Source organism: Odocoileus virginianus, chromosome 2 (genome assembly GCF_023699985.2).
Source record: "Odocoileus virginianus isolate 20LAN1187 ecotype Illinois chromosome 2, Ovbor_1.2, whole genome shotgun sequence".
Taxonomy (NCBI): Eukaryota; Metazoa; Chordata; class Mammalia; order Artiodactyla; family Cervidae; genus Odocoileus; species Odocoileus virginianus.
The window spans coordinates 79,686,611-79,747,558 of record NC_069675.1 but is presented as its reverse complement, the minus strand read 5'-3'; the positions used below and the strand labels follow the sequence as shown (position 1 = coordinate 79,747,558).

General features: G+C 40.1%; 1 long non-coding RNA gene across 1 annotated transcript; it reads right to left on the bottom strand.

The window, feature by feature from the left end:
- Window positions 1-4,254: 4,254 nt before the first annotated feature.
- On the bottom strand, window positions 4,255-33,463 carry LOC139037194 (uncharacterized). Its single transcript, XR_011490053.1, has 2 exons — window positions 33,327-33,463; window positions 4,255-4,596 (listed from the first exon to the last, which is right to left on the bottom strand). It is a non-coding gene; the product is annotated as an uncharacterized lncRNA (long non-coding RNA).
- Between the last annotated feature and the right edge of the window lie 27,485 nt (window positions 33,464-60,948).

Here is a 60,948-nt window from a genome sequence, read left to right as displayed (position 1 = left end):
ACTTGCCAATAATCGAAGTTCCTATATGTTGTGTCATGTACAAAGCATCAGACTGTTCTGAGTTAGTTGTGCTTTTTAATTAGTTACTCTTGCTTTTAAATTAAAAACTTCTGTTAATTGACCTCTGTTGCTGTCAGTGCTGCGGGTGCTTTGATTAACTCTATGAGGTGTGGAGGTACACCTTTAAAAACAATAATGTGTTTTCCATTTGTCTAATGACTAGATTGTAAAACACTACTTTCACAGTGATTCATTCAATCACAAAAAAGATTTTCCTGAGCAAATGTTTTGGGTCAGTCCTGTTCTGAGTGGGAACAGAGCCTTGAGGAAAGTGGGCCAGGGTCACAGTCCTCACAGCTCATACACGACTCATCCATACGCTACTGTTAAGACATGTGAATAACAATCTCTCTTCTAAGGTTTGCTTTTTTTTTTACTTCATTTTGATACCTGAGTTTCCTGTCAGATGCAAGTTTGTGTGCCTGATGCAGAGTGAGACCAAAAGATGGAAACATTGGAATTGGAAGCAGAGAAAGTTTTATTGCAGGGCTGAGCAAGAACAGGTGACTCCTGCTCCCCAAAACCCAAAACTACCGAAGGGTTTCAGCAAAGCTTTTTCAAAGGCCAGGTGAGGGAGTAACATTCTGGGGATGTCATTAACTCGTGAACAGTTCCCTCATTGGTTGATGATGAACAGTCTTTAGGTGCCAGAAGGTCTGGGGGCTCCTTTCTTTTTACCATCAAGTAGTTCATTTCTGCCATTTGATGATCTTCCCAACCCAGGGATTGAACCCAGGTGTCCCGCATTGCAGATGGATTCTTTACCGTCTGAGCCATCAGAGAAGCCCATGAATACTGGAGTGGGTAGGCTATTCCTTTTCCAGGGAATCGTCCCATATCCAGGAATTGAACCGGGGTCTCCTGCATTGCAGGCAGATTCTTTACCAGCTGAGCTACCTGGGAAGCTACGATTTTAGCATCTGAAAACTAGGTAATATAAGCATCAGATCCTATTGTCTAGGTATTGGGTTGGCCAAAAAGTTCACTCAGATTTTTCCAAACATCTTAGGAAAAGCCCAAAGGAACTTTTTGGCCAACTCAATATTTCAGAAAGGATCTAAAGCGCAGGATTTGGGGGAAGGCTCTGTCCTGGAAAGGCCCCAGGATCCTGGTCAGTTTCAGGTTCCTGTATCTTTATAATTTTTGGCTGTACTGAGTCTTCGTTGCTGTGTGCAGGCTTGTGGCAAGTGGGGGCTACTCTCTAGTTGTGGTGCAGGGCTTCCCCTTGTGTTGGCTTCCCTTGATGCGGAGCACAGGCTCTAAGATATTCAAGGCTCAGCAGCTGTGGCACACAGGCTTAGTTGCCATATGGCAGGTGGGATCTTCCTGGATCAGGGATCAAGTCTGTGTCTCCTGCACTGGCAGGCAGACACTTTGCCACTGAGCCAACAGGGAAGCCCTCGGGTTCTTTTTCAACTGAATAAAAGATGGTGTGTTGTTCAGGGAATTTTTCTCATCCAAGTGAAATACAATCAAAACAAGTTGACTCTTCAGCACTAAATGATGTCCAAGTTCCTACATTTTCCATCCTCAGGGATGTAGCTCATAACACTCCATTTGGGATGAGATATTAGTACTAAAAACATCATTCTTCAAATGATCTCGAACTAAAATCCACAAAATCCCACTTTACTGCCTGCCTGCATCTGCTGCTTTGCATTTTGCATTCAAAGATTCCTTTGTAAATGTAATTCAACAGAGTCATCATGAAGCTCTGTGTCAGTAACTGAACTCCTCAGAACCCCCTCTTAAGCCTGCACCATCTCCCTCTCTCCAGGACCAAGCTGGGCTTTTGTTTCCTGCTGGGTAGTTTAGCTAAAGCCCCCCTGCCTGTTTTCTGGGCAGTGAATACAATTCCAATATAGGCAAGCCAGCTCGGTAAAAATTGCTCCTGGTTCAGCACATGTGAGTTGCATAGCACAGGAAGAGGCTTTATAATCATTCCATTCATTGGTCTGAACTGAACCTCTGATGGGAAATTGTAATGAGGCTGTCAGAGTCACTGCTACTCTCCAAATAACAGATACATCTTACAAACGAGGAGTAGAGAGGTGTTTCCAAAACAGCCCCATTATTTTGTATATGTGTGTTTTAATTCACAGAATCTATCTATATTGATTTAAGTGTCCTCCAAGAGAAAGAGTACATGCTTTTAGGCTGGTCATACCTGCTTTCTTGGTATGGATGTATTTCCTCTTGGCTGTTTGATAGGATGCATTTTTTCTCTATCTTCTTTGTCACATATAAAGTGTGAAAATTTATGTCCATGATGTAGATTTTAAAATTAGATATAACCCAAGTAAAATTTCTAGCACTGAACTGGAGCTTAGTAGGTACTCAAAGGGCTTCCCAGGTGGCACAGTAGTAAAAACTCCACCTGCCAATGCAAGAGATGCGGGTTGGATTGTTGGGTTGGGAAGATACCCTTGGGGGAGGGCGTGGCAACCCATTCCAGTATACTTGCTCGGAAAATTCCATGGACAGAGGAGCCTGGAGGGGCACAGTCCATGGGGTCGCAAACAGCCAGACAGGACTGAGCACAGTGCACGGCACAGGTACTCAAAACACGTATTAACTATTCAGTAAGCTTTATGGATCTGCCCCTTCATTTCTGAATTTTTTTTTCTTTTTTCTTTTTCTTTTTTTCTTTTTCTTTTTTTTCAGCTGTCACTTTTTTTTTTTTATTTTATTATTATTTTTTGAAACAGTCCCAATTATTATGGAGCAGCATTTTTAAAATGTCTCTCAATGTGTGTGTATTTATGACAGATTGGGCAGTGCAAAATGGAAGGATCCTTACAGATTAGCCAATCTCATAGTTTAATTTGTTTCATGTATAAAATATTTTCTTCAAATAAAAGCTCATCTGGGTATCCCTGACATGAATAGTTGAAAAATGAATTTGGCTAGTCGAACCAGGAGAAGCAGCCTGGAATTTCCTCTCACCCCAGATTTGAGTTTAAAGGACTTCACTGAACTTCTTTGGCTTGGTGAAGCCTTATTTTGAAAGCTGCTGACCACATTTTCTATTGTAGACAAAAGACTTTCCCGCAATCACATAAACAACAGCTAGGATTAGAATCGAGGTGAGCAACTCTGGGGCTAATGTTTTTATGTTCCACTTATCTATTTCATTCAGTCAAACATTTGCTGAGGACAGACCATTGTGCCAGGCACTGTGCCCAGTTTAACAGTAGTTAAAGTTAATGAAATCTCAGGTCTGCTCTTGAGCCCATAAACTAAAAGGAAGTAGCTGACTACACCCTCAAGTAAGTTCAAGATGGGATACAAGACATTCTGATAGAGGGAGCACAAAATACCACAGAGAAGTGAAAAGGGGAATAATTTGTGTTTGTTGGAACATGAAGTTGTGGAGGCCAAGGGTAATTGCTTATAAAGAGAGGCTTTCGAGAATGGAATAATCACTAGGCAGAGAAATACAGAGAGAATGTGCCAAGAGTAAGCACAGGAGGCACAAAGGCATAGAATCAGGAAAGTATCTTATAGGAAGAAATAATGAATATTTCTAGTTTGCTGGACCCTAATTACACAAGGGAAAGTGATTAGGCCTAGGACTTTTAACATCATTCAATGTTATGTAGGGTCTTGAATGTCCAGCCAAGAAGCTTGGACTTGATACTGTAGGCTGTGAAGAGCCCTGGAGAGATGATGAGAACTTGAAAGAAATATTTGGAGCTGTGTTTCAGGAAGATTGTTCTGATGCTAATTTGGAACAAAATCTGCATTTAACAACCTAAAAATAATTTTGATGAGGCTGTTAACTTATTTTAATTCATCTACCCTAAGGAGTTAAGTTCTCAGCAATCAGTACTTCCTGTTCTTTCTTCCACTAATCACTAAGTATGTATTTTTTAAAAGTCTGGGGAGAAGAGAATACACTACTATTTATTGAGTACTAACTACCCAATAAATATTATTCATTCTTCATATCTGTGGTGTCTCAATGTGGGACTTATAACCACTTAGTGTTCAGATAAGGAAACCAGTAATGAAATTTCTTGTCGAAGTCACACAGTTAGTAAGGGGTAAAGGTCAGAGCCTGACTCCCATGTGTATAGACTCCAAAATCTGTGTTTCTGCTCTCTTGGAATTTCTTGAACAGATTTAAGCAGTTAAAATTACAGCTGTCTCAAGTAGTGCTGGAGCTAAGAATGATTAGAGGCAGGGAACAGATTTTCTCTTCATAAGGAAAGTGTTTCTTTAATAGACTTCCCAACAGTGTTAGCCACTGACAATTCACTCCCTTCAGATCCTGTTGAGAGGTTACATTAAGACCTGGGAACTTATGCAAGGTCCTGAGGATAACAGGAAAAACATATGGAACCAAAATCAGGGGAGTCTTGGAGGATAAAATAAAAGAACCTTCTGGGAAATGGCATGCCTGGAGACTAGCACCATGAATGCTTTGAAAAAACATTTGATGTTACTTGAATCTGGACCACAGGGTCTTCTTAGTGTATCTGTTTAGGGAAGAGTTCATGCCTCTGCTGGTTAGAATTTCACTTGGACTTATGCCTAGGAAAAGAAAAACATAAGCTCATGATCTAGTATCACTTCTTCTTCATCTTAATCTTCTCTGTTGTAAACAAAATTTCATCTATGTAGATGACTTCCAACATTGAAATGGGAAATTCTTCACCTTATAAAGAATAAGTTAAGGACTAAGTGAAGTCATTCAGTCATGCTCGACTCTTTGCGACCCCATGGACTGTAGTCTACCAGGCTCCTCTGTCCATGAGATTTTCCAGGCAAGAATACTGGAGTGGGTTGCCATTTCATGCTCCAGGAGATCTTCCCAACCCAGGGATTGAACCCGGGTATCCCGCATTGTAGGCAGACGCTTTACCATCTGAGCCACGAGGGAAGTCCTCCTAAGGAACACTCACACTGTATTAGCATGAGACAGCCGTGAGATCAGGAACTATTGATTTTGATTGCCTGAGTTTAAATATTGTCTCTCAGGTTTACTTTCTAGATTATTTGAGGCTTATTCATAAATGTCTCTAGTCCTCAGTTTTCTCATCTGTAAAATAGAAAGCTAAAATCGTTTACCTCATAGAGCAGAATAAGTTATTATATAGAAAAGCACTTAAAACAATGGGCGGTGCATAGTATGTGCTATATAATAAAAAAATTCCCTATTGTTTTAATATTATAATTGCCACTAACGATGTTATGATGTAGTCTCCTTCCGAGAACACGACTGTACAACATAGATACTAAATGATACTCTAAGTGAATAGATGGATTAATTAAAATTCTACCAAAATGATTTCTACCAGAAATTTAATTAATTTCTATCAAAACAGTATCAAACCATAAAGATCTCAAGATTCACTGTTCACTGAGACAAAGCTAAACATTCAGTGTGTTAGGATTCTTGTTACTCATGAGACAAGGTGATTAGGATTCATATTCTTCAGACCGTGTATAGAGCACTTAAATCAAAAGTGATGTTTGGGGTAAGCACCATAAATAATGTTGCACTCTCTACAACACCTGAAGGTTTCCTATGATGACCAAAATAAATTATATGTACATACAAATTAATATATATATAATTATGTATAAAATATATATAACTGATTTAGTGCCATGAATTAACAACAAAATTATTTTTATGGTCCAAAATTTTAATTTTTGTTGGAATATAGTTGATTTACAGTGTTATATGACTTTCACGTGTACAACAAAGTGAGTCAGTTACACACACACACACACACACACACTCTGTTTTAGGTGCTTTTCCCATTTAGGCCACTATGGAGTATTGAGGAGAGCTTCCTGTGCCCTACAGTAGGTCCTTATTAGTTGCCTACTTTATATATAGTAGTGTCTATATGTCAATCCCAATCCCCCAAATTATCCTTCCCCAACTCCTGTCATTTTCCCCCAGTGACCACAAGATGTGATCTATCCCGGAGAATGTTCCATGTGTACTTGAAAAGTAGGTGTATTCTGTTGCTTCTGGATGGAATGTCCTATAACTGTGAATAAAGTCTATCTGGTCTAATGTGTTATTTAAGACTCTGTTTCCTTATAGATTTTCTGTCTGATCTGCCCATTGGTATAAGTAGGGGTGTTAAAGCCCCCCCCCATTGTTATTGTGTTACTGTTGATCTCCCCTTTTATGGCTGTTAGCATTTGTCTTATATGTTGAGGTGCTCCCATGTTGGATGCATATATATTTACAATTGTTGTATCTTCTTCTGGATTGATCCCTCAACTGTTATGTAGTGTCCTTCTCTGTCTCTTGTAACAGTCTTTAAAGTCTATTTGTTCTGATATGCATATTGCTATTCCAGCATTATTTTGGTTTCCATTTCCATGGAAAACCTTTTTTGCCCCCTCACTTTCAGTCTGCATGTGTCCCTAGATCTAAAGTGGGACTCTCATAGACAGCATATATATGGACCTTGTTTTGTATCCATTTGGCAAGTCTGTCTTTTTGGATGGAGCATTTAATCCATTTACATTTAAGGTAATTATCAACACGTATGTTCCTATTGTTTTGGATTTGTTTCTGTAGTTCTAATTTCTTCCCTTCCTCTTTTGTTCTCTTGTGATTTGATAACTATCTTTGGTGTTGTGTTTAACAAAATTTTAAAAATCTTCCTTCTTTTGATTCTTGGATCCAGTTATTCCACTGATGAGAAAAATACTTAGTCACAAAGCAGAAGGCTTTATACACAAAGATGTTCACCATATTATTCATAATAGCAAACAAACTCAATTAGCTAAACATCTAAATAGAGCAAAATAAATTGGCAAACACTCCATGAAAGGCATATTAGCCAGACTTTTAAAATTTCATATGCTAAGAATGTTGTTCACTTTACCCAAGTTCTCTTAGAAGAAGATATCTGTATCACTATTTGTGTGTTTGGCGGTGGGGGGAGGGGATTAAAAAAAGAAACATATCTAGAACATGTTTTTCTTAACCTAGAACCTTTTAATACATCTAGACATTTAATGAACCTTCTGAATTTTATGCAAAATTCTCTTTTTACAGGTAGTTTATGTGCTATATAGTAAATTTTATGTCCATGTCTATGACCCCTTCAACAAATTAAGCACCAGTGTTTGGGATCACCTCTAAGTTCAGATTGATGTATTGTGAGTAAATTAGTTATAGACTCATGTATGAAGAGAAGACAAAATATATCTGATATGAAACCTACAGGCATGTCACTCAAAGACTCATAGGGATGAGCAACCTATTGCCTGTGGGACAAACCTGGTCAGCCATGTTTGTTTTTGTATGACCCATAGGCAGAACTTTTTAAAGTATTTTTAAAGAGTTTGGACAGGGGTTGGGTGATAGGGATAAGGAAGAAAAAGACGAGACAAAGATCATATGTAGCCTGCAAAACTTAAAAATATATTCTAATCCTTTACAGAAAAAGTTTGCCAACCTCTGTAATTAGAACACTGCCAAATTGCAGGTAAATTTCAATAGACAATCTCAAGCCTGTCCAGTTTTCCACAGAAAGTGAAACAACACAATTTTTTTCAAAATCCATTGAACTGATTGAGTGACTGGCAAATGGTATTAAAGATTACTGAATTGAATTGTCTGAAGTTGAATCTTCCCAACATTAAGTTCCTTGAATCTTAGATTGAAAAACAAAAGGGAGATAATAATGAATATTCATTCTTCAGGCTTCTCAGGTGGCACTAGTGGTACAAAGCATCCACCTGCCAATGCAGGAGACACAAGAGTCACAGGTTCAATCTCTGGGTCAGGAAGATACCCTGGAGTAACAAATGGCAACCCACTCCAGTATTCTTGCCCGAAAAATCCCATGGAGAGGGAAGCCTGGTGGGCTATATTTCATGGGTGTGCAAACAGTTGACATGATTAACTGAGCACACACACATTCATTCTTTACACAAATAGGAATCTGTGTACAACCAAACTAAGTCTTTGATATAGACCTACTAGAACCTTTATTAGGTAAGAATGTTCAAGACTAATTCAGTTCAATACAGTTCAGTTGCTCAGTCATGTCCAACTCTTTGCAAACCCTTGGACTACAGCACTCCAGGCTTGCCTGCCCAACACCAACTCCCAGAGATTGCTCAAACTCTTGTCCATTGAGTTGGTAATGCTATCCCATCATCTCATCTTCTGTCATCCCCTTCTCCTCCTGGTTTTTATATACAACTAAAAAAAATAAAATTTTATCTATATTTAAATATTGCATAATGCAGACTAATTTAGGACTTAGCAAGGAATTTGAACCTAATAAAATATCTGGAAATACTTCAGTGTTCTAGTTCCATAGATTGCTATTGGTGTTTCTTTGCACTCCTGGTTTTGGGGTCAAGGTTTAACTTGGCTCAAATACCTTATTTGATAGGCCTTCACTGATGCACTCAAATTAATGAGGCTTGCCCGTATTTGGCTAATGAAAGACATTTGCAAAGCCTATGAGTTCTGCTCCACTTGTCAGATGAGACCAAAAGATTCCTAACAATTACAAGAGGGAAAAGAACATCATTTGGTGGTACAGTTTGGAGGGTATTTTAGGAGAAGGAAGTCTAGCAGAACATCATGGAAACTTTTGGGGATGCCAAAACTGGGGTCTTTGTCAATTTATGGGTGAGTCAGTGTGAACTGCTGGAAAGAAGATTAGAAAACTCAGACTCATTTCTATATTTATGTGAACTCAAGCAAACCACTATACTTCCTTGGGCCTCAGTTTCCTTAAACATAAATTGAGAGGGGTGTTGGGTGGGACTCGGTGACTTAACATGATCTCTACTCCTGGGTTCCTTCTTGCATGGATAAGGCCCTATTCTGAGACCATCGTTTGCTCTCCTAGTAATTGGGGCACCAAATCCTGTTTTTCTCTGGCTCCAGACCAGGTCTTAGCTGGACCTATGCGTCATTAGGAATCGAGGATTCCATCTACACATCGGTGCTGTGGTATTTCTTTAGCGGGCTGGCCTCCTTCACACCAGCCCTAGAGAATGTTACATACTGTGACCCTACTCTATCGTATCTGTCTGCTTACTCCACTCCATTCTCTAGGATGATGTGGATGCCACAGCCATTCTCTATTCAGACTACATGAATTCTTCTACAGATGTTAGATCATCAGTTGACGAATTAGCGATCATTCACATATCTAATTTAAGTCTTGAAATTCCAAATAATCAGAACAATTTAACCAACATTCATTTTTGTTTCAATAGTTACATACCAGGCTTCTGAAGACTTGGGGTCTGTTCTCATGCTTACCTCAAGAATAACAGAACCCATATCAACTTTATTTTTCTTTTTTTTTTACTTATATATAGTTGACTTACAGTGTTGTGTTAATTTCTGTTATACAACAAAGTGATTCAGTTATATATATATATATATATATATATATGTTTATATATATACACACATATATACTTTAATATACTCTTTTCCATTATGGTTTAAGGATATTGAATATAGTCCTCTGTGCCATACACTTGGACCTTTTTGTTTATCCATTCTGTAAGTTATATAATAATTTACATCTGCTAACCCCAACCTCCCTCCCCCAACGCCCTCCCCCATAACAACCACAAGTCTACTCTTTCTGTCTGTGAGTCTATTTTCATTTCATCGAAAGGTTCATCTGTCATGTATTAGATTCCACATACAAATTATACCATATGATATTGTCTTTCTGACTTAGTATGATAATCTGTAGTTGCATCCTTGTTGCTGCAAATGGCATTATTTCATTCATTTTCATGGCTGTGTAGTATTTCATTACACACACACACACACACACACATATGTATATACACACCACATCTTCCTTATCCATTCATCTGTTGATGGACATTTAGGTTACTTCTTTGTCTTAGCTATTGTGAACAGTGCTGCTATGAACATAGGCGTGTACATATCTTTTTGAACTATAGTTTTACCCAGGAGTGGGATCACTGGATCATATTAGCAATTCTGTTGCTAGTTTTCTGAGAAGCCTTTATAGTAATTTCCATAGTGGCTGCACAAACTTACATTTCTACCAACAGTGTAGGAGTTTCCTTTTTCTCTACACTCTCTCCAGCATTTGTTATTTGTCAACTTTTTAGTGATGGCCATTCTGACCAGTATGATGTGGTACCTCATTACAGTTATGATTTGCATTTCTCTAATAATTATGTTGAACATTTTTCCATGTACCTATTGGCCATCTATAATTTTGATTAGGTCTCATTTATTTTTACTTCTTTTGCCTTGGGAGACTGACCTAAGAAAACATTGGTACAATATATGTTAGAATATTTTGCCTATGATCTCTTCTAGGAGTTTTACGGTCTCAAGTCTTGTGTTTAAGTCTTTAAACCATTTTGAGTTCATTTTTATGTACAGAGAAAGGGAGTGTTCTAACTTCATTAATTGACATGTAATTGTCCAACTTTCCCGACACCACTTGTTGAACACAATGTCTTTCTCCCATTGTGTATTTGTGCCTCCTATGTTGATGATTAACCATAGGTGTGTGAATTTATTTCTGGGCTCTCTATTCTGTTCAGCTGATCCATATATCTGTTTTTGTACAATACTATGCCATTTTGATAGTATCTATAATAGTTCTGTAGTATTGTCTAAAGTCTGAGAGGGTTATGCCTCCTACTTTGCTCTTTTTCTTCAGGATTGCTTTGACAATTCTGGGTCTTTTGTGGTTCCATATCCATTTTACGATTATTTCAAGTTCTGTGAAAAACATCATGGGTAATTTGATAGACATCACATTATATCTGTAGGGTGCTTCAGGCAGTATGACCATTTTAACAGTATTAATTCCTCCAATCCAAGAATGTGAAAACCCCTATCAATTTACTGCCCCAGCTGACCAGACACATTGCACCAGATGGAATTTTCTCACCTTACACTGAATTAACATTATATCAAAGTAACTTTATGCCAAAATATTGTTTCAAACCTTTGGATTAGTTACTCTACCCCATGACTGTCATTTTAGGTTATTCCACATATTGTTGGTTCTTAAATACTCACTTCATATTTTTCTGTACTTCCCCAATGCCCATTCTTGGGTTCTCTATGCTGTTTCATTCAAGTCTGCATTTTTCTGGTGAACAAGCTTGCCTGTATATGTGCTTACTTGGCTGTGCATCTCCTCTGATCTAACCACAGCTTGGCTAGGCCCTGAGAATTCTCCTTCCCCTGTATCTCTAACAAAGGACTATGGCGTCAGCACCCTTCCCTCACCCCATGTTCCTTCACATCCTTTTTCTTTATCCTTATGTAAAGTCATATCACAATTGGAAATCTTACATTTACCTCCACACAGATCACATGAAATAACTACTGAAGTTTTTTTGCTTTTGACTAGAGTGTTACACTGGTAATCACTGTTCTACCAGGAGTTCAGATTAACAGTTTAATATTCCTTTGTTGACACAAATATAGGAATAAGAATCATTACAAGAACAATGAAGTTTGCTTAGCAAAACTTTAAAAACTAAAGAAATTCTTAGAGGAGCAACTTAACACAAAGTTCTTAATTGTGAAAATCTGGAAACCAGAAACTTTCATTTCAGCATATTTACCTCTTCCAAGACCACCTAGGCAGAATGCTTGAGCATTAGAAGGGCTGCCAGGAAGTTTGGGTGGGAGCCAAGCAGGCAGCCAAGCTGAGATTCTAGGCCAGGAAAGATATCAATCAGGTCAAACCCGCCGGGCTGGTTTATGACTTCTGGAAACCTCCAAGGTTGATACACACTGGCCCTCAGATATAACCACACCACTTTTCCTTGCCTGGAAACTTGAGAGTTGGTCAAACTGTAACACTTATTTAGAGTAACTCACTTTACAGATAAAGAACTTGATTCATAAAGGGAGAAATGGCTTGTTCAGTATCATGGTCAGCATATGGTAGAGAAACTAAAACTCAAGTCACTTGCTGTCTCATTTGTTTTTGTGAAGCAAAATGATGAATTGAAACAAATTTTTAAAATACCAGGGGAGAAACAAAAATTACTTAATAATTAAAGAATGATAGCTGTCTATTTTTATATAGTTTGTCATAAAATACATATTGATACATAAAATATACAAATAGTAAATTTGCTAAAAATAACAGATTCATTGCAAAGATAATTCACTGTAATAAAATACCTAGGACTGAGATTATCTGGTAAGAAATGTTGGTTTCCTGTTTGTGTTTACTTACCATATAAGATGAGCATCTACAAATACTAAGCCTTCACAACAGGGAATGATCTACGTTAATCTAAATGTGTCAGATTGTTTAACCATTGTAAACAACTGAATCCACTGATTTTCTTTTCTTGCGAATGTTTTTGAAATGCCTAGCTGTTTATTGTGCTATGGATGTAGTCAGAGTTCTTAGCCTGTACTTCAGTTAAGCATATCGAGATGTTATATCAAAATCTAGAACTTAGGAAAGCATGTTTTTTAAAAAAGCAATCATCTTAGTCTCAAACATCTCTCAGTTGAGTGTTAGAGAGAGACACCAAACAAATCATTCCAGGATACAGCCATCATTCCTGGGAGGGTGTTGTTATATAGTATGTAGGATTTGAATAGCTGTGGTTGTGCATGTGAGAACAGGCGACATCAAGGTGGGGAAAAAAAGGAATTTAATTACAGCCTGCCTTTCAAAATTCCAAAATGAAAATATAAAGAAGCATATCTTGCCCAGAGCACCGAAAAAGGCTCACAGGCATGTTAGATCATGAGATCACCATGGTGGAATTCAGTAAAGAGATGACTTCAGTTAATAAACAAAAGAAGAATCCTCTTCTTCCTACTGAGGGTATTTATTACCCCCATGTTCTGATTCCCTTCCCCAGCCTTTTGGAAAGAGTGGAGGTGGGTGATTGGAACGTATTTGTGTGTCTGTGAGGAGGATGTGAGCTGTTATTGGCACTTGTGGTGTGGGGGTTGAATCGGGACATGCAGTCACTTTTTGCTCATGAGTTCCCAGCAGCCTGACAAAGTGGAAAGAACAAGAGATTTAGAGCCAAGAAAAGTTCTACTAAAATAGTAGTCTTTTGACGTGAAGCTCATTAACATACTTGCCCAAGCTTCAGTTTCTTCATCTTTAAAATAAGGAGAGCCACATCCATTGTGCAGGATCTCCAAAGGATAAAAATGGGATCATGGATGGAAGGCATTTAGCCTTTAGTGGGTCACTTATTTGTTCTCATGCTCCTTTCTCTCACTATTGGGTCAATTACATGACCTTCCCAGCTGGATCTCCCTATCCTCTGTCCCTCCATCACCCAGAATGTCATATTCACCATCACCAGGGCTCCTCAGCCCATGGTTAAAGGAAAAACACAACTTGCCAAGCACAGCCTTTACCTGTAGAATTAGGTGTAGACTTTTGCGAGAATGCTCAAGGCCTTGCCTAACCTGCCTTTCCCACCGCTTTCTCATTCCTCGTGTTAAAAAGCCTCAACTTCATCCAGACCTACCTGGGTACATGTGGATGGGCATGTAGCAACCTTGCCACCTAGAATACCCCTGTTTTTCTTCTCTAACTCTTCAACCTCTGCTGATTTCCTTAAAGTTCAGCTTATATACTCACTGCCTTCTGGAACATTCCCAAGTAATTCTGACTCATAGTGCTATGTCCTCCTTTGGAAATATGACATGTATTGGCCATGACATTAATATAGCAGATTCTCTTTTATACCCAAATAATTTTCAGTTCCTTAAAGTATTAAGCCACTGTGGTTGTTGTTGAGTTGCTAAGTTGTCTCCGATTCTTTTGAGACTCCACGGACTGTAGTCTACCAAACTCCTCTGTCCATGGGATTTCCCAGGCAAGAATACTGAAGTGGGTTTCCATTTCCTTCCCAGGGGATCTTCCCAACCCAGGGATCAAACTTACATCTATTGCACTGCAAGCAGATTCTTTATCACTGAGCCACCTGGAAAGCCCCAAGCCTTCCTTAGGTGTTAGGTACCATCTTCCTGTGGTAGGTGGCTTAAATACCTCTGGATTTTGCCACATGTGAGGCCTCTTCTCCCCAGTTAGATAAGTTTCTCAAGGGCAGGGTAACAGTTATTCATATATTATCCACAGGATGTGTGGAAGTGGCATGGTCTAGAAAGAAGAAAAAATACAATATTTCTTTGTAACAGGAGGCACTTGGCTTTTGAGTACACTGAGTGTATTTAATTAAAATTATTAACATAATAAAAGCTTGACTTTTCTCACCTCCAACTCTTTGGGGATATAATATGTAGATCAATAGTAAAAGATTCAAATCTCTTATCTGCTGGTTCCTTAGTCACCATCTTCCCTTCCAGGTGAGTGTGCACAGAATGAGATGAAAAGAAAAACAAAAAAAAAAAACCCTGGTGGCAATTTAGTCAAGTTTTGAGAAGCGGGTGTGCTCAGCACCCTTGTCAGTTTCCAGCACAGCATGAGGTCACGGGGACCCCAGGACTCAAAACACAATTGAAACGGAGTAGATGGTGAATTTCTAGCCTGACAGCTCCCAAACCTATTCTTTCTTGGCCTCCCTTTGAAGGCCTGCAAAAAAATAAGGTTGATGAAGGAATCCTTTCATGCTCCCCAGGCATCAGGAAACCTACCATAACACCTCCTACATCCTGCGCCTTTTCAGAATCCGCCTAAGGAAATCAGACACACACACATGCCCCCTAGAGTCCTCCATCATGGTGTGGGCCTTTCATTTCACAGTCCTCTTCAGAGTGCTACTTGTGAAGCTTAAAATATGTGAGCTTGCAGGGGGAGGAGACAAGTGCTCTGGAGAAAATAACACACCAGGATAAGCCACATCACATTGTTTCTTCTGGGACACATTTTGTTCTGGGAAAATGTCCTAATCGCCTCTGAGTTTAGTGTTACTGTGTATATCACAGCACTGTGCCTGGGAAAATACAATGACATTTTGTGTGATGACATTGTTGTGAAATAATAGCTTTTCAGTACCATAAGCAGCAGATTGATTGACGTGCAACATCTATTAGAAATAGTGAGCATTGAATATCTAATGTATCAAATAGCTCTGTGTACAGGATTGGTTTCATGGAAGGGGGGCAGATTTCATAACCTAAGGTGTGATACAAATTTTAGCACAATTCCAGCTGCTTTTTTATCCCAATACGAAAAATAGACATGTGGCTTGTTAGGAAAACAGTACAAAACAGTATACAAAGCACAATCTTGGGTCACAAAGACCTAAATATGGGCAAAAGCCCCGTGATTTATGAGTTCTGTACCTTTGGGTGAGCCATTTAGCTTCTCTGTATTTTAGTTTCCTATTTTACAAATAGGCAAAAGGAGAAGAGGGAGGCAGAAGATGAGATGGTTGGATGGCATCACCAACTTAACCGACATGAGTTTGAGCAAACTCCAGGAGATAGTAAAGGACGGAGAATCCTGGCGTGTTGCAGTCCATGGGGTTGCAAAGAGTCAGACACAAATTAGCAACTGAGCAACAACAAATAATGTCTCTTTCATGTGATTTTTCTCTTGTAATGGTGAAATCTAATAATATACAGCTCCTGAAATATGCTAAACAATTAATGGTCGTCATTGCTCTTGTCATTGTCACAGTGAAATGATAAACAAATGTGCAGCATCTTACAGAACTGCTTCCCTAACATCTCTTTCTCACCAGCATTAAATCTACCCTTACCCACAGGGAGAGCAAGACCATGGCAGGCCCTTAACATTCTCATGACTTCTGAAGGCACTCTGACTTTCCCTGCAGTCTTCTGACAAAAATATAAAGGATGAGAAACATATAAGCTGTTAGGATGTATGTGCTATGAACATTCATGGTCTCAAGAAATCCATTTCCTTACTTTATAGGCAATTCTGTTTTAACTACTGATGCAATGCCCTATAATCAAAACTTGAGACTCCTGTCCATCAGAAATTCCAATTTTTTTTCTTTCAAACATTGTATATTAATTTCATATTACTGCTGTAATAAATGACTGCTGTCTAAGTGGTAACACAAATTTATTATCATAAAGTTCTGTCAATCAGAAATCTGACACAGGTCTCAGTGAACTAGAAAATTTGCAGGGCTCCATTCCTTCTAGAAGTTCTAGGGTTAAATCCATTTTCTTCCTTTTAAATTTCTCTAAACGCCACCCACATCCCTTGGCTCATGGCTCCATTCTTCTACCTTCAAAACCAGCAACACTACTTCTCTGTGACCATACTTCTGTTGTCACATTTCTTTCTCTAATCCCCTTGTGTCTCCCTCTTCCATGCTGAAGAACCTTATGATTATGTTAAGCTCACATGGATGATCCAGGATAACCACTGTGTTTTAAGTCAGCTAATTAGCAACTTAATCGTATCTGCTTCCTTAATTTCCCTTTGCCATGTAACTGTACATATTCATAAGTTCTAAGTATTAAGATATGGACATTTTTGGGGTAGCCATTATTCTGCCTACTTAATTTGGCATTAGATCTTTTTCCAAGAAAAGAAACAACCATAAAGAACCAAGTTTTGCCATCTACCCTCACAAACAGAAAGAAGGCAGTCTATACATTTAAGCGTCAATTATGTGTCAGTCACTTTACATTTGTTAATTCAACCTCAGGATAGAACCTTTATGTGGACTAGAAGAACCTGCCTACTTCTCTCTCCCTATTTCTCTAACACTAGTGTGGACCTGTATAGACCACATATAAATTCTGAGACTCCAAGAAAAAAAGAAAATGTTATGAAAGAACAGAAGGCAGAAAGTTCGTGGCTGAGAAGTTTGAAAAACTTTTTATTTGATATATTATTTCTAATATTTATTGATCAACATTTATTTCCCTGTTCTAAATACTTTTCTACTTTTATGCATGATTTCATTTCTTAGCAGAACTCTAATTGACAGTATTATCTGTGTGTCAGAGAAAAAAAATTAATTTCCACAGTTAGGAACATTGTTCAAAGACACATATGGGTAGTTTCCAGAACTGAATTTGAATCCAGTTTGTGTGTGTGTTAGTCATTCAGTCATATCTGACTCTTTGCGATTCCATGGACTGTAGTCCCCCAGGCACATCTGTCCATGGAATTTTCCAGGCAGTAATGCTGGAGTGGGTTGCCAATTCCCCGCTCTAGGTGATTGTCCTGACTCAGGGATCAAACCTGGGTCTTCTGCTTTAGAGGCAGATTCTTTACCATCCGAGCCACCAAGGAAGCCCCTGAACCCAGTTAGCCTTGAAAATGCATTCGGAGAGAGAGCAAGGTGGCAGAGCAGGAAGACCCTGAGCTCACCTCCTCCCACAAACATGCCTGATAATATAGAGAATATCTTTCCCTGAGAATGATCTGAAGAGCAGCGGAACAGCTCTTCTACAACCAATGATATAAAACACGCACAGAGACTGGTAGGAGAAGAGTAGTGACAATTCAGATCCACGCCCCAGCAGGCAACCCACAAGCTCAAATTTCTCTAAAAAGCAAGGGATTCAGACCCCATATTGGGCACCCCAGTGCTGAGGTTGGCATGAGGGAGAAGAGTACCCTTGATTGACTGTGAAAATCAGTGAGGCTTACCGGAAGCCTTTAGGAAATTGAGACTGCTCTTAAAGGCACACACACACAGACCTACTCTCTCCCAGTGCCAACGCAGAGGGAGCAGACTGAAAAGTGCCTGGTGTTCTGTCTGGCATGCCTAGCTGCTCCAGCACTCCACTTGTCCCACACTGGGCTCCTGTTCCAGTCCCACAGTCCAAGGCAGTGACTGCCAGCATGCCCCAGGAGGAGCAGTAGTTCACACCAGGCTCCAGCTCTGGCCCCACCCACTGCCAAGGCAGTGGTCACCAGCAAGCCTTGGGAGAAACCCCAGCCCGACCTCAGTGCTGTCTCTAACCCCCTCTACCTCTTCGTGGATCCAAATGACACCCTCCAAGGCAAGGACCCTGGAACACTCCAAGAAAAGCCTCAGCCTATCCTCATTTTAGCACCAACTCTTCCAGAAGAGCCACTGGACATATGCAGACTGCATACATAAGCAGACTCCTTCAAGAGCAGAATAGGTAACTGCTTTGTCTGATTTGACAGAGAAAAAGAGAAAGTGAAACAAAAGAAGTAAGACAGAAATACATTCCAAACTAAAGAACAAGATAAAATCTAAGGGGGTTAAAAAAAAAATTAATGAAACTGAGATAACTAATTTACTTGACAAAGAATTCAAAACAACAGTCATAAGAATTCTTACTGAACTCAGAATCGAGGAAAGCAGTGAGAACTTTAAGAAAGAATTAGAAAATGTAAAAGAAGAATGGATCAACGTTTAAGAGTACAATAACCTAAGTGAAAATCACATTAGAAAGAAGCAACAGCAAATTAGACAATCCAGAAGAACACATAAATGGACTGGAAGACAGGATAGTGGAAATCAGGATAGCAAAAAGAAAAAATAATAATGAGGATAGTTTAAGGGCCCACTGGGACAACATTTAATATACTAACATTTTCATTAAAGGATTCCCAGAAAGAGAAGAGAGAGAGATAGTGTCCCCTTACCTGAAGAAGAAATGCAGGTCCAGGAATCACAGAGAGTCCCAAATAAGATGAATCCAAGGAGGCCCACACCAACACATATCATAAGACAAGAAATAACAACTATCAGAGAGATATGAAGACAAGAGTTCCTAGTACACTCTCGATAGGAATGTAAATATGTAAATTGGTGCAGCTGCTATAGAAAACAGTATGCAGTTTCCTCAAAAAAATTAAAAATAGAACTACCATGTGATCCAGCAATTCTACTCCTGGGCATACATCTAAAGAAAATGAAAACAATAATTTGAAAAGTTAGTTTTAATTTTTATTGCAGCATATTCACAATAGCCAAGATAACGGAAGCAACCTAAGCACTCATCAACAAACAGATGGATAAAAAAGATATAGATGTACACACACTGGAAAATTATGCAGCTATATAAAAGAGTGAAATCTTGTTTTTTTGCAGCATGTTATTATAGTTAGTTATTATAATAGTGGTTATTATAGTTAGTGAAAAAAATCGGACAGAGGAAGATAAACACTGTTTTCACTTATATATAGAATCTACAAACAAAATAAGTGAACAAATACAGCAAAATAGAAGCAAACTTACAGAGAACGAGCTAACACTGGAAGAGAAAGGGATAAAAAGAGAGGCAAAATACATGAAGGGGACTAAAAAGTACAAACTGCCAGCTATAAAATAAATAAGTCAGAAGGCTGTGTGGTATAGCACAGGAAATATGGTCAACATTTTATAATAACTTTGTATGGTTTGTAATCTGTGACAATATTGAATCATTATGTTGTATATCTGAGACTAATATAATATTTTAAGACCAATATACCTCAGTTTAAAAAAGTGAAAGTCGCTCAGTCATGTCCGACCCTTTATGACCCATGGACTAACAGTCCCTGGAATTCTCCAGGTCAAAAATTGGAGTGAGTAGCAGTTCTCTTCTCCAGGGGATCTTCCCAACCCAGGGATTAAACCCAAGTCTCCTACATTGTAGGCAAATTCTTTACCAGCTGAGCCACCAGGGAAGCCCAATTGAAAAAAAAAAAAATGTATTAAATCATTATAGAAACTGTCTCCCACATGTTCAGTCGTAGAGCATCTGTTGAAAACCAAAGTTTGAAAGGATCTGAATTCATATTTAAAACAACACATTGAAGCCAGATCAGAATCAGTGTTTAGTCCTCCAATGATGATTTCACTGAAGGAGAAAATCCTTTGAAAAGGTAAGCATAGGATATTCCCAGGGAAAAACAGGACCTTGAGCCCAGCAGAGTAGGGGGAGGCACGTATTTGGGAAGAGTTGATGGCTGAACTATGTGGAGGAGGAAGAACAAGGTTACCAAAAAGACAACAACATGGGTATAGGCTCAGAGATGTCAGTACCAGTGGAACATAAAATGCAAGAAAGAAAATGCAATGGGGCAGGTAGACAGAGACCAAAATATTTATGTCTTTGAAGGCCATGCAAAGAGTTGAAACATTCTGAGTGGAGAATAAATACGACCAGATTTATAGTTAAAAAGAATATTGGGGCTCAAAAGCGTGGGGTTATTTATATATAATTGTGAGTGATTTGCACTGTTGTGTGGCAGAGACTAACACAACTTTGTAAAGCAATTATCTCCCAATTAAACAAAAAAAAATGTTGGGCACTTGCGATTGAGTGGAATGGGGAGTAGACGCCGGATAGAAACCTATTAGCCTGATGCCAGAGCCTAGAGAAGTGGTAAGACTTGAGCTAAAATTGATCAGTGGTGATGAAGAGAAGGGACCAAGCTGAGAATCATCCAGAGGATTTTAGAATCTCAGCTGCTGAATCAAGCTGCCTCCTCCTGAGACAGTTGGGATGCTGTGTTCCCTGGATAAATGACAACTTCAGTGAGCAGCTTGGTACCCGTGGTGAGGCACATTGAGGTGACCTTGGAGGTCCCCTTTTCTCCGAGACTCGAATTGAATTGCTCTGAAGTGCCAAACTTTCTCCTCGAAGGAATAATTGAGAGCCTGCCTTAGCCTTTGCAGCAGTGCTCAGACTTTCTGCAAGAAGATTCTATTTTCCAAATGAAGTCAGTAAAAGTTCTTATGGCTTTTAATTCACATCCAGGATGGAAACTCTAATGTTCTCATTCTCTCACTGAATTGCACACAATTCATAGTGTTTTTGTCTGGCTGTTCAGGGAGAAAATCATCATTGGATTTCCCTGTTATAGAGAGGAGTAGAGAAGGCCCAGAGATCAACCTAAGTATATTTACACATTTTCTTGTTAATTATTTGACAGTGCTTCACAGATGGATAAAGATTTTACTGAAAAGGACAAGGTTTATCCTTTGACCTAATAACAAACCTACCATTTTAGAATCTCTCTGAACATCCATAGATTTAATCATGATCTCACTGCACAATAAGGATTTGTTGAGTGACTTACTCAAGGAGCAAACATGTTTCTGCACCTTTCTGTGAAAGAAACTCTGGGGGAGCTATTGACTAGTTACATACCTGCATCATACATGTGGCTCAACCTCTCTTATCTCCAGTTCATCCTCTATAAAACAGCATAATATGAACTAATGTAGCAAACATAATGACAGGAAGAAAATGATTCACCAGAGGTACACCTAAAGCTTCAATACTGGGCAAGGTAAAGTTTGGAAAAGAAAGTTTGATTAAAATAGTACTGTACATTAGAACTGATTCAAATGAATTCTTTTTAATGGCTGAGTAATATTCCATGGTGTATATGTACCACAGCTTCCTCATCCATTCGTTTGCTGATGGGCATCTGGGTTGCTTCCATGTCCTGGCTATTATAAATAGTGCTGCGATGAACACTGGGGTGCACGTGTCTCTTTCAGATCTGGTTTCCTTGGTGTGTATGCCCAGAAGTGGGATTGCTGGGTCATATGGAAGTTCTATTTCCAGCTTTTTAAGAAATCTCCACACTGTTTTCCATAGTGGTTGTACTAATTTGCATTCCCACCAACAGTGTAAGAGGGTTCCCTTTTCTCCACACCCTCTCCAGCATTTATTGCTTGTAGACTTTTGGATAGCAGCCAGACTTGTGGACTCTGGGAGAAGGCGAGGGTGGGATGTTTCAAAAGAACAGCATTGAAACATGTATATTATCTAGGGTGAAACAGATAACCAGCTCAGGTTGGGTACATGAGACAAGTGCTCGGGCCTGGTGCACTGGGAAGACCCAGAGGGATCGGGTGGAGAGGGAGGTGGGAGGGGGGACTGGGATGGGGAATACATGTAAATCCATGGCTAATTCATTTCAATGTATAACAAAAACTACTGTAATGATGTAAAGTAATTAGCCTCCAACTAATAAAAATAAAAATAATAATAATAAAAAAAATAATAGTACTGTACAGAAAGTGTCAAGGCAGCCATTTTCTGTGCAGAGTTTATTTCTGTGTAAGAGAGGATAGATCCCCCTTTAGGTGCAGAACTCAAACAGTAGGCTGGAGTATAGAACATTCAATGAAGAAACAGGGAACTATGGGTCTTTACTAAGGTGTGACTTTATTCCTAAAGAAATAAATCATCAATGTCATGATCACTCAGTGATTTCTGAGTTTTTGTAATCCTATGGACTGTAGCCTTTCAGGCTTCTCTGTCCATGGGATTTTCAGGCAAGAATACTGGTGTGGGTTGCCATTTCCTCCCAGGGGATCTTCCCAACCCCAAACTCTGGTCTCCTGTATTAGCAAGCAGATTTTTTACTACTGAGCCACCAGGGCAGCCCAAAGAAATAGAGACAGACATCCACAGTTCTTTTTGGAAAGAACAGAAATAATGAGACTAGCAACTTGCATTTGTTGAGCGTTTTCTATATGCCAAGTACTATGCTAATGCTCCCCCTAGAATGATTTTAATTTTACTCTTCACAATACTTGTTACTTATTTCCTTATTTTACCATAAGAAAAATGAAGCTTCGAGAGATCACATGCTTATCACATGCTTAATACAATAGTGTTGCACAGCTATTGTATTAACAGAAGTCAAGTTGGAATTCTGCTATCTAATCCTATATAAAGTTTAATGCTCAGCTGATCCTATAATGCAAAACTTCAGCCATCTCCTCCACTAAGCTCAAAAGACTAAACGGTTTCTTCAAATGATCCATAAAAGTGCAAGTAAGTATACACAGGCCAATGTGCAGTAGGGATGATGATGGAACTTAGGCAAGAGAATCAGTACACTTAGACAATAGAATCAGTACACTTAGACAATGCCCAAAATCAAGTGAAAAAGGATCATCTTAGAGTTTCCCTCTACTCCTTAGTGAGGAGCTGTGTGAAAAATGATAACAGAAAATTACTTAGATTGTGTGTATCTGTGCAGTATGTGAATATGCAGCAAGAAAAAAAATTTGTAAGTAGATACATGAAATTAGATCTTATGGTAGAAGCTTATCCCTTTGAATATTTGGGGGGCACTGTATGGATAGTTGGAGAAGGAAATGGCAACCCACTCCAGTACTCTTGCCTAGAGAATTCTGTGGACAGAGGAGCCTGGTTGGCTGCTGTCCATGGGGTCACACAGAGTTGGACATGACTGAAGCGACTTAGCATGCATGCAAGCATTGGAGAAGGAAATGGCAACCCACTCCAGTATTCTTGCCTGGAGAATCCCAGGGACAGAGGAGCCTGGTGGGCTGCCATCTCTGGGGTCGCACAGAGTCGGACATAACTGAAGCAACTTAGCAGCAGCAGCAGTATGGATAGTAAGAAAAGAAAATGGTCAATTTCATGTCTTTACCTGATGAGGACTCAGAAGGGAAGTAGAAATGATAAAACTTAAGTACTTACAAACCATCAATCCTAAAGGAAATCAACCCTGAATATTCATTGGAAGGACTGATGCCAAAGCTGAAGCTCCAATATTTTGGCCACCTGATGCGAAGAGCTGATTCATTGGAAAAGACACTGATGCTGGGAAAGATTGAGGGCAAGAGGAGAAGGGGGTGACAGAGGATGAGATGGCTGGATGGCATCACTGACTCAATGGACATGAATTTGAGCAAACTCTGAAAGAGAGTGAAGGACAGGGGAGCCAGGCATGCTGCAGTCCATGGAGTCGCAAAGAGTCAGACACGACTTAGCAACTGAACAACAGCAAAGTACTTACAGATCTGCCAGGCTACTAAAAGATGAGTAAAGCACATTTTCTTTGGAAAGCACATTCATAAGCCACTTAGAAAAGAGATAACTAAATTCTACATGTGAAACAAGAGGGACTGAGCTGCAAGGAGGCTTTTGGAGAGAAGTGGCAAGCCTGAGAAAGGAAGCAAGAGGGAATATTTTCAAGTGGTGAGATGTCGGAAAGACTGGCATCTCAGATTCGATATTTTAAAGGTAAAATATATAATACAAAGTGAAAGACAACTTCGATTTGTACCTTGCCTTTGTACTGTTAATAACAAACTAAACACTTGATTCTTCCTGTAATTTATATATTTAATTTTATGCATAGTACTTAATTTTATGTGATTGTCACTGCTACAAATTAAAACCCAATCACTGCCCCCCAAATTTTTAATGACGTTTATTATTTACCACAGCCATTTCTAAGAGAACTCACAGAGCACAAATTGAATTCCACTCCTGGATGGGTAAGGAGAAAAGCAAGCATAGGACATAAAAGTTTAGTGCAAGCAGACAACTGGGTCAATTTTATCCAAATCTCAAAGGACGGATGGCCATAGCTAAGATCTGTCTTCCACATTACATTCACTAAATTAACTGAACTAGATGAACAAACTTCAAAAGCACCAAGCAATCCTTTTTCTTAAAACCTTAAGCAGGAAGAAACTTCCAGAAACTATTTTACACAGGTGTCTGAGGTAACTTACTTAGAACAGTGAATAAAAGGAAGACCTTTCAAGTCAAACAGCCCAGGACTGTGAGCTGAGCGATTCTATGAGCCAAACCTGTAACCTGGAGCAAGTTACCAAACCTCTTGAAACTTTGATCTCCTCATTAGTAAAATTAGGTTATCAGTACTTCTCTACAGGTTTGTTGTAGGAAGTAAATGACATAAGAATGTAAATTATTTACTTCAGAACCAAATATATTAAAAGTACTCACCCTAGAGACAGGCATCAGGGCAAAGACTGATAGAGAAATTTAGGAAAACCAAATTACCAGCCTTCAGAACAAATTATACTCCCACCAGCTGGTATACCCAAGTAGCAGCAATATCCAGAAGTCTTCAAAGGACATGTGTGTGAAAGCTTTCTTCAGCTCTGCTGTTGTTTAGTCTCTCAGACCTGCCCAGCTCTTTTGCAACCCCATTGACTAGCCTGCCAGGCTCGTCTGTCCGTGGAACTTTCCAGGCAGGAATACTGGAGTGTGTTGCTATTTCCTTCTCCATTTTCCAGCTTTGCCATACTGTAATTTTTAATGTTGCTCTTTTCTCAACAATACAGAGCTATACAGTAAACTCCTTGAGACTAGACCCATACCGCACTGTTTACCATGCAAAAGCCAGAATTGTTAATTACTTAGGAAGGGTTTTTTCCCCAATAGAATAAAACCAGATATCTTTACTCAACAATGGTGGCTGAATGTAAACTGTCTTCCAGCACTCTAAAGGACCTGAACGGAAAAAAAAAAAAATTCTAAAGCATTTAGAGCACCATCAGTCTTACAGAAGAGAAGAAATATGGGAATGAGTTTTCTGGAAGAGTTGTCCTTCATTGCCGAGGATGATGAATGACAAGGCTTCAGGCAGATCAGAAAAGCCAAACCGAAGGAAGCAGTGCTAATATGTGAGGGCTCATTACGGGGCCCATGGTCCCTTTAGCACGGCATCACATGTCACAAGGGATGTCACGGGTCATGAAATATAGGCACTTGCAATTCCCCACTGGGATCGTATTTATCTTGAATTATTTACCACCAGATTTCCTAACAGTGGGAACAGGCTAATAATGTGGTTTTTGTGGGGATGAGGGGGGTCCTCAATTTGTAATTAATCCATCTCTAGGAGATAGAATGGGGCTGACAGAGCCACAGTCCATAAATAATTACAATTAGTGTCTTTATGGAATCATCAAAGTTTCATGGCATGAGAAACCACATTTCCAGCAAGAACAGTCAGTGGATAACACTTTGGAATAGATTGCCTCTGATTCCTGTAAGGTGGCATTTCTTTCAGGCTACATTCATCGTAAGGGTGAATGCCATCCATTGGGGAGATGGATGACAGAATTTTACAGTAGGCAAAAGTGAGATGGCTTTTCATCAAAGATTGTATTCTAGTCCCAGAAACCATACGTAGAGAAATTGGCTGTGGGAGAAATAATTACAATTTGAATGTGTGGACTCAATAACGCTTGACCTTTCAAAGATTCTCCCTGTCACCTTTGGGATGGAGTCCAAACTCCTCAGCACACTGGCTCCTGCTGTCTTCTCCAGTCTTCTCTTCCCCACTTAAATATTGCTCTTGGATCTACTGAACTATCTGCAGTTCCCAAAACACACCATACTTTATGTTTGGGGGCCATTTTTCTTTCTGTCTTCTGTGCCCGGAAGTCTTTCTCTTCCTGCGTGGCATAACTGAGTCCTTAATGATTCAGTTAAAAGGTTGCTTTCCCAGACTCCCTCAGGCATGGATGTTAACTCCCTCATTCCTGCCTTCAGCCATCTCTTCATTCACCTTTGTTATAAGGCCAGGCACCCCGAAGTGCCACTGTGAGGTTAAGATCAGGACAGTGTCCCCTTCTTCTTCTTCTTTTTTTTGGTAAAATGCTTTTTCTTCTTTATTATTTACTCTATAGTGTTTAAACTTTTTAGGTTGTATTGGCAGATAGCCAATGAATAAACAATGCTGTGACAGTTTCAGGTGAATGGTGAGGGGACTCAGCCATACATAGACATGAATCTATTGTCCCCCAGCCCCCTTCCCATCCAGGCCACCACATAACACTGATCAGAGTTCCATGTGCTATACAGTAGGTCCTTGTTGGCTGTCCATTTTAAGCACAGCAGTGTATCATTCTTCCTATTTTTTACCAAAGCCTGCCAGAGGGACAGGCTCATGGCAATGTGGTTTTTATGACTACAAAAGATGTCATAAATCTCAACTCTCAAAATAGTGTATATCAAATAAAATGGATAAGAGTTCCAAATTGAATGTAAAAATATAAGGTTACTTTTGCCATAAGGAAAAATGACAAAAGATGTCATAGAAATGCTAATCTTGTCCCATAGGATTTGAACTGGCCATTATAATTGAGAAATGTGCAAGTTATGTATTGAACTAGTTACACATTCGTGGGTAACTTGTTCCTTTTACCTGGAATTTCCTCACCTCAACATGTCCAAATTTCATCACTTTAAGCTCCCCCTCTGACTCCTCTTTGAGAGTTTTGATGTTAGCTTCTTGAAGACCTGCTCTTCCGTTTCTCTGAGTTCCTATACTTTAATTGCTTTTCTCTTGTAGCACTTATAGCAGCACTTATAGCTATCTCCTTTATAGTTATTTAGGTAATTTAGGTAAATTATTGAGTGATACTGTCTCACTAAATTAGAACTTACTGAGGGCAGCATTCTGTGTGTTCTGTTCTAGGTTAGTATTCTCTTTCTCTGTTCAGTATCTGTTACTGTATAACAACTCCCCCAAATTGCTTAAAACAATAACAATCACTTATCTCTATGATTTTGGGGTGTCAGGATTTGGGGAGGTGCTTAGTTGGGCATTGTTGACTTGGTGTTTCTTATGTAGTTATAGGCAGAGAGTGGCTGGAGCTGGAACAGTGAAAGGCTAAAGCCCCTGGGGGCTAACTGGTCATCTCTTCTCTTCTTTTCATCTGCTCGGGGTAGTTCTCTGCATGTTTTTTCTACATGAGTGAGTTTGGGCTTCCTCACAAGATGGCAGCCTCAGACTTCTTCAAGTCAACTCTCCAAGGCAAGTGTCCTGAGACAACCAGAAGCTGTATTGCTTTTATGACCCTAGTCTCAGAAGTCAGGGCTACGGCATGCTATTAGTTATTTCAGTCACAAAAGACTGATTCAAAGGGGGAGGGTGTAACCAGACTGAGCCTTGTTTAATAATTAGCTTTGGAATGAAAAATTAAGCACAAACACAGTACTATAGTGTATGGATGTGTATTCCTTATTGTAGATTCTTTTTCTGCCATGGAAAGGTTATGTAAAATTTAGGGGGAAAAACACTCAGAACTATACAACCTGTTACAGGAGATTCTAGTTCTTTCTACAAATAGGTAAAGTACAAGTGTCATTTACATTCCAGTATTCTGGCCTGGAGAATTCTATGGACTCTATAGTCCATGGGATCGCAAAGAGTTGGACACGACTGAGCGACTTTCACACACTTTCACTTTCATCAACACTGGTTATTACCATTCTTTCATTTTTGTGAATCTTATTGGAGAAAACAGATTTCATTTTTGGTTTATTTATATTAGTTTGACAATTGATAAACTGAACATCCTTGTATACGGTATTGGTTATTTTTATTCCTTTTAAAGAGAAACTTTCTGTTTGTGTGTTTTGCCCTCTTTGAACTTTGGAAGTTTAAAGTTGTTTCTCTTTTAAATCAGGTTTATTGGGGTATAATTTTTGTAAGAGTTTTATTTATATATAAGTCATATATCATATAACTTACCATTTCAAGTGTGCAATTGAACTGCTTTTACGGATTCAGATTCATAGTCACAGACTTCAAGCAATCATCACCACAAACCAATTTTAGCACATTTTCATCACTCTAGACAATAAAGAATCCACCTGCAATACAGGAGACCTGGGTTCAATCCCTGGTGCTAGGAAAATCCCCTGGAGAAGGGAACGGCTACCAGTACCAGTATTCTGACCTGGATGATATCCCATGGCCAAAGGAGTCTGGCAGAATACGGCCCATGGGATCACAAAAAGTTGGACACGACTGAGTGACTAAGCATGCATGCATCCATTAGCAATCAGTACTTATTAATTTTCTCTTATGCCATTACTTGGTAAGCATTAATCTGATTTCTGTCTCTATAAATTTGCCAACTATGAATATTTTATATGAATAGAATTATACAATATATGGTCTTCTGTGGTTGGCTAGTTTAACTTGACCCTATGTTTTCAAAGTTTATTCATGTAGTAGCATGTATGAGTAATTCCTTTATAGGGTAGGGTAATAATTTCATTGTATGGATATGCCATACTTTATTTATCCATTTATCAGTTGATGGACATTTGGATTGTTTCTACTTTTGACTAATATGAATAACATTGCAATAAACAATCCTGTACATGAGCCTGTAATCCCACTTCTGAATATATATCCCAGAGAAGTAAAAATAGGGTTTTGAAGAGAGATTTCTGTACCTTTGTTCATAGCAAAATTATTCACAGTAGCTAAGTTGTGGAAGCAACCCAGATGTCCACTGAAGGATGAATGGATAAGCAAAATGTGTCATACACATCCAGAGGAATATTATTCAGCCCCAAAAAGAAGGAAATTCTGACATATGCTACAACATGAATAAACCATAAGAACATTATGCTAAGTGAAATACACCAGTCACAAAAAGAAAAATATTGTATGATTTCATTTACATGAGATGCCTATTGAAGTCAAAATCACAGAGACAAAAAAACAGAATGGTGGTTGCCAGGAGCTATGAAGTGGAGGAAATGGGGAATTAATAGGTATAGAGTTTTAGTTGTACAAAATTACAGAAATCTGGAGATGGATGGCAGTGATGGGCACACAACATTATGAATGTATTTCATACTACTGAACTGCACACTTAAAAATGGCCAAGATAATACATTTTATGTCCTATGTTTTTTACCTTAGTAAAAAACTAGGGAAAATCCATGTACAATTTTTGTGTATACATATATTTATATTAATTTGGTGTACATAACCAAGAATGGGACTGCTGAGTCATATAAAAACTGTGTTTAAAATTTTGAGGAATTGCGAACTTTTTAAAAGTAGCAGTTACACCGTTTTATCTTCCTACCAGCAAAATATGAAGGTTACAGTTTCTCTGAATCCTCATCAACACATGTTATTTTCGCTTCTTTGTAGGCATAATAGTGGGTATGAGGTGTCATCTTATTCTGGTTTTGATAACATCTAATGATGGTAATCAATTTTATGTGCTTATTAGTCATTTGTGTATCTTTGGAGAAATGTCTAGTCATGTACTTTCTCTATTCACCTTTTAAACATATTATTATTAAGTTCTAAGAGCACTCTTTGGCTTCCCAGGTAATTCAGCTGGTAAAGAATTTGCCTACAATAAACGAAGTCCTGGTTCAATTCTTAGGTTGGGAAGATCCCCTGGAGAAGGGAACGGCTACCCATTCCAGTATTCTTGCCTGAAGAATTACATGGAGAGAGGAGACTGGTGGGCTACAGTCTGCAAAGAGTTGGATATGACTTAGCAACTTTCACTTTCAAGAGCACTCTGTATATATTCAGGATGCAGTCTGTTATGAGACCAATGATTTATCTTTTTTAAAAATTCTGTGCCTGTGTTTCACTGTATGGAATGGTGCCATTTGTAGTACAAAAGTTTTAATTTTGATGAATTCAATATTATATATTTTCTGTAAGCAAAAGTATATCCTCTGATGTGTGATTTTCCTCCACAATAAAAGGAAAATTTACCTTTTTTCTTAAAAATCTATGTTTTGCAAGTACATACTGTCATATACCCAAACCATAATCAAGACATACAGTTTCATTACCACAATAAATTCACTTGGGCTATCACTGTTCTATTTTTTGTCCCTAAATTTTTGCTTTTTAAGAATATCATGTAAATGAAATCATATAAAATAAAAGTATCAGATATATTTCTGATTTTAGTGAAAAGGAATTCTATTGAGTGGTTTTTTATATTCAAACCTACACCTTTAAAAAAAAAAAACACACACAGCTCATGGTTTTAATTTCAAGATTCCTCTGTTACGATTTTTGGTGTGCCTCTTCTATTGTAAATATATAGCACATCAACATCTTTGCATTCTAATGAGATATGCAAATTTCATGGCCTAAAAGTCTTGAGTCAAGTTTGTGAAAAGGTTATTCTAATTAGATAAATTATAAATGGGGTAGGGTGGTGGTTTTCTAACTTTTTTAAATTGGATGAGTTATTTAAAATGAAACTTTGCACAGAAGTTCAGTATGTAAACACATCAAAGTCGAGATTCTCTGAATTCTCTTTTTTTACTTTTTACTTTTTTAGATTATGAAAGTATGATAAAACATTTATAGGAGGCTTGGAAAATACAGAATAAGATTACATATAGTTTCACTATAGATTAAAGTTATTTTTAAGTAGATAAATTAAGATTTTTAGTCAGGAGTTTCAATATCAAACTCTCAAAAATTAACAGAATGAACAGAATTCTCTGTATGAATTCTGAATAGACACTGTGCCAATGCCTCCCACCTCCCTTTTCTTCAGAACATAGTTTGAGTATACATGGTCGCAGTCTTGAGTTATCTTTGGTTGACTGATCCACTAGAAGCAATGCTTAGATATTGGCCATCAGGGTCAGTCTCAGGATGAGGAAGGAAGAAACTTGAGAGACGATTAGCCAAAATTACAGGTTGTCATCTCAGGCAATAGTTTTCCTACTCCACTCTCCACCACCCTGAACTCCCAGGAGGGAATATAGAAATATTCAGGGACAATGTCTTTACACATTGGGAGGGCTGCTACATGGAGGCTGATGAGAATAGTTCAAAGTCATTCCTGAAGATAGATCTAGAATGTAAGTGATTAAACAAAGAAAGAAGAACATTCTAAAGACAAGATTAACACTGATTCTGAAAATGTTTGAGCTAGATTTTCCTGACCCATATAAAATACTGGAGTAAAAGGCACAGAGCCCTCATAGCATTGAATTCTGCATCTGTGGGTGATGGCATATACTGAGCCCTTCTGCAAGAGCTACTACTGATGAGCACTCAGCTTTTATTTTGCTACTTCCCACTATCTGTCCTAGAGGTACAGAGGGGAGTGTCACAGTGACTAGTGATGAGGATCCCAAAGTAAATGTGTCTTTAAGTTTTCAACTCCAACCTTGTAAAAACCAATCAATCCCAAACTCAGAGTTTCTAACATACAGTATTTATTAAAGTGCCATGTTTGTTGTTTAGTCCCCAAGTCATGTCTGACTCTTTTGTGACCCTATGGACCATAGCCTGCCAGGCTCTTCTGTCTATAGGATTTTCCAGGCAAGAATGCTAGGGTGGGTTGCTATTTCCTCTTCCAGGGGATCTTCCCAACACAGGGATCAAACCCGGGTCTTATTTGCTTAATTCCAGTCCTCCTTTCTGTAGTATGAAAAATATTTGCAAAAAAAAAAAAAAAAAAAACAACCAAAACAGAAAGGAACTCTGTAGGTTCCTCTGTAGATACTGTGCTGTATGAGTGTGGTTTTCAACATGTACAGAGGCAAAGAGGACCTGCCAGTGATGGCTCCCATTGTTTCCCCCTTTCTATAAACATCACTTTCTTGACTACACCTAGGGGATTGCTCACAGGACAGTGAAGAAATAGGAGCATTTAGGACCCACTTGATGGTCCTGGAGAACCAGGTAAGGATGCATTCTATTGCAGGAAAGCCCTCATGTCTTACACCTGAACAAGTAAGAGTCAGAATGAACTCTGTTCAGGGGATGGTCAGGACAACCTAGGACCCTACAGGGACTAAAGACTATGAAACACTAGTTAGGTATTGTTTAATGAAGGACTGTCTAGTCAAAGTTACGGTTTTTCCAGTAGTCATGTATGAATGTGAGAGTTGGACTACAAAGAAAGCTGAGCACTGAAGAATTGAGATTTTTGAACTGTGGTGTTGGAGAAGACTCTTGAGAGTCCTTTGGACTGTAAGGATATCTGACCAGTCCATCCTAATGGAGATCAGTCCTGAATATTCATTGGAAGGACTGATGCTGAAGCTCCAATACTTTGGCCACCTGATGCGAAGAACTGACTCATTAGAAAAGACCTGACACTGGGAAAGATTGAAGGTGGGAGGAGAAGTGGGTGACAGAGGATGAGATGGCTGGATGGCATCACCGAATTGATGGACATGAGTTTGAGCAAGTTCTGGGAGTTGGAGATGGACAGGGAGGCCTAGCATGCTGCAGTCCATGGGGTTGCAACGAGTTGGACACAACTGAGTGACTGAACTGAACTCAATGAAGGACCTGATGATAAGGACCCTCAAGTAGGGAAGAGGATAGCAGTTAACCAGAGGAGGAAGGAGAAAGTAGACCAGAAAACCAGAATTCAGTGGCTGGAGTGGTTTCCAGGGCAGTATATGATCAGTGCCAGGGCCATTTGGCATGTGTGTGGGCATAGTTCAGTTCAGTTGCTCAGTTGTGTCCGACTCTTTGCGACCCCATGAACCACAGCACGCCAGGCCTCCCTGTCCATCACCAACTCCCAGAGTCTACCTAAACCCATGTCCATTGAGTCAGTGATGCCATCCAACCATCTCATCCTCTGCCATCCCCTTCTCTGTGGGCATATGAGAAACCTAAAAAAAAAAAATATAGCCTGTATTTTTGCATGCCTACTATGAGTCAGGCATTGTTCCAAATGCTTTACACAAATTAACTCATTTGCTCCTCAAAACTGGTTTATAAATTATTTTTAAGCTCATTTTACAGTGAAAACTTGGAGCCAGAGATGGTGAATAAATAACTTCACCAGGTCCAGACACATAGAAAATTGCATACCTGTTTTCTCCCTTGAACAAGTCACCACATGTCTGCTCAGCCCAGAGTCTCAGTCTCTGTGTCTGCCACCTCCTTCATGAGCAATGGCATCACCTGGCAGCTGAGTGGGTAGAGGCGGGCAGGTGACTGACACCCAGAGGACCTAGGAAGATAAATTCAGATAAAGCATGCCGATCTCCAGAGAACAAGATGGGTTTAGGGCCCCTTTACCTGAACTAGAGGTTCAGAATCAGGGAGATGTGTTACGAGGAGCAGAGAATGGGATATATATATACCTCTAGACTGGCTTGAGCTGAGTTGCAGAAGGTCTGTCTTGGGATTGCTTCACTGGATCCTAAATGCAGGGGCAGGGCTGTGGGAACATTCCAGCTGTGAATCCTGGAGGGTGGCTTGCCGAGTTAGACATGGCAATTAACTAGCAAGCACTTCCCAGTCCTATGTTGGGACCTGTTTGGCGTGTGAGGAATTCACAAGGGAGCAAGATCATTCCTGCCCTGACCCTGTTTCCCAGTGAGTGGCACTGCCTACTATGTTGCCTACATTTTGTCCACACCTAATAGTGCCTCTTTTTTTTAATCACTAGAAATGATCACTGATATCATTATTTTCTGAGACAAATTTTCCCATGGCAATTTCCATGGCAATTTTAATAAAACCCAAATGGAAATTAAATTTATTAAAAACACATCTTTCTTTTTTTTCCATTTCCTCAATTTCTATTTAATTGGAACATCAACATGAGTCTAAGAAGAGAGAAATTAGATGAACAGCTTAAAACAAAATCTCGTAAATGTCAGTGAAATTGTGCAAAATGTTGCATGCCATGGATTTCCCATCCTTGGTCCATGGGGATCTGTTTCTGGTAGGGCATGGTCCCTCCCAGGATCTCACCCAACAACATGAGAGCTAAACTTCCACACTGGTCTGAATCAAACTCCAGTGTGCATAGATCCTTTTAAAGACAAATGTTTTCACACACCCTGAAATATGGAATTAAACTATTTTATCCTCATATTGTCTAAATATGCATACACACGAAACTAGATCTAAAGTCATCATGTTTTTAATTCATACTACTTTGAGGTCAAAACAAATTAAGAAGCTAAAATCAAACAAATTACCAAAGCAAAAATAATTTAAATTGTCAAGAGTTATTAATTGTGCTGAAATAAATTGCTGCTTGCACTAGGGCTGTGGTGTGGACTATTTCTTTATTTCTGTATGCCTTTTCCAATCTGTTGGAGTGAAGTTCATTTTTCACTTTTTGGACTGCTTCATAGTCTTCATCCCGCAGTTCAGAGTGATGTCATTTAGAGTTCATTCAGAAGGAGATCACCCTGTGCCTACTAAATCTGCCTTTTTTTTTTTTCATTAGCCTGGGACAGTTAAAATAGCCCCGTCTGACTGGTGACAACTCATTTGTAAATATAATTGCAAACTTGGACACTGAAACTGTGAGAAAGGATTGGAAATAAAGCTGTTCAGATATATGCAAAGATAGTTCAGAATATGCAATTTCAAATGTTCAGTGATTATCAATGACATTACAAATTTCTTGTAGGGAACTTTAAGACCTCTGAAAACTTGTCCTTGGACTTCTGTTTATCAAAATCTATCCTAAAATAACTATGATAAAGAACTATTTCTCACCCTACATAGTTTCCATCCTCTTTCAGGTTTACTTTGGAGGAGACAGCAGATAAAAGTTCGGGCTGGAATTCAGGTCCTCCTGTGGGAAGTTAGGTCATGATGGCATGAATGGACATGTCCTATGAAGTTTTCAGTTCAGTCACTCAGTCATGTCCGAGTCTTTGCGACCCCATGGACTGCAGCACGCCAGGCTTCTCTGTCTATGACCAACTCTTGGAGCAGCTCAAACTCATGTCCATTGAGTCAGTGATGCCATCCAACCATCTCATCCTCTGTCGTCCCCTTCTCCCACCTTCAATCATTACCAGTATCAGGGTCTTTCCAAATGAGTCCGTTCTTCACATCAAGTGGCCAAAGTATTGAAGTTTCAGCTTTAACATCAGTCCTTCCAATGAATATTCAGGATTGATTTACTTTAGAATGGACTGGTTGGATCTCCTTGCAGTCCAAGGAACTCTCAAGAGTCTTCTCCAATACCACAGTTCAAAAGCATCAATTCTTTGGCGCTCAGATTTCTTTATAGTCCAACTCTCACATCCATATGTGACTACTGGAAAGACCATAGCTTTGACTAGATGGACTTTGTTGAAAAGTAACGTCACTGCTTTTTAATATGTTGTCTAGGTTGGTCATAACTTTTCTTCCAAGGAGCAAGCGTCTTTTAATTTCATGGCTGCAGTCACCATCTGCAATGATTTTGGAGCCCCAAAAAAATAAAGTCTGTCACTGTTTCCAGGGTTTCCCCATCTATTTGCCATGAAGTGACGGGACCAGATGCCATGATCTTAGTTTTCTGAATGTTGAGTTTTAAGCCAACTTTTTTCATTCTCCTCTTTCACCTTCATCAAGAGGCTCTATAGTTCTTCTTTGCTTTCTGCCATAATGAAGTCTTAGCATCTGGATATTCAGTCAATAGAATCAAGTGGAACCAGCCTTAAAATAAAATTATGTGTAGTGGCCCTGTGTTTTTCTGAGAATAGCCCTTTGGGAAACTTTGCAAAAGTCAATGTTCTCCCTTGACACCCCACATTGGCATCATGTGTAAGTCCAGTACACAATTGATGGAAGACTCACATCTTAAGGTCAGCTGTCTTGATCTATAATGAATTTTTTATTGAGTCATGAGCAGAGATTAAGAGACAGTCACTAGCCAAACCTCAGTGACTCCTCTCTGAGCCACAGGAGGCCTGCCTGTCAGGTTAGGGATGTAGTAGAGCCTGGTCCATGAGAGTTCCAGGTTCTACTCTGGAGCCTCTTGGCCTTGATCAAGGTGTTTCTCTTGGACAGGCATCAGGTTGCTCTGCTGTAGAATGGGAATAATAGTAGCATTTGCTTTAGAAGCTGCAGTGAGACCAGGGCAGAATAAGACAGGGAAAGTGCTTGATGCCACAGCTCAAGGAGAGCAGGGATTCCTTCAGTTGAGCCCCTATTGGTGACATTAATACAAAATTCGATATTTTCCTTGAGGCATGGGAAAGACTGACTCTAGAACATGAGTTTTCAAACTTGTCTGCTGAGTAGCTAGAAGAAGTAGTAATGCCTGGGTCCCAGGAGATTCTGTTTTACTTGAATAGGGGGTGGGGGAGACACTGGGATTTTAAAAACTCCCCAGGTAGTCCTAAAGTGAAAGTGAAAGCCACTCAGTCATGCACGACTCTTTGCAACTCCATGGACTATATAGTCCACGGAATTCTCCAGGCTAGAATACTGGAGTGGGTAGCCTTTCCCTTCTCCAGAGGATCTTCCCAACCCAGGGATCGAACCTAGGTTTCCTGCATTGCAGGCGGATTCTTTACCAACTGAGCTATCAGGGAAGCCCAGTTAGTCCAATATGCAGCCAAATTTGAGACTCAGCTGCTATTGAAGAGGAACTCACAGGAGGTGTAGGCAGGTGCCACGAATACTGGAGACAGGAATCCTTGTCCCAGTCTGATAGTTGACCCCTTCCCACCCAGCTCACAGTTTAGATAGAATGAAGCCAACCAATGTGTGCTCAGTCATGTCAGACTCCTATCCCATGGACTGTAGCCCCTGCTAGGCTCCTCTGTCCATGGAATTTTCCAGGCAAGGAAACAGTAGCAATTTGCCATTTCCTTCTCCACAGGATCTTCCCAACCCAGGGATCGAACCCACATCACCTGCATCGAAAGGCAGATTTTTTACCAACTGCACCACCTGGGCCAGATTTCAAATAAGCCTCATGGACTTCAAATGCTATGCTCTCCAGGATCAGTACAGAGGGAAAAACCAATCCCTCAGATTGTAGTTTTATCTCCAAGCTCCTCTGGGGGGGAAAAAAAATGAATCCATGCAAAACCTGTTCTTTTAAAACAAAAGAAACTCATTCTTCTTTTTAACCTTCTTTTTTTTTAAACTGGTTAGTATTTATAAACATGGCACTATTGGTAAAGAACCCACCTGCCAATGCAGGAGACACAAAAGATGAGGCTTTGATCCCTGTGTCAGGAAGATCCCCTGGGGGAGGAAGTGGCAACCCACTCCAGTACTCTTGCCTGGGAAATTCCATGGACAGAGGAGCCTGGTGGGCTACAGTCCATGGGGTTGCAAAGAGTTGGACATAGCTGAGCACATACACATACCAAGAAACTTGGTACTTGGAGACTTGAAGTCCAGAACTTGAACTACATAGCCATGGAAAGGTGAAGGGGTGTGTTTTCCTATAATTTACCATCAGCCACTTTCCTTGTACCACTTAACTAAGAGAACCAAGGATTTGAGAATGTCTATGCAACACCCCTGGCTCCTGCTCCACCACTGATAGGGAAGTCTGGGACAGGACAGGCTGAAAGTCACACCTGCACTGGCACTGAACCCCATGGCTAGCTTCTGATTTGTGAGGATTCACCCATTTCTTAGCTGTCCATTCACAACCACCTCTTGATAACTGTGCTTTCTAAGGAAGGAGACTGAAGGAAAGCATTACTGAACATTATGTGATCTACAAGTATAGCAAGATAATGGCCATGTGCAGAACGATGTATGCCTTACAAAACAGGTTTATGTATGTTCCTTCAGGTTCACAGTAAGACCATGAACACATCTTTCATTTGAATTTTATGCAGGAGAAAACAGACATGTAGAGAAGGTGATTCACCCAGTGGTATCCATCTAGTAAGTGACTGAGCAAGACTCCATGTCTCATGACAAATTTCCTGTATCCCTACTGTACTGGACTCACATCTGGGGTGAGAACCAGGGTCCCGTAGGTCTTAAATGTGTCATTATCTTGCAGTGTCTGCTTTGAGAGAATCTGAATTTCTCAGATCTGCTTTTTCTCTTCTCTCCCCTCCCTAATACCCTCTTCCTTTCTCTCCTTCGTCCACTTTCTCGTGTTTTTTCTTTGGCTTTCTTTATATCCCTACTCTTTCCCTCTTCCTGTAACAAATCTGGAATGTTCACATGTTGAGCCTCTTTATCCCCCAGTGCATTGGTTATTCTCTTTGAACACTGCCCTATTTTTCCCAAGAGAAGCGTTTCCTTGTCTGCATTGAGATGTGTTTGACCTTGGTCCCAGTGCTGAGTCACTGGAACCAAACACCCCCCTGCATTCCAGCTGACTTCTTTTCCCAAAGCATGTGATCCAGATCCCCAGCTGCCACTGCACCTGTGAGGCAAAGGAAATAATTCACAACCTCAAGACTCTTCCCATTTCTTCCAGTAGCCTTTTGGCACTTAGCTTCTCATATGGAACATTGCCCTTGATCATCATTTGAATTTATGCTTGAAATCTTCATGTGGTTTGCATACCTTGCTCTGGATTGGACGTCCTCCCAACCAAAGGCAGCTCTTCCTCTGGCTCCATCCTCCCATCCATCCAGCTCCCCATAATTGAGGCACAGACCCTTTTTTGACATAGGATATACTTTCCCTCTCTTTCAGGAGTTCTCTGTCCTACTCAAGAGAGCTTTCATGAGGAAGAGAAAACACCCAACTTCTTTTATGGATCAGCCATAAAATCTGGCACATTTTAACTCATGCTGTGAGTTTATTTTTTTAAACAAGTTTATTATTTTTGGCTGTGCTGGGTCTTCACTGCTGCATGGACTTTTCTCTAGTTGTGGAGACCGGGAGCTACTCTGGTTATGGTGTGATAGATTCTCATCGCAGTGGTCTCTCTCGTTGCAGAGCACAGGCTCAGTAGTTGTGGCACTTGGGCTCAGTTGCTCCACGTGGTCTGTGGACTCTTCCCAGCTCAGGGATCAAATACATGTCCTTACATTTGCAGGTGGATTCTTTACCACTGAGCCACCAGGGACGTCCGAGTTTAGTTATTTTAAGACTGAGGATCGTTTCTTCATCAGAATGTTAAGAAATTATGCTGTTGATCTCAACTTTCAGACCAAGAAAGTAAATACTGGGTTTTCTACAAAACTCTTAATTTCATGATAATTTTTTTTTAAGAGAACATGGGTTCCAGATGGTAAGATTATGATAACAATCATTTGAATTAGACCAGACTTTAATTTTGATATTTTTCATGTAGAGGAGTACTTTAGCTTCTGCACAATTCGAACCAGTTTTTGGTTTGTTGTATTCAGTGAAGAAAACCAGTTAAGTTTAGAGTTCTTCTCCTTTCTTAGTCACTCTTTTTTTTTTTTTTTCCATTTAAATCAGTGGATTATGTGCTTCATAGAAAATGCCTATCTTATGTGGAAATTGAGGGTTAAAATTTTGTAATTTGAGCTTGATAATATCAGACTTGCATTTGAAATTACACCTATTCCATGTGCCTGAGTTCTGGCATATTTTCTATCAGTTACTTCTGCATAGTTTAAAGATTTAAAGAGTCAGTCCCTTAATATATATATATATATGAGAACAGGCTCATGTGATTTTAGAATTCCTTCACTGAATACCTGCATTTCATTAAAGTAATCAGCTCTGCCCTTATGTATTCCCTGTCATTTAACATTCAGGGGGAACATACAATCTTGTGAGTCATGGGGGTTTCTCAGAACCTTTAATTCTCAGAAGTCCTTAATTTAAAGAGACAGTACACTAATGTTCTAAACAAGTTCCCATGCGTGCTCCATCTGCTCATATTAATACAAGTTAAATCACTCACTCTGCTTCCACTTACTCCAGATGGGAAGTGGACATGACTCCTGTCTCTATCATCCAGAAGACATGTGATCTTGACCACTTTCCACCTCTCCCTTCAGAATCCATAGCACACGACCTTGGACCAATGACACAGGGGAGTGGAGCCACACCTGCTTGCTACATTGAATTGAAATAGTTTTTCCTGCATGTTTGCATTTCTCCTAATGCAGGTATTCAATCTACGGCAAGTGAACTCGGACTTCCCATGTGTATCCAAACATTCCTCACTGGCAGGTGTAAGGATCTGTCTTATTATTAAGATAAATATTTTTGTTGAAATATCTGGCAGGCTATTTTGTATTCCCAGAGCATGGCATACCCAGGACTCAACGGCATTATTGTTTATTGTCTGTCTTTCCTATGAGACTCTGATCTTTCTGAGGACAGTAGCTCTGTCATGTTTATTTTTATGTTCTGCAGCTCCTCATACAGCTCCTAAGGTTGACTGACTCGTCTGGTGAGATCAAGTGAGGGACAGTCCCTAGCTCCATTTTACATGAGGGAAGCCAAGTGTTTTACCAAAGATTCTAAAGTAGTAAATTGCCCCAATGGAATTAACCCCACATATCTTGGTAACTTAATTATTTATACCAAAACATTTATTTACACTATAACCATACTACCCACTGGTTTCCTTGGTGGCTCAGCGGTAAAGAATTTGGCTGCAGCACAGAAGAAGCAGGTTCAATCCCTTGGTCAGGAAGATCCCCTGGAGGAGGGCATGGCAACTCATTCCAGTATTCTTGCTTGGAGAATCCCATGGACAGAGGAGCCTAGTGGGTTAAAGTCCATAGGGTCACAAAGAGTTGGACACAATTGAAGCAACTTAGCACATGCTCATACTATCAATAAAAGAGAAGCATATGTGGGACGAAAGAACTTGAAGCTGGAACTTAACAAATGGATAAAAACTGAAAAAACTTCTACCAGTATAGGAAAGATGGAAGAAAATACCAGAGAGTAAAAACTGAGGTGTGGGGTGTAGGGGCGGAACTTGGATATGGACTTGGTACATGTAGGAGTGAGTGATTCATTTTGTTTAATTGGAGTTAAAGTCTAAGCTGGGAAAAAGTGGAAATACAGATAGTTAGGTAGATCTGGATCTGATTTTGAAGGGTCTTGAATGTGAGATGCCAGTACCTAAAACTGGTATAGAACAACTATAAATTGCAATCTTTTGTGACAGTCTTTTACATTTGGCTTTTATACTTATTGACATTTAAAGTGCTCCTGCAGATATTATAAGTTTTCATCTTTTTAAATTACCATGTGAGGTAGGAAAATGCTAAATGACTTTGTGAGCCTGAAGCTGGATCCTCAATGCAGTTTCAAGTTACACCATCCTGTTACAAGTCACAAGGGAAGCCCAAAAATACTGGAGTGTGTAGCCTTTCCCTTCTCCAGGGGATCTTCCCAACCCAGGAATCGAACCAAGGTCTCCTGCATTCCAGATAGATTCTTTACCAACTGAGCTATCTATCAGAGTAGCCCACAGTATTGGTTAAGTTATAATTAAATAACCTTCCCATTCTCAGGACATATATGCTCAACTGTAACACGTTTTTAAGGAAGAATTTTGGCAATACATACTCAAATGAGTGGGCTTCCCTTGTGGCTCAGCTGGTTAAAAATCTGCCTGCAATTCGGGAGACCTAGGTTCAATCCCTCGGTTGGGAAGATCCCCTGGAGAAGGGAATGGCTACCCACTCCAACTTTTTATCTATTTTAAGGCCTTAGTAACACAGGCTTTATAATCAAACATTCAAAACTGTTACATCATGGAAGTGACCTGGAATGGAAGTGACCTCCCACAGTGTCTGCCTAGGTGGGACCTTGCTAAGGCAAGAATTGATCTTTGGTTCCAGGCTGTGAGGAAAGGGTGAAGGGTCCTGAGAGAGGCCACAACAGCCAAAGGGGCTGAGGCTTGAGACACACAGTGGTGCTTCCTGAGTAGTGCAGACTGGTCAGTTGTATACAGTTAGGTGCAAATTTTCTATATTTCAACAATTAGTCTTGCCTTACTTTGAACACTGACCAAAAGTTGGCCCTATAAAAGCACAAGTGGTAAAAATGCATGCAGTGGACATCATCACAGGATGTTGATGATACCAAGGGAACAAGTGCTCATCTTTAGGGGAATGGTAAAGAAAATTGTGGTCTATTCAGAAAATATGCTAGTCTGTGAACATTACACATGGTTTAAAAATATTAATATACACTTGTTAACATGCAGAAGTATCTGCAATATTGAATGAAAAAATTACTTAATGTGGCTAGTAAAAGTAAAAAATGTGAACGTATTCCAGATAGCATCACTGACTCAATGGACATGAATATGAGCAAACTCCAGGAGATAGTGAAGGACAGGAGGCTAACACACTGCAGCAGTCCATGGGGTCACAAAGAGTTGGACATGATTTAGCAACTGAACAACAAACAAAAACAAACAAAAACCTGTATTAGTTATTCAAGTGGAGATGTTGAGATGGCTGTCTGATATTTGTATCTGAAATTCAAAGGGGAGGGGTCAGAATTGGCAGGAAGATGGTAATTAAAGACAGGAAACTGACTAAGATAACTTAAAGAATGTGGGAATAAAAGGGACGATGGATAAGACTGAATTCTGGACCCTCTAAAGTAAAGAGGAGAAGAATCCTGCCAAGTAGAGTAGGGATTGGGAAACCGTCTCTCTAAAAGGCAAGGCAATAAATACTTTTGAAACTGGAGGGAAGGGGGCAGGGCACAACTTTTAAAAGGATGGCAGAACCTGAGGACACAACATAAACTGATTAGAACCAAACAGGTCCAAGGTGGCCAATGAGTCAACTTCCACTAGACCTTGAGCCTCAGTTTATTCTCATTGTAACACATCAGTGAGCTAAATGACACACCCACAGGTGCCATGACAGTTCGAAGGCCGACCTTAAAGGTCAAAAAGTGGGTGGTGGCCCAATTCCTGGACATCCCCACCCTTTCCCCAAAATAGCTAGAACACTCCTCCCACTTATTAGCCTATGAAATTATCCACCCTTATAAAATCTAAAAGCCCCATACCCTAGGGCTGCTTTCACCTTCTGAGATGTTCTGTTGAGTGTGTTTCTCTCTAAATAAATCCACTTCTTACCTATCCCTTTGTCTCTCACCGAATTCTTTCTGTGATGAGATATCAGAGAGTTTCATTAGGTCCTGAGACCAGGTGCATGATTTCAGTTAAAGACCATGGTTTCAAGTCCCAACCTGGGTTTTGCTGGGTTTGAAGCCCAGCCTGTGGGTTCAAGTCCCAATCTAAGTTACATGGTTTCACGTTCACCTCTGAAGACCATGCTGTCTTGCCCGTGTCTCCTCAACTCTGCTATTGTATCATGGAAGCAGCCACTGACAGAAGCAAATGGGCATGGCTGTGTTCCAAGAAAACTTTATCTACAAAAAGGAAGCAGCAAGAGAATTTAGCCAGCAGCTCAGATTTGCCACCCCTGGAGAAGATGAGAAGGAATAGAAACAGCGGTTAAAGGCAAACAGGCCAACTGTGGTGTCATAGAAACCAGGAGAAGATGCTTTAAGATGGAAAGAGTAGCCTATCAAGTGAAATTGAGGAGAATGAAGGCTGACCACGAAAGCTTTTGGCTGCATGGGTCTGCGTAGTTTGTGGAATGCACTATTGTTTTCCATAATATCCTAAGGATGTGACTCCTTCTGCCTGCAGTGTCCTCCACCCCAAATCTCCTTCATTTGATGAATCGCTGCTTGTTCTTTTTTTAACTTTTCTTTTAATAAATGAAATATTCTTTAAATTCTACAGGGCTTTACAATTTTCAAAAGTTTCACACACACGATTTCATACAATAGTCCCCCTTTTTTCCTTTCTTATGGCCCTCAATAATAACTTGACCCACAAAGCCTTCTTCTATAGTAGACAGAATAACAGCCCCCCAGAGAGCTCCACATTGTAATCCACAGAGCCTGTAAATATCTTACCTGTTACCTTGCAGATGTGACAGAGTAAGGATCTGCTTACTTAAGTAATGGAGAGACTATTCTGGATTACCTGGATGGGCCCTGTGTCACCACAGGGGTCCTGGAAGAGCTTGAACCATGTCCCTCCAAATTCACATGTTGAAATCTTATCCCCAAGAATCTCAGCACAGGACCTTATTTGAAAACAAAGTGATTAAAGATGTAACTTGTTAAGATGAGGTCATACTTGAGTACAATGGCCCCCTATCGCAGTATGACTTTGTTGTTGTTTAGTTACTAAGTTGTGTTTGACTCTTTGCAACCCCATGGACTGCCGCACACCAGGTTCCTCTGTCCTCCATCATCTCCCGGAGTTTGCTCAAACTCATGTCCATTGAGGTGGTGATGCTATCTGCCCATCTCATCCTCTGCTGCCCCCCTCTTCTTTTGCCTTCAATCTCCAGTATGACTGGTACCCTTATAAATGGGAGAAATTTGGACACAAACATAGAGAGAAGGTCATGGGAAGTTGGAGGCAGAGGTCAGAGTCATGTTCCTGCAAGGCAAGGAATGCCAAAGATTGCCAACAAACCATCCAAAGTCAGGTGAGACACCTGGAACAGATTCTTTCTCATAGTTCTCAGGAGAAACCAACCCTACTAACATTTTGACCTTGGAATTTTGAAGATGGAGGAAATGAACTGTGAGCTGAGGGAGGAGGCCAGCCTCTAGACACTGAATTCTCCCCTGGAGTCTCCAGAGAACAGTGTAGCCCACCCTGCTCCATTATTTTAGCCTAGAGAGACCTATGTTGGACTTGTGGCCTGCAGACCTTCATGATAGTAAATCTGCATCATTTTAAGTCACTAAGATAGTGGTAATTTGTTAGAGCATCCAGAGAAAGCTAAAGTACTTCCCAAGTTTCAAGTCCTTCATATACATTCCCAGAACAAATCTGTCACTCTGGATGGGTCAGGAATATCTCAGAATATCTGGCAAGTGCCAGGTTTTACTCATATTCTGATCCCTAAAACATAATAAAGCCTTAGTAAATAAACATAAGTAAATGTATGTTGAATGAAAACATCTTTCACCGCATTCTTCACTGCTTTTTTTGCCTGACTGTAAGATACTCAAGCTTTAATTTTCTGGCTTTGAAACTCATTTTTCTTTACATTGCTTAATCAACTATATTTCATTTCATTGGATTACTTTAAACTGTCCTAAGCTCTTTTGAAATTCAGAACAAAAACAAAAGAAGACTTTGAAGACCCAGGAAGAAACAGGACCCATTAGGAAAGTGTCTTTAGCAGAAAGTTGTAATGTGAAGGCACTTGACCTAATTTGCAGCAAATCACTCCTGAATATATTGTAGTAGGCAGATCTGAATTGGCAATTTCACAGGAGGAGATGAGCTGAGCTGATCCTTATCCATCTGCAAATCTATTTAGTCTTATAGGTGAAATAATAATAAATTTCATTATGGTTTATTGGAAACTTCTAATGATTACAGATATGTTTATGAAGTCATTGATTTTTTTTTTAAATATTGCAACTGCAAGTCTAGCTCTTCATGTCCTTGTGCTAAATATTCCTAAGTATGAATGATACTCTACTAAACACTGAGTTAATTATGGATTCTCCAGGATGTCCTTAAGCTTGCAAGCTCAGCAGCAGCCTTGCCACTGAGTTGAACTGTGTTGAAATTTATCTCTCCAACAGAAGAATCCCTCATTCAGACAATGGAGTCAGCTGATAGTTACAATTATGTCCAACCCAACCAGATAAAAGTTCCATTGTAACAACAAGTGCTGAATATTTCCTTTGTGTGGCTGTAACTCAAACATTTCTCAAAGTTATACATGGTGCATCTTTATACTTTATTTCATTTAATCCTCCCCATAGTCCACGGGATCACAAAGAGTCAGACAAGACTGAGCGACTTTCATTTCACTTCACTGTATATGACATGGCTAGTCTTACCACTTATTTGTCGGTAAGGAAAACCAAAGATAAATGTATGGAAAAGACTTAGCCAAGGCCATGCAGAAAGTTAACAGTAGATCCAAAACCTGTACAGGAACCTCTGACAACAGTGATATTTGCTGCTAATTCATTGGAAGGGCACAGACTCCGTGAGAGAGTAAACTCATTCTCCTACCCCAAGGTGATTTCTCTCTCAAAACCATAGACTCTTGCTTCTCAGATTTGGAAGGGACATTTGATCCAATCTCCCATGTCTTGGCAGGTGAGCCACCTTACAGAAGCACTTGCCATAGGTCAGTGAAAGAAAGAATGAGAACCAGAATGCAGATTTCTCTGCCCTCCCTTTGCTTTCCTCGGCAACACACACAGACGAGAGTTACAGCTAACAGTATATCACCCAGGGCCAAACAGTGAAGAAATCAGCATAAAGGTGTGCCCCGAGTTTGCTGGCTTCGATTCAGGAAGGCTAAGCAGGAGGTTAAGAAGGAGTCAAGCAATTAACCATCCAAATGGAAGGATTGCCACAGAAGTAAAGGATGGCATGTGTTTAAGTTATTCATATAAAATTATCAAAAAATGTCATGCAGGGCTAGACACACAGGTAAACCAGGCCATAGTACAATGTCGTAAGAAGGGAATGGCAGAAATAGGAATGCATAAGAAGATATTTGTATGATTGGCTCCTTCCGCATGGAATGTATTTTCCTAACCTCACCCCTTCTTCCTCCTACAATATCATTTATCCTTCAAGGCCCAAACCAAAGGTCACTTTTGTCAATGACCCTCTATGATCTTCCCGTGGCAGGTAAAAGTTCTACCCCAAACACACTTTATCCATTTCAGTAAAAAAGCCTACATCTGGGACTCACTCCATGTATATCAGTGAGTTGCCAAGTGTTCCCTTTCTGAAGGATTCTGAAGGACAGAGAGGCTATGTTCCTTACAACCTGTGATCGCCTGCAAGGTCAGGAGGAAACAGAATAAGAAATGACCCTGGAGCTGGTGGAAAGGAGAAGTCTCTAAAGATGTGGTGGAGTGGAAGGGGTATTAATAAGAAAATATTGGATCAACTGACCAAACCGAATATAGAAGTTGGAACCAAGTAAGAAGCTGAAAATGAGCAGATCTAGTTTCAGCTGCAGGAAGGTTCAAAGACTTAACCACTTTTCAAGCAGAAGGGCAGTCCTAGGAAGATGGACCTGGAGGGAGCTGTGTGGCTGGTGAGGCCAGGTGGCCAGGGATCTGAATAAAGAAGATGGACATTTGGTGGTATTTCTTTGATGTTTCTGAGATATTTAGCACAGACAGAATAGAAGCAAGACAGATATGTATAAAGATCTGGTTGCTCTGAATCCCACTAGAACCCAGCATGTAGAAGGTCATCAGTATGTGCTCTGGAATGTTCAATACATGGTATCCTCTGTTTCTCCCTACTGTCTGTCTTTCTTTCCATACTCCACCACTGCTCCCCACAAATGCAGGCACTGCTGTCCATCTTTGCATCCCTTTCTGATGCTGTTTCCAGTCCAACCATTTAAACACACAGTGAGCTTACTTCCACCCCCAATACCTTTCTGGTTCTTACTCCATTACCTGGAAAGCTCCTAGTGGGTATCCACATGGCTTGCTCCTTCACTTCCTTCATGCTTTTCCTCAAATATCCTTTTAATCCCCAAGATCTTTCCAAATATTAAAATGAAAAAAGCAAATCATCCTTCTAGCCACCCCTAACTCTCTTCATTCCTATTATCCTGCTTCACTTTTCAGCAGTTTCATCATTTGACTTCCTACCTACTTACCTATTTATTAATTTCTTTCTATCTTCCTCCCAGTAGTGTGTAAGTTTCCTGAAGGCAAGGACTTATTCATTTTGTACTTTGATGTATCCAAGGCCTGTGGCCATGCTTGGGTCACTGTAGGCACTAAAGGAACATAAGTTGAATGAAGAAACCAGAATGCTATACTCCTTCTAGCTACAAAAAGTCACTGTTCAGAAAATTGATGCTGCCTGGCTCCATCTACATCCATTTCCTTAACACCAACTTGAATCTAAATGAAATTCACTGCCTATTTGAATACAATGTGTGTTCAACTGCTGAAATTTCAACCCTTCAGTTACTCCAAAAGCCCTACTTCTAACTGAATTGTAGATTTTGCCTCTCTTTCTGTATTAATAAATCCCAGCATCCACTGTAGCTGAGCCCACCCAAGTTATCACAAAATGTGGGTCTGATGCTTAATATCTCTTTTCCGAAAGCATTGGAAGAATACAGCAGAAAGCACCAGTTGGAAAGCTCTTGTGGCATTTCTGCAACCATTCCAGCTCATTTTGGTTGGAAGCTGATAAAGATTGACTACCTTTATGTGGTAGCAATTCATCATGCTTAGAGTCTCTTTCTTTTGAACATCAATCTTATAAATTTACCAGGAGACATAATAGTGTAAATATATTATTCATAAACTAGAGTGAATCCCCACTCACCACCATAACCATTTTGACAATAAATCATAACATGTAAACGGTCTTTTCTTCTTTGTAATTTTTTTTTCTCGTTTGGAGACTCAACAAAATACATCTATAAACAGAACAAAGAGCAGCAGAAAGAATTCTCTGAGCAAGAGCCGAAACTCATAAAGAGGAACCTGGATTAAATGCACAAACAGGAGGGAACACTGTTGAATTGAGATGATTTTTCTTTTCTGAGCTGCTAAACCATTTAAAAGTCTTTGATATTGTATCTTTTATTTGTACCAAAAGCTACAGTTATTCTATGCCTCTGAGCATTCTGGATAAATGCCACATGCCTAATAAATGGTTAGAAGGTAAGTCTACTGATTATAGAAAGCAGCTCAGGACTTCCCTGCAGGTCCAGTGGTTAAGATATCATAACACAGGGAGTGCGACTTTGATCCTTGGTTGGAGAGCTAAGATCTTATATGCCTTGGGACCAAAAAACCAAAACATAAAATGGAAGCAATAATGTAACAAATTCAATAAAGACTTTAAAAATGAGCTACATTAAAAACAAAAAAAATCTCTAAAAAAGGAAAAGAGCCTACTTCAGGGGATCTTCCTGACCCTGGGATCAAATCCGCATCTCCTGCATTGGCAGGCAGATTCTTTACCACTGAGCCACCAGCGAGGCCCTGAACTAGGGATAGAAATCTCTGATTTACCTGTTTGGTTTATTTTTGTAACTCACATCAGCATTTAGCAGCCATCACAAAATTCAGATCAATGACTTTCTCAACACATAGAGTTCATGTGCAAGTCAAAATATCAGATTGAAGTAACCTGAAACCACATGGGGTAATCCTGGTGTGCAGTTCAGAAATGACCTGTATCTAAACACTTCAGTGGATGACATCTGGGTTTTGGGACTATTCTCTGTCAATGGACGAAACTGATGTGAAGAATTCTTTGGGTTGATGAGATGATCTTTCCCTTTTTATGTCTTGATATTCCCAAGAGGCATGAAATAAGCACAAATAGGACCACTTTTCTGCTTTGTTGTCTAATTTGTCGATTCTATCAAATAATTCTTTCAGAAAAGATGATCAATTGATGAAACTACAGAAGTAATTAAAGACACGGTCAATACAGTGTCCAAAGAACTGAAGGAAAGAGTTCAGAGAATAAAATTCTTGAAGCTGCTACTTATCTATTTTCATGAACTTGGAAAAATGAGTTAACCTCTCAGAAATGAGGGCTCTTCAGCTGTAAAATGGGCCAGCAAGGTTGAATTTTACTTCAATGTGCTATTTATAGATGCTGTGATACAGAAGAAGCTTGAACATGGAAGAACACCATATATGTTGTGCTACAAATAATGATCAGTGTTGTTACAAACAAGAAGCAAGGAAGATTTGGTCATTTAAAATCTCTGGGCCTGAGGTGCACCCACAGCAGAAGAGGAAAACAATCTGTGCCTGTCCGATTCTCAGAATGGCTGGAAAGCTCAAATGATAACATGTTTTGGAAAGTACTTCACAAATGATAATGTTTGACAGGGTGGTTAATGTGCCAACATCTCCTCAGAGGCGCAGTCTTAAGAACTTGCATGTTTCAGACCTCTGAGAACCAGAAGTGTGTGATCATAGCTCAGGCTTTCTCTCCTTTCATTAGGTGTTTAGTCATCATCACTCTGTATATTTAATTGAGAGCCAAACAGGCAGAGGGGCCTGAAGTAGATGCCACTGTTAGACACACGCCCAGTTTCAAACAGAAGGAAATGAACAGACTAGGAGCCACTTAATTTGCAGACAGTCAAAAATAAATGCCGGGGCCAGAATGCAAGCCCACATCTGTCCCCTGAGAACCCGTACTTCAGAAAACATTCAGGGTCATTGTATTCTATCACCTGACTTTGCAGGTCAAGAAATCGGAGATTAGAGACAGAAACTGATTTGCCCAAGGTCACACAGCTATGACTAGCAGAGACTAAAACCCTAACATCCAGACCCCGTCTCCTGCCTTCGGTCAGGTGCCTGCGCTCAGGGTTGGACTGCAGCTAATGCACCATTTCAGGCTGAAGGGCACTAACTAGACACAAAGCGCCCCCTGCTTCCTGCCTTAAAGAGATGCTCAATTTAGCAGTCTCACTTTGAAAACACACCTCATGTGAAACCCAGGATGACCTCTTCCAGTTCTGCCTCTTTTTCATATCATGTGTTTCCATTTTCTGTGTATGGTGGGTGGGGAATAGTGACGGTGAGGGTGAGATGACTCAGGAAGTCTGAGTGAGAACTTGGTTATTTATGACTTTTAAAATTCACAACAGGTGATTCTGACTCACTGCCATGGATGATAATCACAAATGAGCTTTTTTTTTTTTTTTTTACATTTATTCATACTATAATCATTTCTTATAATCACTCATACTATACTTATTTCTTAGTTTTGTGTCTTTAGAAGACTCTGGAGTAGGACTAGATATTATTGTTTTTCAGTACATCAGAAAAAGTTATCATCTTTTTAAGCCATTTGCCAAGAACCACACTGTGCATTTGTGTCAGAACAGGAGCTAGGGTGTCTCCTGAGTCCTGACCAGACCTCATTTCACTCCTTTCCATAGTGCCTACCATATTTTTTGTGCTCTTTCCTACTATACCCAATTATGCTGGTGCTCAGAGAAAAACAGCAAAGGTGTTAAGAAGTATTTGGTCTTGAATACCCACCATGTGCATTTACCTCAGCAGTCCAAGGTTGGACCCTGATTTTCCCCCTCAGGATGCAAAGAGACAATCAATATGTCAAACTGAACCCACACCATGTCATTTAATTAATTTACAGTGAAAAATACAACCAGCAGGGAGAGCAGCTCTTCTTTTGACACACATTTTTTATCCCTGTAGAAGAGTTAACTAGTAAATCAAATTTTAGCCAAATACTTATTTCTCATGAAGAATCAGAAAGAGAGAGAGAGGTGGTAAGTGTCAAAGCTAAGCACCAAATAGTATTAAACTATGACTGTCCAGTACATGTTAAGCTACATTAGAGACACACTAGACAAGACGAACCCTTGACCTGTATCCTGGGTAGTACTTGAATGGGTACAACCAGTGGACAAAACTGCTTGAGGAGAATAATATTTTCACATTGTATCTCCAGTTGACCATGCAGTAATACTCGTAAGGGCTGGCTGATTGTTGGAATAAAAATCAATGTCTCAGGCATTGGTCTTCCATGCTTTGAATCCATCTACAACACTTAATCTATACCATCTCAATCATATGCACTGCTGTATATCTGATTCTTCTACATGCAGGAAATGCCCAAAATGCTTCTTCTACTTTATAGCAGTCAGTCCTGGCTGCAGTGACAAAATACCATGGACTGACTGCCTTATACAGAAACTTCTTACAGCTCTGGAGGCTGGAAGTCTGCGATCAGGGTGCTAGCAGGGCTAGGTCTGGCGAGAGCTCTCTTCTCGGTTTGCAGACGGCCACCTTCTTGTTCTATCTTCACGTGGCAAAGAATATGGCGTGGAGAGAGTAAGCTGATTTTTCTTCTTTATACGACCATTAATGTCATCATGAGGGCTCCACCTTCGTGACCTCATTACCTTCAGGGGGCAGGGGTGGGGAAGGTGGTTTAGGGTTTCAACATAGGAATGTGAAAGAGACACAAAGATACAACATGCCTTCCATACCTGCCTCCTTTCTTTCTCATTGTCTACTTGACTTTACAACTCCAGTCAGGAGCGTTGTTGCCTCCTTAGGCCAACAACTACTTTTGGATTTAATATCTGCCTTTTAACTATAACATTCCCTCCACAGCATACCAACAATATTCAATATCTGGCTTTGCCTGAGGAGACTTTTGGAAAAGGCTCAACGGGAATGGCAGAGTTGAAGAATTGATCAGGCTCACCTTGAAGTTGCCATTTCATAAATATATATTCAATAAAAGAATACCAGCATGGGTTAATTGTGTTTCACTTTGAATGAGAAAAGCTAAAATCCTTTATATACAGTAAATCTAGAATTATTTGCTAGTAAATAACACATTGCCCTTTATTTCCAGGGATCTGTCTGAATAATGGAAACATGACATGAATATATTATTCCCAAGAATATGAGATAGATTAGATATAGACATGTATACATATTTATTTCATTCAAATAAAATAATTTTGCAAGTTTCTGAGATATATTAGAGTATAAATGAATCACTCAAATGTGTCTGAAAGCATATGAAGGATTTATATCACTTCCAACATACAAACATCTCAGAAGCACTACTATCAAATTAAGGCATTGCTTAAATGATTATTTTCTGATACAGTCCAAGAGATTGGTTAGTATTTTAACATGGAATATAATTTCCAATTAACCTGTATCTCGTATTGGAGGATCTTGATGGGAGTCCATAGATTGAATGAGTGAATGAATGAATAAGCCTATGAGGATTTTGTTCTTTTTGGCCCTTTAAGCAGACTGAAGCCATTTGAGTGGAAAGAACCCCTTTCTGGAACTGGGAAGGGGCAGATTTCTCTGCACAGGAAAGAAAAGCACCCTGATGAGGCAGTCATCAGTGTACATAGAGAGAGTCTGAAAAGCAACCCTGATATGAAGTCAGTACAGCACACATATCATCCCTTTCCATTTCCCAGGAACGCAAAGAGTAGGCAGTTTGGTTCCCTCTTACAGGCGAGGGAAATGGACTCAGTGTGATGATATAACCTACTGCTTACTTTATAGCAGTGGAATGGCTAGTCTTGGACTTCAATCAGCCCACCTGTTTGATTCTAAGACTCGTGCTTTTCAACACTGTGCTGACTTCTGTTCTCTGCTGACCCACCCCGCAGAAGGATTAGGTAGGACAGCAGAGCTTCCTAGACCAGAATGACTTGTTTTGCAGGAAGTCTTCCAAAAGAGGAAAGTCAGAGCTCTTTCTCACTTCTTATCTGATTAAGAATGGAGAGACAGAAGTGGTGGGTAAGACTGTTGGTTTACACTCACCCTGTTCTAGGCAGCAAGCTGTCAGCATGTATACTACGATTAGTTGAAGATTATAACTGTATTTAAAAACCTGGGTGTGACCTCGTCATGGAGATCAAAGACAACTTTTGGGATTCAATGCTGTTCCAAAAAAGTCAAAGGTGTGGCCTTTAATTAAGGAGTGAAACTCTCAGCAATACAATAGTAATGAGACCTTTGAAGTTTACAGAGCATGTTTTGTGTTTGATCTCATTTGTCATAAAATAAGAAATCACCACTTGCCAAGAAATTCCTGTGTCTCCAGCAGCATGACGGGGGAAATCACGTGCTATTGCACAATATACAGGAAGACGAGCAGGTCAATATCAGGACGCCTGTCTTACCAAAGTTGATGCTGAGGGCTAGAGAGCAGAGAAAGGTACACTCTTCCCCGTTCACTGCCCTGCACTGTGCCGACTATCAAGAGCTGCCGGTTTTCCTCCATCCCTTCCCAAATAATTTCCCATTCTTTCTAGAACTAAAGGAAAAAATGTCAGTTCTCACAATCGAAAAACTGAGCTTATGTCTCATAAGTCTGTTTTGTCTCAACATGATTGGAATTAACCTAAAACTGAGAAATTACCTAGGAACAGTTGGACACATTTCATAGGCAAGATTCCAGTGTGGAAATCAAATGCGAGTGGCTGTTATGAATTTGGGAAGCTGTGCACAATCTGGGGGAAAAAAAAAACACTGTGTTTCCATTCTAAGAGATCTAGGCTAGATATGAATCCAGAAGAGAGGGAGTGAGCTACTCAAAATAGACACAGTGTACAGAATAAAATTTCCTGTACTTCCTGGTGGCTCTTGTCAAGTCAACAATACCGGGGGGGGGGGGGGGGGGGGAGTGGTTATAGTCTTGGATGGATTTTATGGATGCAAGGATCCATCCCACATTCCCCTGAAATGTCCTTCCATTCCCAAACGTAGTCACAGGTGCAAAGCAATGTTTTCATGAGGATGGCACACATAGTATTGTATCAATAGAAAACAAAACTGACCTTGAATGATACTGATCAATGTGCAAGTCTGAAGTCTCTTACCAGTTGAGTGGATGCCTCTGAATGAAGTAACTTCTTCCTCTCTCATGCACCATCTGCAGCAGCATCCCCCTGCTGCTTCTTCCATGAGGTTGTTGTGACACTGAAGAAAAGAATACACAACCGCTAATCATCAGAAAGAAGGCAAAATAGGCAGGATTGTTCATTTTTGCAATCAGTTCACCAAGCCCTGCAATAAGCTCCAATATTTAAAAGACTTGAAACATTGATGGATCAAACAAACACAATAGAACAGGGTCAAGAAAACTTGGGAGAAAGCAAGAAAATGTTCTCTCGAGAAAAGTGTTTCTGGCCTAAGAGGAAAGGATTTAGGTTTTTGAATAAGAATAAACATTATGATGAAGGGATAGGCTGGCTTGAATCAAGGCTATTGTATTAAAAGTGACTAAGAAAAAGCAGAACGACTTAGAGTCAGCACTGGCTCTTTGTCACTGGAACTGTTACAGAAAACTAGATGTTTACTCATCAGAAATGTGACAAAGGGAATCCCCACCTTGTGTGAGATGCTCAGGCATAGAACTTAGGTTCTCCTTGCATTTTAAGACTTGATGAAGGACCACAAAGTACAGCAGGATCAATGACAAAGTATGTTATCTGTGACCCAGATAGAAGTTTAGGAAAACTCAAGTTCACATTAAATATACAGGTGGATTAAAAACATTCCTCTTGAAACTGAGAAATGACCCCTGGGGTAGCATGTGGTAGAATACAGGGGAAGAAGGGCAGGTGATACAGTCATTAACTGGTTGTATGACCGTAGGCAAGATATTTCATCTCATTAGGCCTCTGTCTCCTCATCTCTAGGAAGAGGGGGTTGGATTCTTCAGGAGAATCTCTGGCTCTGACAATCTAGAATTTTCTTCTTCTAGGTAAAGGAGGGGTGGCCAGAAAACAGAACCATTCCTTTGGAAGAAGAGTTCTCTGTCTATTAATGAACATTAAACCTAACTTTGGGATTATCACATCTCTCTTTGTGAACAGCAAAGAACTGGGCATAAGGGGAAAATTGAGCTAAAAAGAGAAAGGAAAGATAATCACTCATATCTTTGTTTCCATGTAGTAAAAGAAGATCATGTTAACTATCATTACTCTTAATGCTACTTCAAAATGACAAGACCTGCATTATACAGGGTTTCATAATTATAATCCCCTAGAAATATTAGAAGATTCCCTTCTCAACCATTGCCTTTTCATTTAAGATGCTGAGCCTCCCACTACATCCATCCCAAAGTGTGATTTCTCCTCTCTGTTATGCTTACTCCTTCCTTTCAAAGTGCACTTTTGCAAAAGTCTGAGTTACAATTTGTGTTTTAGCAAATCCACCACTGCAATTCTGTTCTTCCATGAGATGGGCACTTTTTTCACTCACATCCAAATACCTGGCTTCCTCTTTTTACCTGACCTTTGAGGAAATGGTCAATGATAGTCTGAAGGCCTATTGTCCAGGTCAGCTGCTGGCAACTCCATACAGTGATGCCTCCTTGCCCCTTTCATGAACCCTTAGCATCAAGAAATCAGGTGCCCTCTCCTGGCATGAGTTTACTTTCAGATAGGTGACCCAGTGCAAAGTTTCGACAGGACACACAGATTAGCCAAGCAAGCAGTAAAGGTCTATCACTGAATTCCTTACTGGTGACAGAGGAACCTCAGGGTGAATAGAAAGCAAGCTCACTTTTGTTGGATACCTACTATATGCCAAGCATTGTGTTAAGCACTTTAAAGTCATTATTCCATATTCTAGTCGCTCTGAAGTCATTATCCCATTGAATCAGCACAACCCAGCAACTACCATATGTGGATGTGGCATTTGCAACTTTAAAGACTTCATCCACTGACTCATCACACTGCCCGTTTCAAAAAAGTGACAGTGTGTAAGTCATTTCACTACCACCACAGGTAAGTGAAGACTCAAACTCAAATCTTTCAGCCTCATGGGTACTGTTCTTTTCTTCTATCCTGGTTGCCTCCAAATCAAAACATTAAAAGGCGAAATTAATGCTGTGTGGTCACCCAGTGGAGGATGTGATCAACTCCCCACTGGGAAGGGGGTTCAGAAAGGATAGATACACACACACACACACACACCTGTGGCTGATTCATGTTGATGTGTGGCTGATTCATATTGATGTATGGCAGAAACCAATACAATATTTTAAAGCAACTGGCCTGCAATTAAAAAAAAAAGGAAAAAGATTAGTTCTGATACTGAAACTGATGATGCTACACATGGACTGAAATTATAAGACTGATATTCACATAACAGAACTTTCTGGGATGAACAGGAAAGACACCCAGAATAGCCTGAGTAATGAACAGGGCAAGTAGTTAGGGGCTGGGGCAGAAAACACTATGCACACAGCCCAGGAATTGCAGGTGGAGGGTATGCCCGGCTTTCTTATCAGCATGTCCAGAAAGGGGTGAGAGGGAAGGGGCAGGCATAGCGCCTGAAAGCCAGCAGTGGGTACATATCACATATGGAGTGAGGCTCTTTCTTTGCTATGGGAAATGAGCTCAGTGGGAAGGCAATGTACTCAGAGTCAAGATGTGGAAAGATCACCTGGGCAGTGGTATTTGCCCTGGAACATTCTTTCCCTTGTGCCCAAGCCAGAGTGACAAGGCAGAGAGGCTGTGTGTGGTGTCCCCACTCCACGGAGCAGCACCTGTTTCATTCTCTGTGTCTAATGAGTCGGCTCAGATGAAAGCACAACACTCCATCGTAAACAATAATCAGCCTCAATCCATCATGAGCCAAATTATATGTTTGTGTGCACTGAAAAGGCTGAAAGGACCCACTTGTGAGTGGTGGTGGAAAATGCTCTCAGCCCAGTGTAGATGAGAACATTCCCAAATCAGCTTCAAACCATAAAAATGCACTGATATTTATTGTGGCCTTAGTAGACGCCAAGGACATGAACTAAAATATTGTCAATCTACCTCCATAAACAACACACGTGGCACCTGATCAAACTTCAGCCTAGTAGCATGTGTGTGTGCTTGCTAAGTTGCTTTAGTCATGCCTGACTTTGTGACCCTATGGACTGTAGCCCTCTAGGCTCCTCTGTCCATGGGATTCTCCAGCCAAGAACATTGCAGTGGGTTGCCATGCCCTCTTCCAGGAGATCTTCCTGACCCAGACATAGAACTTCAGTCTCTTGCATCTTCTCATTGGCAGGCACGTTCTTTACCACTAGCGCCACCTGGGAAGCCTTCACCCTAGTAGAGTATAGCTCAGATGGCGCTGTTGTTGCATTCCACTCTAGAGGGTGCTATTTTCATGGTGGTCTACGTGAACAGCATCCACTGAGATTGTACAGTTAACAGCCCTCAGAGCTATGCCCGGTGACCCTGCTCAGGAGAAAACATTTTCCTCTAGATCAACTTAGGAAACAGCTGTCCTGTGATTTGAACCCAGGTCTTTCTGACTTCAAATTCCATATATTAATTACTCTGTAAGATATCAGAAATTGATTTTTTTAAATAGCTGAAAGGAAGTAGGGGTTTGGGGAGGGCAGTTGGTTTTCCTTGGGGTTTGTCTTCAGAGTTTTCAGGAAGAAATTTTGCATTCAGTCCAGGACTCTCAAATGGGAAGGCTGGCCAACACATCCAAGCCTGTGAATCTTAAGTGGGAGTTGACCAGTCATTTCAGTGGGGCGTTGCCCCTTCGTGCTTGAAATTCCTCAGTTCTGAGTTCAGGAGTCATTTCTGGTGAAGGATCAATAGGATGATGGAGCTTGGGAAAGATTTAGAAGAGTTTATGAATATTCACTCTTTTATCAACACCCATTAGACCTGGAGGAGGAGAAAACTGGAAAGAGCATTCTAAAGTATTTGGATCTGTCCCCTGCCAAGGGATTAGGCAAAGTAATTCGAATGATGCTAGAAACTGCAAGGCCCCCAGGCTTTGTAGTTTTGGGTGCATGCTGTTCTGGGTACAGTGGGGCACACCTTGAAAAGTAAGGCTCTGAGACAGCCTGCCCAGGAGTTGACAACCTAGCATCATGTATCGAGATGGACTCTAGGAGCAGACATTTGGAAAAGCAACTTGGGGAGGTGACATTTGCACAGAGCCTTCATTCACTATTGTCAGTCCCTGAGGTCACAATGGTAAACAAGTTGATGAAAGCCCTGCTTCCAGTGTGGAAGCCTCAGGATCCTTGCATGTGGAGAAGCCCAGCAGAGGAGAGCTAACAGAAACATGGAGGCATGAAAAGGCCCAACACTGCTGCCTCTGAATATGGAGGAAGAAGACAGTGGGTCATGGAAGACACATAGCCTCTAAAAGCCGAAAGAGGCAAGGAAACAGCCTCCCTGCTAAGGCCTCCAGAAGGAACACAGCCCTAATTCAGACCTCAATTTTAGTCCAGTGAGAACCAGTGCAGACTTCTGACCCACAGAACTGTTAGATAATGAATATGCATCACTTTAAGCCTTTCGCTTTATGAGGATATCTGATTGGCTAAAAAGCTGTTTGGGTTTTTTATACCATCTCATGGAAAAAACCTAAAGGAAAGTTTTGGCCAACCCAATTTATTATAGTAGAGATAGAAAAACCAGTAAACACTGTATTGAATGCTAGCCATTCTTACAATTAGCATAGGATAAAGTTCCAAAACAAAGAAGGAAGAGGAGGAAGGACACCAACAGAGAAGTGGATTTTTGTTGAGAGTGACATTCCTTGGAGAAGTGATGAGAGAATGCAGGGTGTTCTGGGAAGCAGTCAGTGATGGTATGTGCCTTGATTAGGCCACATCTAATCTAAGGTCAGGATTATAAGGATGGGAAAGTGAAGGGGTCTTTGGTGCCAAGGTGAGGTGTTTGGGTGCAGTTCTGTACTGAGTGTTGAAGGGTATTCCAGAGAATGTGTGTCCATCACAGCTTCCATCTATCTTTCCTCCATCCCACCTTCTTTCCTTTCCATTTGGAAATTAATCTTTTGAATGCTATCTGCCTTTTCCAAGAAAGCATAGGAGCTTGAGGTGAACATGTACACACCACTATATATAAAACAGATAAACAACAAACATCCAGTGAATAGCACAGGGAAGTCTACTCAATATTCTCTAATAGCCTACATGGAAAAGAATCTGAAAAAGAATGGATATATGTATATGTATGAAAAAAGTGAAAGTCACTCAATCATGTCTGACTCTTTGCGACCCCATGGACTATACAGTCCAGGGAATTCTCTAGGCCAGAATATGGGAGTGGGTAGCCTTTCCCTTCTCCAGGGGATCTTCCCAACCCAGAGATCGAACCCAGGTCTGTTGCACTGCAGGCAGATTCTTTACCAGATGAGCCACAAGGGAAACCCATGTATAACTGAATCACTTTGCTGTGTACCTGAAACTAACAACATTGTAAAGTAACTATTCTCCAATATAAAACAAAATTATATGAAAAATTAAAACAAAACAAAAAATCAAAAGAAAATATAAGAAAAAAGATAAAAAGAAAGCATAAGAAATTAAGAATGTAATTTCTGGAAAGAGATCGCTGAGGAAGTCTGGTTATCAGGAATGGGCACCACTACAGGCTGCCCAAAGATGTGCAAGATACTTCTCCAGTTATTTTACAACAGAACAATGTCTTCACTGACGGAGAAGGTGGACTTGATGAAAAGCATAGCAGATTAGCTGGAGTTCACTGATATGGACTGACTATCATGACTGTGATAAAAAAACAAACTGTGTTTCTTTGGGCAAGTCACATCTCTCGTCCATCTCATCTGTGAAACGGGTCTGCTTTCTTTGCAGATTGGTGAAAAGATCAAAGGAGTTGACGTAAGTGAAAGAACTTTGTAAGCAGAAAACTACAACCCTTGTGTCATCAGCCCTCCCAGTCCCCAGGCTCCTAATAGCACTGGGAAGGAACGAGCCTGTTTTCCTGAGGACTCAGGGCCGCCTGGTTTTTGGTTTGATCATTAACACCCACGTCATCATCTTCCCCTTCATTTCTGTCTCTTCTTATCTCCCGAGTTTTTCTACTCCCCTTCTAATCAGCTGAGTTCTTTGATCACTAATTTTGCCTTCTTGTGAAACAGATCTCTGAAATCTCTTTATTTGTAAACTGGCTTTACAACACAAATGGCTCCCGCATAATGTACAAGCATGTTAGCAAAAGCTGGGAGGATGATATTCAACTGGGAAGTTAACATAAACAGAGGCAAGATTATTCTTTGAAAGTAGGTGGTCTTCCTAGAATAAATATTCTTTCTGGATTTGACTCTCTGTTTCAAGAAGAGGAAATAGCTTCAAAGCAGTAAAAGGCAATTTCTTTGGTAGTACACTAATAATAATTCCATAATTAATCCAGAGGATGACTGCTCCTAAAATTACCTGTTCCCAGTACATTTCAAGGTTATGATT